The sequence below is a fragment of the Phragmites australis genome, chromosome 9, assembly GCF_958298935.1.
Source record: "Phragmites australis chromosome 9, lpPhrAust1.1, whole genome shotgun sequence".
Classification (NCBI taxonomy): Eukaryota; Viridiplantae; Streptophyta; class Magnoliopsida; order Poales; family Poaceae; genus Phragmites; species Phragmites australis.
The window spans coordinates 25,665,696-25,737,784 of record NC_084929.1 but is presented as its reverse complement, the minus strand read 5'-3'; the positions used below and the strand labels follow the sequence as shown (position 1 = coordinate 25,737,784).

The 72,089-nt window shown below is 42.8% G+C and overlaps 2 protein-coding genes and 2 pseudogenes across 3 annotated transcripts; all 4 read left to right on the top strand.

Annotated features, from left to right (window-relative positions):
- The first annotated feature begins 1,298 nt into the window (after window positions 1-1,298).
- On the top strand, window positions 1,299-9,923 carry LOC133928097 (uncharacterized; annotated as a pseudogene).
- Window positions 9,924-27,636: 17,713 nt separating this feature from the next.
- Window positions 27,637-30,027, top strand: LOC133928895 (NAC domain-containing protein 35-like). The gene is made up of 3 exons (XM_062375409.1): window positions 27,637-28,076; window positions 28,209-28,483; window positions 29,176-30,027. The coding sequence occupies exons 1-3, from the start codon at window positions 27,659-27,661 to the stop codon at window positions 29,809-29,811; spliced, it is 1,329 nt and encodes a 442-aa protein (XP_062231393.1). The 5' UTR covers window positions 27,637-27,658; the 3' UTR covers window positions 29,812-30,027.
- A 156-nt stretch (window positions 30,028-30,183) lies between these two features.
- LOC133928896 (uncharacterized) lies at window positions 30,184-34,023 on the top strand. 2 transcript variants are annotated; one of them, XM_062375410.1, is made up of 5 exons: window positions 30,184-30,434; window positions 30,715-30,801; window positions 30,920-31,006; window positions 32,213-32,308; window positions 33,265-34,023. In XM_062375410.1, the coding sequence occupies exons 1-5, from the start codon at window positions 30,422-30,424 to the stop codon at window positions 33,411-33,413; spliced, it is 432 nt and encodes a 143-aa protein (XP_062231394.1). In that variant the 5' UTR covers window positions 30,184-30,421; the 3' UTR covers window positions 33,414-34,023. The 2 variants fall into 2 exon arrangements, with proteins under 2 accessions (XP_062231394.1, XP_062231395.1); XM_062375411.1 differs by lacking the exon at window positions 32,213-32,308.
- Window positions 34,024-60,493: 26,470 nt separating this feature from the next.
- On the top strand, window positions 60,494-62,995 carry LOC133928096 (pentatricopeptide repeat-containing protein At4g14050, mitochondrial-like; annotated as a pseudogene).
- The last annotated feature ends 9,094 nt before the right edge of the window (window positions 62,996-72,089 follow it).

Genomic DNA, 72,089 nt, shown 5'->3' with positions numbered 1-72,089 from the left:
AATTTTATTTTTTGGGGGAATGTGAATTGTTCATTTTCGAGGACTTTTTTTAGCAACCTCAATGTCGTTGCACTCTACTCTATGTTTATGTTTCGACCCTTCAATCATAGAAAATGACTTTTACTATCAATAGTCTAACGATCAGATTTTCACATTTTATGCAACTCTGATGACAGAAGTCTTCATAGCCAACTAGTGAAGAAAATATATGTCCTTGTTTTCTTAGATGGAATAAAGCATGAATGCGAACACGAAATAGTGATAATACAAATATAAAACGGAAACGGTTGAGAAAATGAGTATTTCTCAGACCATCAAAAGCACATATAAAGCAACAGGAATAAATAATAGTTTCTCGGATCTAACATGATCATCAATTCATTGAATTATTTCTCAAAGTGAATCCACAACAACAACATGATGCATTTTGTAAGGGAAAGACGACATACATATACAAATACAATCAGCAATATATATTGTGATAATTAAATAATAATTTTGCAGGAACTTTGAAGGAAACAATTCAACTCTAGTAAGAATTAAGAAAACTTCCCGTTTGATGGTATATTGTGCTCTCACTAAGCAAGCAAGCTTCGCCTTTCTGAGAGACATGTGTATCTTGTTGAACCAGACCCCAATTTTCTTACTCCAATGTACTTTCTTCGGTCATAAATACATGTCATTCGGGATAAAACACGATCTTTAATTTATAGTTTTGACAACTATTTTTTATTATAATATATTTATAAAATACATTAAATTTGTAGTACGATAAAAATATTTTTCAAGACAAGTTTACACATATGATTTTAAGGTTTCAAACTAAATATTTTGAAAATAATTGTTAGTCAAAGTTTTAAAATTTTGATTGATTTTTTTCTTTTTAAAATGACATGTATTTATGATTGGAGGGAGTAGTATTCAGCATGAGTGTACTTATGTTAAATGAATGAAAGCTCTTGACTTAAAAAAAAGCATTCTTGTCAGGAAAGGACTCATTGTATAACCGTTGATTAGTGATGCAAGTGGGTGTCCAATGGGTAGTTCTATATTATTACTTAGTTTATTTTTTTTTAACTTAATTAGGTGAGAGTGAATCTCTAGTTCATTTTTTTAGTTTTGGATCGACCCAATGTTCCAAAAAAAATATACCAAACTTGCATTCTACCGCGGACCCATTCTCTTTTAACGAATTCACAGTCTACATTGGGCGCTCTGCAGCACCATCCAAGAAACCAAACAGAGTGAGAAAACAGTCAAAGGCCTGCGATGACCACTGGGAGACGAGGGGGGTGGATATGACAGCACTTGCTGCCCACCACCGCCTCCTCTCCTTCGCTGCTCCAAGAACACAATGTCGTAGCTCCTCCACGCTCCTCTCCCCCTATCTCCCCATGGGCGTTTTGGTCCCAGAGCTGCCGCTCGCATCCTCAGGGGCGTCTCAGGCGATGGCAACACTGGCGTCAACACCAGTAGCGTGGCCCCACCCGCTGCGTCGTCGTCGTTATCCTTGGAGGAGCTACGCCGGGGCCGCACCACCTACACATGGTGAGGGATGTGCGCGAACTACCTCTCTAGGGGGTAGGGACCGCTTGTGCTACTCTTCCACGGCTTCGGCACCTCTGTCGTGCACTGGTGCAGGTGAGCAATTTTGTTAAACGACCTCATGAGGGAATATATTGGGGATATAGTCACAATAATAGAGTATACAACGTTCTTCACCAGCGATCATCGGGACGTCACCACCGCCTAACAACCTTCTTCTTCTCCAAGTACTTCTCCACCACCTTCCTCTATCCTTTTCTAGCGTGTTCTGTTACATGATCTCTCTGGGCTCAAATCACCTACTCCAACCACTGCTCACATATTTTGGGTTAGGTTTGATGGGCCCCAAGCCACAACCTCTCTTCGTCGAGCCCACCACTTCAGAGTTGTCTCCCGGGTCTTCTTCAGATTCCTACCATGTTGACCCCTGTTGTATATCTCTGTGCTGCCTGTAGACCCCTCCTTGAGTGTCGGCTTGTCCCCAAGCTAGAGCATCTAGGAATCGATGCTGTAGATCATCGACATTCTCCCAGGTAGCCATTGCTGGTGACCAATTGGACCACTTCACTAGCATTTGTGGCACCATGTGACTCGCAACCGAAGGCAACCGATTGTCTAAAAACATAACAAGAGTCTGTGAGTCAAAAGAAGCGTCAGGACTGAACTCATTGACCTGGGTATGTGGACCAAGAGCACACTTCAGCTGGGAGACATGGAAAATAGGGTGAACTCTACTGGATGGTGGTAATTCCAGCTTATAGGCCATATTGTTCACCTTTTGAATGACTTTATATGGTCCAAAGTAATGGAAAGATAGTTTATAATTAGCTCGATTTGCCACTAAGGACTTGAAAATTATTCACATATGGCTGAAGCTTGAGGTAGACAAGATCTCCCATTGAAAATTGACGTTCTGTACTATGTTGGTTAGCTTGTTGTTTCATTCTGTGTTGTGCCCTCTAAAGATGTTGCCGAACCACCTTAGTCATCAATTTTCTCTCAGAAAGCCATTCTTGTAAGTCTAGTATAGCACAAGATTCAGTGATATCATAACCAAAATTCTTGGGAGAGTGTCTGTCGGAGGATTAACTCCTGTCGCAGGGATCCCGAGAGATCCCTTTTTAGAGATTCGGCTGGGGGGATGATCCTGAATAAGTTCGTCGGAGAAATGAACGAGAGTAAATGCAACGGCCGGTGGTGGTGAATGATGACCTAGTGCAAAAGGAAGTAAATGCACCGGAGTTTTGACAGGTTCGGGCCGCACGGGAGCGTAATACCCTACTCCTATATGGATGCAATAACTGTCCTGAGGGAGATCCCTCAAGGATGTAGCTGGTTACAAGAAATATGAACTAACTGAGAGCTTGAGGCTCTCTATTCCTCTGCTAGAACTACGCTCTGGTCCTGTGCTTTATGTTCGTCTATGGTTCGGTTTCTGATGCTTGGATGCCTGTGGCTCGTCTTGCTTGTTCTCTGGTTCTCTCTTCGTTGTCCCCGTTGGCCCTCTTTGTCTATCCTTCACTTCTCCCTGTTCCTCTGTGCCACCGGCTCTTTTAAGCACTTGCTGGCTGCGACATGCCCCGAACGGGAAGGAGGGGGGCACAAGTTCCAAGGCACCATCACTGGGAAAGACGTCATCATTTCTTCTGGGCGAAGTGACCGGAGGGTGGAAAAACGTCGCCCGCCCGGTCACCTATCACTGTGGACGCCCTGGCAACGGGCGCCATGGAGGGGGTCCACCGGGCAGCCGCAGAGCAACCCGGCGTGCCCGCCCTGTCTTGTTCCTCTGCCACAGCAGGGCGGCAGACGGAACGCGATCCTTGCGATGATACCGGCGATACGGGATGGGACCCGTGCAATTAATAGCCCCACGCCCCTCTGCCAAAGCATGGTAGAAACCGACGCTGTGGCGGGAGCAGTTGGACGTGTCAGGCCACGCACGCTCATTAAATGCGGCCTCGGACCTCTGTTTAGCGGACACCTCATCGGTGGGCCCCTTGGGGGCCTTTCTGGGTCGTCGGGGAACCGAGTGCTCGGAGGTACTGTTCACCTCCCCGAGCACTCTCTCCCGGGAATGCCTATCTTTGTCTTCGGGGTACCGGGTGCTCGGGGGTACTGTTCACCTCCCCGAGCACTCTTGCACGATCCTTCGGGGAACCGAATGCTCGGGGGCCGCCATGTGCAGCCCCGAGCACTCTCTCCCGAGCACTCTTTGTGTGGAACCTCAGGGAACCGAGCGCTCGGGGGCTGCTGCCCGCAGCCCCGAGCGCTCTCTCCCGGAACTTTAGCTCTTCTGGTCATCGGAGGACTAGGGTGCTCGGGGGTGACCTGGCACAGGCCCGAGCACTTTTCTTCCCGGTACTTAGACTCTGCGGATCATCAGGGAACTAGGGTGCTCGGGGACCAATGACTGTGGCCCCGAGCACCTTCTCCCGGGACTCGAACTCTCCTTACCCCGCGGGAGAGACCTTGCGGGATGGCAACACGTGACGGATGGCTGGCCTGGCCTCGGGACTCAGGGACCCCCGGTTCTCAATACACCGACAGTGTCCATAAAGCACCTCATATGATGATCTACCCAATACGGTGTGATAGCTGGAATTGTACCAACATTCAGCTAAAGATAACCATTTTCTCCATTTTGTTGGACAAGCATGCACAAAACATCTCAAATAGGTTTCCAAGCATTGGTTGACCCTCTCTGTTTCACCATCAGATTGATGATGATATACACTGCTCATGTGTAGTTGAGTACCAGTCAATCTAAATATTTCTTACCAAAATTGACTTGTAAACAATCTATCTATATTAGATATGATTGATTGAGGCATATCGTGTAATTTGAATATGTGACTCATATAAGTTGTGGCCACTGTTAATGATGTCAACGGATGTGTAAGAGGGATGAAGTGAGTATATTTGGAGACTTATCCACCACTACCAAAATACAATTGAATTGACCAGATTTTGGGAATCCTTCAATGAAGTCCAAAGAGACAATTTGCTAAGCATTTGCTAGGATTGGTAAATGTTTGAGTAATCCTGGATATTTGACTCTTTCTGGTTTAGCCTATTGACATACTGTACATTGACTAACAAATTGTTTCATAGATTGCTTTAACTGAGGCCAAGTAAAGATGTTCTTTACTCTCCTATATGTGATAGGAAAATCTGAATGACTCCCATACCGCTAGAATGTAGAGATTCAAGTACCTTGAGCTGTAAATGGATGTTTCTACCCAACCACACCCTGTCTTTATATCTGAGCAATCCATTTAGCAAAGTGAAGTGTTTCACTGAATGGCTTGAAGACAAGGTTGTGATCAATTTGAGGGCTTTAGGATCTTGTTGATGACCCATGGTCACATCTTCTAATCACATGGGTTTAACTATGGAAATAGCCAAGCAATTGACCACTTGGGTATCTGCAGCAAAGTCTGGGCACCTAGATAATGTGTCAGCAACTCTATTCTCCACACCTTTCTTATATATCAATTTGTACTGTAACCCCATTAGTTTGGTTAAAGCTTTTTGTTGCCATGGTGTAGTAAGCCTTTGATCATCTAAGTGAGTCAAGCTTCTTTGGTATGTCTTGATGATGAATTCAGCATGATTGAGGTATGACCTGCAGTGATCCATAGCAAAAAGAATTGCTAAGCATTCTTTTTCATAAGTAGATAAACCTCTATTCTTTGGCCCCAAGGCTTTACTTGTAAAGGCAATAGGGTGGCCATCTTGTTGTAAGACTGCTCCAATCCCTTTTTCACTAGCATGAGTCTCAATGACAAATATTTTCTTGAAATTTGGTAGTGCTAACACTGGAGCAGTGATCGATGCCTATTTGAGGGCTTGAAATTTTTCTTCAGTTTGTGTTCATATGAAAAGAACTCCCTTCTTCAGCAGATATGTCAGAGGCTTGCTGATAATACCATAGTGTTGGACAAATTTCCTGCAATATATAGACATTCTAAAGAAACTCTTGACCTCCTTATAATTAGTTAGGTTAGGCCACTTTTTGACAATCTCTACCTTTGCAGAATCAGTAAATACTCCTTTGTTGATGACATGCCCCCAAAGGTCAAGCTGTTTTTGAGCAAAAGAGCATTTGGACAACTTCAAATGGAGTTGATGTTGTTTTAGTAGGGAGAACACATGCTGCAAATGAGAGATATGCTCTTCTATGGTAGCATTGTATACCAGTATGTCAACTACAAAAACCACCACACACTTTCTCAAAAGAGGTGCTAACATAGAATTCATAATGCCTTGAAATATGGCAGGAGCACTAATATTCATAGTGTCCATTGTGAGTTTGAAAAGCTGTTTTATATTCCTCTCCTTCCTTAACAATAATTTGATGATAACCAACTCTACGATCCAATTTGCTAAAGAGAGCAACCCCAAATAATTCATCAAGCAATTCATCAATTAGTGGTAAATGGTATTTGTTCTTCACTGTATAAGCATTCAATCTTCTATAATCTACACAAAGACGCTATTGGTTTCTTTCATTTGCATATGGAACAAGTATTCTTTTCAGAAGTTCTCTAATTTACTAGCACCATCCTTTTTCCTTACTAAGAGGACACAAGAGGCAAAGGGGTTGGCAATGTGCTGAATCTCTCCATTTTTAAGCATATCAGCCACTTGAGTTTCCATTTCATCTTTTTTGTTCAAGACTATATCTATAAGGACGTAGTCGAAATGGTTGAGTACCTAGCAACAAAGGAATACTGTGATCTAGATGCCTTTTTTGGTGAAAGTCCTTTAGGTTCAGTAAAGAATACAGAAAATACTGTAGAAGTGCTCTGACTAACGGTGGAATTTCAGGTCTAGACTTGTTCTCTTCCACATCACACAACTCCAACAATTGCAATAGAGAGTCATGTTGAATATATGCTTCTAATTGCTCAAAGGTTATCATTGCACAACTATTGATCACATGTACTATTCCTTGAAGAGTAATTAGTGACTTCTTATGTGGAAAGGACATGCTCTTATGTAACCAATCCACCTTTATTGGGCTATGTTTTTCTAGCCAATCCATTCCTAAGACCACATCATAACAACCTAGTGGTAATACATTAAAATCAGAACAGAATGTGTGCCCTTGGTAGAACCAATTACAATCAGGTATTTCTTGAGTGCATAGCAGTATACCACCATCAGCTACCTTTACTTTCATAGGACTATTCAGAGTTTGTACTCCCTGAACCCCTTCTAACAGATGAGAACTCATAAAGCTAGATGAACTGCTCAAATCAATTAGCATTAACACTTGTAAATTGCCAACATAGCCTTGTAACCTTATTGTATTGCTAAATTGCCAACCTAGCCTTGTAGCCTTATTGTATTGCTAGATTTAGTACCTGTGACAGCTTGTTTGGATATTGACAAGAGTTGCTCCCCTCCTTTTGAACCCTTTTCCCAATCAGTATTCTCCATAGTCACTCCTTCGTCATTAGCTTTAGTAAGAAGTGCGCACATTTCTTCAACAATATGTAATGGTATAGCTGAAGAGCACTTATGGGTATGACTCCATTTCCCCCACATATATAGCACAATCCCTTGGATCTTTTATAATTTCTGAGTGCAGATAACTTATCTTCAACTCTTTTACTACAGCCAATATCCACAGATACCCCTTTATTTTCCTCTAAAAATGGATTGATCAAGGGTCTTCCAATGATTGGTGGTGTGGGTAAGGGAAATGAGGGCTTGGTTGTTGCTGAAACAGGAGCATAACTCTGAAAAGGTTTGGCCAAATTCTCTATTGAATCTCCTTCTCTTCCAGATTTCCTTGAAGAATGGGCAATCACCTCTTCCTGCAATAAGGCCAAAGAGCTAGCAGTATCTAGGTCTAAAGGCCTCTGAATCAAAATTACTGCTCTAATGTCCTCCCTAAGACCATCAATGAATCTAGTAGTAATAATAGTAGAGTTTAAATTTGCATCATAAGCTAACAACTGGTGCACTAAATTATCAAATTGTTCTATGTATTCCCCAACTGTTCTTGTCTAACTAATATGAAATAATTGATGAATAAGCTGATGATATTGGTCTCTACCAAAACGAGAGCACAAAGAGGTGTAGAGTTCTTCCCATTGCATATGCCTTATGCGATGCTCTACTGATTGCAACCAGAATGTAGTAGAACCCTCGAAATGCATAATAGCTAATTTCACGCACATATTAATTGGTACTCCATACAACTCAAAAAAGGTTTTGCAACGCTTCTTCTATATCTTAAGGTTAGCACCATCAAATTTGGGGAAATTCAGATGAGGAAATGCTGCACCTAAGCCTCGAGCCATACTGGATAAATTGCATTCGAGACAGAAGAACTCATAGTTTGTTGATCATAAGGTGACACACCTGTGACCGGAGGAGGGAATAGGGTGGTTACCACCCCTCCCCACTCCTTTGGTGGAATTGATGCTGATGGTGGCCATCTGGCCCAGGTGCCTCCACGAAGGATGCAACTCCTAGATGAGCAGGATCTGACGCCTCCATGGTTCTCTTGTCTCGTGGTGAACTCGATGATTTGAGTAGGGAGCTCATTGATCTTGATCTTCAGTTCAGCAACCGATGTTTGCAGATTGGTCAACTTCATCTCCATACTCGGTAGCCAGACGTTAGCAGCTATCTGCGAGGTGGTGATCTGCTACATCACACCTTGCATATCGCTCACGGCTCGACTTATCTGATCCATCCTAGTACTCCACTTCTCGTCCACCGCCACACTACCAGAGTCGTCTTCTCTCGCCGGAGCCATTGCTTGCAAGTGAGCCTAGTGATCATGGGGTGGATCCAAGACTGGCTCTGATGCCAAGATGTTAGCGATCTCACGAGGGAATATATTGGGGATATAGTTACGGTAATAGAGTATACAACGTTCATCACCGGCAATCGCTAGGTCGCTGCCACCGCCTAACAACCTTCTTCTTCTCCAATACTGTCCCACTATCTTCCTGTGTCCATTTCTAAAGTGTTCTGTTACATGACCTCTCTGGATCCGAATCACCTACTCCAACTACTGACCACATATTTTGGGTTGGGTTTGATGGGCCTCAAGCCACAACCTCTCTTCCTGGAACCCACCGCTTCAGAGCTGTCTCCAGGTCTTCTTCAGTTCCCCGCCGTGCTGACTCCGGTTGCTGATCGCCGTGCTGCTTGTAGACCCAGGCAGATTTGTCGAGCCCGGCCGGTTCGGACGGCCTTGTCTGGTGAACTAATTCTCGTAAATACGTCAACTTTGTTCTTTTCCGACGAAATCTGAGCTCATCTCGTGATCGATGGTGCGCGCGCGCGCCATGTGCTCGACCGATGAGCTAGCGGAGCTTGTACGGAGACCTCTAATTGATCAACTCGTTCTTAGGAACATCGGCGGTGCTGTCTGAATCCTACAACGTCTACGCGTTCGATTTGCTCGGGTTTGGCGCCTCCGACAAGCCTCCTGGGCTTTCTTACACGATGGAGACATGGGCTCAGGTAGCTGTGCTTCCGTCTGCCCGAACATGAACAGGGATCGATGGATGGTGATTACTCTCCGTTTATGGGAACAAAGACGCCGTGGACGACGAATTAGTAGAGGTAACATGAACCTGTTAGTATCGCCTGTTTTGTTGCTTGCTTCTCCTGTGTATCCTATTTATGTACCGATCCTTGCTAATGGAAATCATCGATCGTGTGATGCAAATCTTCCACGCTCTCAGAACCTCTAATGTCCTGTGTGTTTTCAGCAGCAAGTGACCACGCGCTTCTCCTACCTGCTTTTGTTTCTGCAGCCATCCTTTTTGTTTGAACGGAATCCGCAAGAATCCATCACGTTAGGATCATTGAACAAGTGAAAAAGTTGATGATTTGCTGCTTTATCCACCAGCGTTTCAGGATTTTGCCACCCCATTGTTTCACTGACATTTGGCTCAGAATCGAGCAACATGTCAGTGAGAAATCAAGTGGCAAATCTTGAAGCGCCAATGAATCCAGTGGCAAACCCTCTGAACCTCTAGTGACACAGTTGATGCATGGCTGCTGGTTTATGAATATACATGTAGATCGTAAGAGGACCGGCTGACACCGAGGGCGCCCTGCACGCGTTCGTGTCGACGGTGACCGGCCCGCCGGGCCCGAGCCCCATCGCGCTAATGCCGAGGCCGGCCGACGTGCCCGTGCTCTTGCTGTGGGGCGACCGGGACCCGTTCACCCCGATCGACGGGCCCGTGCCATCTGAGCTCCCCAACGTCCCGCTCCAGATGCTGGAGGGCGTCGGGCACTGCCCGCATGACGACCGGCCGGACCTCGTCCACGACAGTCTGCTGCCGTGGCTGCAGGGCCTCCCGCCGCCCGCGGATGAGGCTGCCGGCGGTGTGGTGTAATACTATACTTGCAAGGATCCGTGCTTCGCTTCAACGCATATAGTGAAGTTACAATTTTGTTTTGTTCATGTTTTATTTGAAAGAAACTTTATTGCATTTCATTAGACCGATGGTCCCAGGAAGATCGCTGATCATGATGGCCATTTAGATTCCATCATCGGACCTAGACGAGCAAGTTCATGAGCAACCATATTACAACATCTAGGCCTATAAACAACTTTGAAGTCGATAAAAACTAGTCCAAAGCAGGAATTTGGCTTCTCTGATCAGAACATCAGCTGACACAAGATTGAAAGTAGTGCTCTCCGAGTCTTTTTCAGGTTTTGTGCAGCAGTCTCCAATATGATTCTGCTCATGCCTGCATCAGAAGCGAAGTTAATAGCCTGGATACATGCCTCAGCCTCGGCACATAGGGCATCCTGCAGATTGTCAATGTGTCCAGCGCTTGCAGCACAACACTGACCGTCCTGACCTCTAAGAACAAAACCCCATCCGCCTGATTGTTGGTTAGACAAAAAGGGGCCATCAATGTTTACCTTGAGGAAATCATCATGAGGTAGCCATCGAAACAAGACGCTTGCTCTTTCGCTTCTCTTCCCAGGAACTGAATATACTCATCAGCTTGACGTTGTGCGAACGCGCAAATACTGTCATATGATTTTGATCTTTCATTTGCATTGACCGCATTTCTTTCAGACCATAGTGTCCAAAGGAAAGTAATCAGACCGACTCGCATTTCCTCCTCAAGATTTAAAATATAAGCTACATGCCGCTTGTGCAGCTGAAGGAAGCCGGACAAGTTGTTGTCGAACACTCTACCACTGCATTATCTGCCAACAGTTACTCGATGTTTTGTATTTGAAGAACAAGTGATCTCCATTTTCATCAGGTCTATGGCAGAGTGGACAGATATATGGTATCCAGTTCGATGCCTCGATGACTTAAATTCTTGCAAAGAGGGTGGCTGTTATGTGCAAATCTCCAGAAAAAAACATTCACAACTAGGGCTGTAAATGAAGCTCGAGGCTCGCAAGTCAGCTCAAACTCAAGAAGGCTTAGCTCGGCCTAACTCGAATGCTAAACGAGCTGAGCTCGAGCCGCCTCCCTAGCTCGATGTCAAATCGAGCCAAGCCCAAACTAACTCGCGAGCAGCTTATTGGCTTGCTCGACGGCCTAGCCCACAGGGAGCCAAGCACCCCAGCCAACACTTAGGTTTAGGCCTTTAGGATTCCATAGTTCCGTTCAACGACCAATATAGCAACACAACACTCATCCATTTCACGTCTCCGCCAGTCGCCACTTCACGTCTCCATCAGACCGCTAGGGACACACCACCGCCACTCTGCTAGAGACACGCACCCTCCTCACAGACTCCAGCCTCCAGGCGTTGCGTCCATGTGCCACCTCTCTACAACTCCGCGCCCACACTGCTGCACGTTGCCTCTCCGACTATGCCACCACAGTCCATGGAACCGGCGGGGCTAATGTTGCGAAGGAGCAGCAGTGTGAGCTCAGAGGTGGAGAACCCGATCCAGAGCCTCATTGCCTATGCAAGAAGTCCCAACTGGCCTCGGTGAGGAAGAGCTCCAACGACGCCGGGCTCCGGTTCCTATCATCGGCAGCATCAAAGGTCGCCACAGAGTCCGACGGCCTAGAGGAGATGATCAAGAGGATGACAGTGTCATGAATCATGATGATTGTACAATGATGCAATGCATTCTAGAAATTTTGTGATAACTGAAACTTCTATTGCTGACAACCTTGTGTCGTGATGATATTGTTCAAATGAATGACATCTAAACTTCTAGCATAGATTGTTTTCAGTACATTATCGAGTAACTATGTGTCTCGGTGGAGTAATTTCTTTTAGTAACTGCTGCATGTTTGTACATGGCCTCCAGGCAGGCTCCAACAGACTTGGCTCGTTTCTAGCCCGAGTCGAGCCAAGTCGAGCCAGCTACGAGCCCGAGTCAAGCACTTTTTCTAGCCTGAGTCGAGCTCGTTTCCACCCCTATTCACAACATATTTGGACATTGAATTTGGATCGTGCTATTTAACGCGCTGCGCGTTAAATATTATTCCACATGCCTAACGGAGCGAAACATGCCTGTAGGAAAAACAGAAAATAGTCTATTAAGAAATAGTAAAACACCTATTAAGAAACCAGAAACCGAAAAACACATGTTATAAATAGAAAAACACACATTATAAACATGAAAACACATATTAAAAAACCGAAAAGCCAAAAACCACATGTTATAAAATGGGAAAGCACGCATTATAAAACAGGAAGGCCGAAAAATACATGTTAGAAAATAGAAAAAAAACCTATTAATAAACCAGAAAGCAGTTGTTGACAGCAACACCATATATAAAATACAAAGGAATAACAACCTATGAGATTTCCTCTCTAAATAAGAAAACTAATCACGTAATTAGGAAATAATCTTTAGCTAATTAAGTAAAAGAATAACAACATGCACGTAATCAGAAAACAATATTTAGCCAATCAACAAAAGAGATAACAGCTTGAGAGATTTCCTATCTAAACAAGAAAACTAATCATGTAATTAGGAAAACAATCTCCGGGGAAGGAAAGGAAAAAAGTAAAATGACCAAGTAACCATATATGTGATGCTTTCCTGAGGATGTTTATTATTTTAATGTTATGGTCATATATGTAATACGTGAAATCACATGTTTATTATTTTACTAGTAAGGTGCCCGTGCATTGTAATGGTCCAAAATTATACACCATGTATTGCGTTTCTATGACTATTGTGTTCATCACGCTCACAAAAATTGTTCCTCAGATAACTATGACTGCAGAGTAACATGTTATATAATACTAGAGATAATATAGGATGCCAAAACACAATATGGTACCAATAGATATCTCATACAAAAATGTATGTGTGTTGCAACAGACATCAAATTAACTATAAAAAAACTCTAAACTTTAAAGAGTCACTGAAGCAAAACCTGAATATATGGGGAAAAAACAAATGTTGAACTAATGTGAGGTAGCCTGTATAGATACATGTTGGTTGCCCTGCCCCATGTTTGCAGCGGAAATACAAATTTAATAAGTTATCAATTAGCCCATGTTTGCAACCAAAGAACCATACTAATTCGTCAAATCAACATCCGATCAGAAGTCAAAATAATAGAAAGTATAAGCCATCTATAGCCTCAAATTTTAATTTTGAATACACATTGCCTCAAATTCTGACCGGCCTTGGAAAATGCCATGAAAACATGCACTGCATTTAGTTTTCCAAGTAGTAACAAATATCTGCCCTACCATTATTTTGATACTTGCAAAGTACCCAAATCAGAGAAGACAATGACGATAAGTTCTGGACGTGCATCAGACAGTTAACCAGCGAGAAACCAAGTTGAAAGTTTCTTGGTTTTCTTTGGTGGGTGATTGACATTGTTATTTATTTGGTTTGATGATTTTCGGTTTTGCATTAGCTTTGATGCGATTTGAGATTTTATTTGAGCATAATGATTATGGATTAATTAGAATTGTAATTGGAAATATGTGTTTGCTTGTCTTATGGTGTACAGGTGATGGTACTTGACGGTCGATGGTGGGATAATCGGGCCAAGCGGAGTGCTTGGTGCCAGACGATCAAGGAGGCTGAGCGGAGTCAAGGGTGATCCTAGCTGAACACGTGGAGGTCAAGCAAAGCATTGAAGGTGGATGGAAACAGCGTGTTAACAAAGTCAAGTGAAGGGGATGCCAGTGTAAGTGACAAGACGGCTCGAGGGATCGGGAGCCGAAGAGACTTACCGGCAGTCAGGATCTATACAAATCTTTTGTACAGACGATTCAAAATCCATCTGTACAAATCTGATTTGTACAGACTTTTTTCCACAGACGGTTAAAAAAACGTCCCGTACAGGAGTTCCAAACCGTCTGTACAAATGTTTTCTCTATTAGTAATTAGACGATGATATAGATCGTTCTCTTAGTGGGCGATATTTATATATTGCCCACTTAATGAGCGAGAAACACCTTGTAATCTTTTGAAAAAGATGCATATTTATGCTAATTTTGAAAATAAAAATATATAAATAAATAAACTGATGTTGCGTGGGCCAATGCTTCTGCGCCCGTCAGCCAAGTCCAGATAAAAACTGCGCCTTCCAACCAACCTTCACTAGGCCGCGGGGCCCGTACCCTAGAGCGTTAGTCCAGTAATGGGCGGTCAAAAATGATGCCTGCTACGAAGTTGAGGCAACGAGAATTGCCTGTGATGGTCCGTGAAAAATTTCAGCTTCTTGCTTTTCTGCAGTGCCTTTTAAGAAAGTGCTTTCTGCAGCGAGTCCGCTCGTTATCCCCTTTAAATTTCAGAATTAGGAGTTAGTTCAAGAAGAAGGAAAAAAAAGATCTGACTAATGCACGGCTATGGATGATGTAGTCAGTCTGCATGCACACTCCGATTAAGAGGCCACCTTTTCTAGCCATCCTACTGCCTATTCAGTGAGCATGTAGCGCGGCAACACTGGACCCACGTGTTTCTCACGTACAAAAATAAGAGTATGCTATGCTTTCCTGTGCATCTTTCTCATCTTAGTCTGATTATAGCCTTGCAAAAGTGGGAAAGTTTCCAAAACAAATCAAGGTAAGTGACCAGCAAATTAGCATGATTTTCTAAGGGGAGATCTTAGACCAACTCAAGAGCAAATCATGTAAGCAATTTGATTTTATTTACAAGCAAATTCGTACAAATTTACAAGTAAATCCGTATAAACTCACAAGAAAATTAGTACGGACTCAGGGAGCAAAATTGATTCAATTTACAAGAAAATCCATACAACTCGCAATTCTATTTCAATTAACAAGCAAATATCGATAGCAATTCATAGAGTAAAATTGTTCCAATTTATAAGAACATTGATGCCAACTTAGAGAGCATATTTGTTTCAAGTTTACAAGCAAATCCATATGTTCCAGAGAACAAATATGTTTCAATCTACAAGCAAAATTTGTACAAAATCGGTATTAATTAATTTGAAGCACCTTTTTGTGAAATGGGAAAATAGGGCTGCATAGGCCTTCAATTTACAAGCAAATCCATACAACTCAAAGAGCAATTCTATTTCAATTAACAAGCAAATATCTGTAGGAATTAAAAGAGTAAAATTGTTCCAATTTACAAGAAAATTGTTGCCAACTTAGAGAGCATATTTTTTAAGTTTACAAGCAATTCCATATGTTCCACAGAGCAAATTTGTTTCAATCTACAAGCAAATTCGTACAAAACTGGTATGAATTTGAAGCACATTTTTGTGAAATGAGAAAGCTGGGCTGCATAGAGCTTCAAATGTTCAAGGCACTAGAGGAGCATAGCTAGAGAAACATCACAAATATGGATCAATGCAAATTCGAGTGACGAAAGAACAAAAAAAACATCACCACATTGATTCATAAGAGAAAGAAAAGATAAAAAAATCACAAATAAAACTGCAAACTCATCTTGCCTCCACCTCCCTCCTTAAGTGCTCTCCGCGCTTAGATGAGCACCATAGAAACAAATCAGAAATTGCACCATAAAAAATCAAATCACTGGAATGAGAGATGTTTAGGGTTGCCAACCTAGAGATTTAGGGGTGATTCCCCTTAAGGAGAGAGAGAGAGAGATTTGAGAGAGATGCGAGGTCCCAGATGCCAGAATGATGGAGATGGTGCTGCAGATGGGAACAGAATTACAATACGGAGTTTATGCGAGGTGGAAGGCGACGACAACCAGTGGCGGACCCAGAAATTCTAGGTTGGGTATGCAAGATTGTGAGGAAGCGAACTTGCGAAGGGTAATTGAGCTGGTGGGTGACTAGATGCGTAAGCCATAGGCTGATGGGAGCATGTGGAAATGAGGATGGACTGACAACAGATATCCGATAGAAGACTAAGGTTGTGAGTTAGACCCAATTAGCTACATATTAGACGCATATCTAATATATACTATATATATAATTGATCTTTCCAAAAAAATTGGGTACGCAACTGCATACCCATGCACCAAGGTGGGTCCGCCGATGACGACAACTACACCCACGCAAGGAAAGAGGAAAGAGCGGTGGGATGGGGCCAATGGGCTGGCCTTGACATCTATGGGCTGGATCAACGGGCTGGCAGAGCTTGCTTCTGGATCGGATGCAGGCTCAGGGTCCTACCGCACGCTCTGTATTCGTACGCGTTGCCCGATTTCTTGCCACACACGGACGACAAGGCTTTTTGGCTCACCATCGACCCAAAATGTAAATACGTACAACAACCACCTCTCTTTTCTGAGTTGACGATAGTCAACGTCAAGAACGGAGAAATGTCAACACGACAGGACAGCTAGCTGGTGCGCCGGTCAGCCAAGGGTCAACGAGCCATGCAAAGAGATGGACGCCGGTCAAAAGGAAGAGACCGAGAGACCGTCATGCGATCATGCGTGAGGGACAGATCGAGCTCGGAGTAATCAACACGATGGGCTGTCGCCGGCGGTCGGCCCCGCAGCAACGGGTCCATCGATCGGCCACCGTGTTCGCATTGAAGAGTGGCGCCGGAGGCGGCGGCTGCCGGGAACGGCCTCACCGCCGGTATTAAGTGCCAGTTATGGGGTCGACCCGGCCGGCCCATCGCCGGTCATGGAAACAGCTGGGGGAGTAAGTGAAGTAGTGAGGCGAGGCTACACATTTATTCGCACAAGCTAGTGCTCGTACTGTACGTGCTACATGTGATCCATGCATGTTTGCATCCACCTCACCGAAGGAATTGAATGCCTCGCTCCATTCATTCTCTTACCATATAGCTTTGCTTGATACGCTCGATCGATGCATGCACTGAGAAGTTGTACGTGTATATCACACTTAGACTGAAGTTTCTGAGTGACACCGCAGCGTTTTGTATTTTTTTTTTAGAACACTGCAGTGTTTTGTTTGGTACTAGGATCTCGGGTAGCTACAGTAATTTGGAGGCTGGTTTCTATTGGAGTTTTTTTTTTTTTAAAAGACCAGGTGTCTACTAAAGATATCGGGTGAAAAAAACAAGCTAACTTTTGAAAAAGGGTACAAATTCGATGAAAATCGTAGCTATAGATATGTAGAAAATTGTTCCTGTCTTCTTGTTACAGTATATATAAACTTATTTTGATAATAAAGGAGGTATCTTGTATTGAAACTTTGAAAGTGAGCTCTAGATAGGGGTAGACGGTAGAGTGAAAAGAAAAATTGCACCTGCCAGGAGCTTGTACTTGATGAATTTATCAGCTAGTAAGATTAAATGAAGTTATGCAGTCGCCTAGTGATATTTCTTAATAATGAGAAAATTTTGCATGTGCAATATCTTCAAACTATACTTAACCATGTGTCCAAATATTGCTGTATATATATTTCCATAAAACTTACATTATTTTTTCTAATAAAAATATTAGATTGATCATCATGATAGTTTATTATTATTAGATATAATTCATAGATATTATGTATAGTATGACCACATAAGTTGATACTTCAACAGTTTAAAAAATCAAAATACATGGCAACTTTTTAACTTGTTTCAAAATATATAAGATAATCTGAATTTAATGTTGTTCTCTCTTATGCCCTTCGTTTCCTCTCTTCAACAATTATAAGTAAGCATTCACACACTGATGATCCTCTCTCTTAGTCTCGAGACATTATATCGAGATATATCAGTTTTTTTTCACATCCTTAGATTTTATAACTGTTCTATTGTTACTAGTCAAAATAGAGTAGATAGCGAGGGACCCAGTTTGTTTCAGAGTTATTAATTTTCCCTTAATAGTCAACTGCCATAATTAATACTGGAGGATAATCATTCATCACGATTCTTCGATTGCCTCTGGACCACAAGTGTTGATCATACTCGTATATTTTGAAATACCAAATAAATTCTTCCATTATGAGTTCTCATATTTTTAATGACAAAATTGAATTTAATGGTGACAATGATATATTAAGATAGATTCTGGAGGGATCATCCATTGGTAGACGAAATCATGCATACCGTTGTTTTTGTGCAATTGACTCAAATGGAGATAATTGTTGAGGATGAATGAATATATATAGTCCCTTCTAGTCACATATTCTTGTATACCGTCACTACACCTCACCTCACTACTTCTGGTATCACTTGTCAGGTTCCCAGCCGTTCACCATGGTATTTACTAGCAAACATCCCTTTCCCTAGCAAACATTAATCTGCCGACATTTATAGATTCCCCCCGGGGATTAAGAATTAATGAGGTAGTATGTGACAAATTCATGTACAACTCGGTCAAACATTTTGATCTTTAATTTTCTGTAATATCTAAAGATTTGGGTTGATCACACATGAAAATAGTCTGTGAAATAATAGGAGTTTCGCACAAACTAAATTCATAATGTTACCCTTTTTTGTATCTATTTTTAAAATACATTAATATTGTAGAAGTAGGTGAAACTATTAGAAAATTAAATGACAAAGGCTTCCTTAAGAAAGAGTTTTACTGACTAGATGGTATCAATCATGCATCCTTAAAACTAATTTTTAGAAACCTGTGTTTACTAACAACACTGCACGGAATATGATAGTCATAATTTCATGTGAATAGCATTTCAAAATTCAGATCAGATATTAATATCCAAAAGTAAAAATATGCAATCCTCATTAGTTTTAGTAACAAACTGAAAGTTCAGTTTTACTAAAGCGCTTCAGTAATGACCGCCAGTAATTTTCTTGTCGAGTTTTAGTGAATCTGAGAAAACAAGTGGAAATGTGTCTTGGTTCATGTATAATGAGTGATTGACAAATTTTTGTGAATTTGGTTTGATGATTTTTGGATTGCTTGATCATATTTATGTATTGCAATGATAATCATCACTAGCCAAAGTTGGAAAGAAATAGAGTTGGGAGTTTTGTCTCTGTCCTAGGAAATTTACACATGCCGAAAGGTCTGGTCCAGAAAAGGTTATGTACGCCGAATGGTCCGGCGATGAGGCATTAAGCATGCCGTGTTGTTCCAGGAGGTGGAGCTCAGAAGATCAGTACACCGGATGATCCGACAATGTACCCTTATGAATGCTAGACTAATTCTTGCAAAGAAGTTTTTTAAGGAAACCAAGCTTTGAACATCGGATTATCCAGCAATGGAAGTATTGAACGTTGGATGCTTCGTCGGAGCAATTCTTGCAGAGAGGTTACAAGATTGCTAGTCTATAAGAGTTACATATGCCGGATGGTCCGGCGATTGAAAGTGTGCACGTTAGAGAATACACCGGAGTATTTAGTACAGAGAGGTTGCAGAAGTTGCTGGCTTGATGGTTTGCACACGCCGGATAGTCCTACGCTCAAGAGGTGTGCACGTTAGACCATTCGGCGTTCACAATTTCTCTGAGATGTCCTTTAACTGAGGGTTTTGATTATGGACTAATCTATAATGGAATGGAGATATGTGTTTGCTTGTCTAATATTGTTCAGGTGATGGATGCAACTTGACGGCCGATGACGGGATGATCGAGGCCAAGCGAGGTGGTTGGTGCTGAACGATCAATAAAGTCAATGGAGTCAAGGGTTATCCTAGCTATGCACATAGAGACCAAGCAAAGCATGGGAATGATGAAGACAGTGTATTGATAAAGTCAAGTGAAGGGGATACCGGTGCAAGTGACAAGGTGACCTGATAGATTGGAAGCGAGAGAGACTTACAGATGGTTAAGATTGTAAGACAGAGTATACATATCGATATCGGGATGCTTGCTTAGTGTCAAAACAAGCAGCAGTGAGTTATGCTTTCAGAAGCGTGTGAGGCAGTTTCGCGGTTTGGCCTCAAAACCATTGAGGGATAGAGTGCACGTGACATCATCGCGAAGCAAGCATCGAGACGAAACTAAGTCATGAAGTTGTCACAGCTGTTCGATGGACGGAGCAAAAAATAGATCAAAATGCCCCGATGTTAGGTAGTAGGCCATTGTAAGCGATGTGTATTTTGGGAACAAGAAAACTTAAGGACTAAGAAACGTCTTTAGGCATATAAATAAAGGGGTAAAGCTATAGGGTAGCTTTGAACCAGTCATTTGAGAGCCTAGTGATAGATTTTGGATGAGAGAAGATGATAGGCTTAGCCTTTATAATAGGTTAGAGCTTTTGTGAGAAGAATATACTTTGTAATCTGTCTAAAATAGAGCTAATCTCTATGCTTAATGAAGTTGATTTTCTCGTATGAGCTTGTGTTCATCTCCTTCTAGTCTCATTCTTTTGATTTTCTTGCTTCTCTTGTAAGTTTATTTTTTTCGGTTGTGATTTTCATTTTCCTTTCTGAGCTACAGTTTTTTCACCCTTATGAAGTTGATCTTCTTGTTGCTAGAGGCATATATAAAATACGCGTACAATAGTATAAATTTGGGTTTCGTATTTCTTTGCCTCTAAGTCATCAACTTAGAGGGTTTCTCACCTGATGACCATCTTCTTGAGTTTCTTTCAAAGTTGTCGGTTTTTTGTGACTAGGGTCATGAAATGGTCTTAAATATAACCTTGTGTTCATATCTTATCCGTGGAGTAATATGTTATCGATTCTTTTCTTTGTTAATCTCTATTTGCTTCCACTTGATTTTTTAAGGTATGTTAGGTAAAACAAAGGATAAAGCCATCTGATTCAAAAGAATTTAGTGAGACGTCTATTCACCCACTCTAGTTATCACTTTGAATCCTGCATAATCCTAAATTCATTTAGTAAAATCTTTGTGGGTGTAGCTACACCCTAGGAGCATATGTATCCGTTGTTATACGCTATAACATTATTATTCAGTTTTGCTATATTTCAAGTGCTTGAAACCAACTCATTTTCCAATCACCATCCTAACGCCACTTAGATCATTTTTACAATTATTTAGCTCCATGCAACCTTGCCTTGTTGCACATATCTACACACACGGCAGAAATAGAGATAAAAAAACAACTTTTCTTCTAGCAAGATCATACAAGGACGAGATCGGTGAGCAAAAGTCAAACACATCTCCAGCTAATTCTAGTGTCTCCATGCGACGCCCTAGCTGCACAGTTTGCTAGCGTCTCGCGAAGTCCTCACGCACAGTACAGTCACACATGATAGTAGGTCTCATATGCGCAGGTTGACCTGTCAGAGTCGGAGACACATAGCCGTACGGCATGCACGTCCGTCCAGCGATCGGAAGGCGTGTGCGTACGTGCGTAAGGGAATAATTCCAGTACCCTCTCAGCGTTGCATGCATGCAGCAGTGTGATCCGCCCTGCAGCGGTCAGCGCTGTGTCTGTGCGTATGTGCAGGGACGGAGCTTCCTTGTGGCCAGAGGTGGTCATGGTCCTTTTAGCTAAAAAATTTATTTAGAAAACTCTAATATTCATCAGCTATATACTAACAAAACACCAAATTTAATGTGTATTTGGATCTATCTTAGCTTGGCCCCTTAACCATTCTTCAAGAGCGTGTGTTGAATATGTACGTACCTGTATCGCCGGACGATGCCAGACGTCGATCCGTGCATATATGCATGTACGTACGGTTAAGTAGGATTCCATCTACCTCCTTTAAGTGCGTTCACCCAGTTTATCATCATAAATATTGGTGGCACGTTAGTTGGGAATGCTATGGTTTTCACAGCTGATTATACACAGTAAGTCTGTTGGAACATCACCAAAGTTTAATCTTTTTGTTGGAACGAATTTGTGAGCATTTTTTTATGTCAACCCCACCGGCGTAGCTAGTCTTCATGCATGGACCACTCTTGCACATGTGAGCTTTGCTATCAATTCAGAAATTGTTACCCTTCTCCATTCCGCAACAAAATCTGACATTGTTCTTCTGTCATTCTGTCCTGCAGCCTTCTAGATCTGACTCTCGCGACAATATGTGACAGACTGACAGTGCATAATTGCAATATCATAGCTAGTTAGGATCACAGTATTTGCATGTTTCACAAGTACTATCAACTGTCATATATATAAACGTAATATATGAAAAACAGACAAAAACATATTACATAAATGACAGGTCGTAACATGAGTTGTCACTTTTATAGCCTTGGGTCGGAGCCGAACCATGATCCGTCATTTATAATAAGTCATCAGTAACGAGTCATAAAGTTACTCATCATTGATGATATTAGTGATACTAATGATTAACTCATCAGTGACGGGTCGTCCTAAGCTAGTTATCAGTGACGGGTCTTCCTGTGCCAGTGATAAGTGACTGGTGATGTTACAACTTGTCATTGATAACAAGTCATAAGTGACCATGACTTGTCACTGATGACTCAGCTCTTTTATTAGAGCTGGTCAGGTACTATCTTTTCTTATTTAATTTGCCCAATTTAAAACTAAATATATTATGCAGATCTGAAAAGATATTATAAAAAATGTTACAACCATGCTATAGCTAAGTATTTACGCATAAAAGCACAAATATAAACACTAAACTTATAACCATGCTATAGCTAAGATTCAAACCAAAGACATTTACAGAAAATGTGTCAATAAGTTACAACATATGTTTAGTCTATTTCATGAATTTCTATTCACACGTTGAACAAAACTGGTGTAGGATATGATAGCATAGTATGCATAAATATTTTTTTTATTTTTCTCTTATTTTTTCTCACCTTAGCGGCACTAAAATAGAAACTATTATATATTTCTGCTCAAGTTTGATGTAAGAGGTGGAGGCTATGGACACAAACGAGTGTTCTAAAAATGGTGCAGAAACTTCAAGGGGGCGAGAACTTAGTCTTTCAAGCCGAATTGAGCCTCGAAAATTTTTTCAAACATGACAAGCTCAGAGAGAAATGGATGTAACTTTTTTTAGATATCCGTAGAGTCAAAAAAGGTTAAAATCGAAGTTCGTATGCAAAAATTATGCTCGTTTTACCGAAGGTACTCCGAATCACATATTGGCAAAAACAGTCATTGGTGACGGGTCAAGATTACGACCTTCACTGTTGTACAGTCATTAGTGACAGGTCATGGTTATAACATATCACTTATGACGTTCGGCAGAAAAAGATTAAAAGGATAAAATATCCGGCTTCATCACAACGCATGCGAGGGTGTGGTGGTAAGGGGGGCTACGACGCGCGTGAGGGGAGGTTCGATTCCCATGGAACACATAGTATAAAAATAGTTTGCAAAATATCAAGTGACCCATGACGAGTGGTGATGTCAAAAAATGCGAAAGACGTCCATCAGTTATTAGTAACCGAGACCCGCCACTTATAACTTGTCATAAGTGACGGGTCATGATTATGACTCGTCACTGATGACCTTTATAAGTGATGAGTCACTAATGTAGTCATCGGTCACGTATTGGTTATGATCCGTCACTAATGTAGTCATCAGTGATAGATTATCATTTGTCACCGATGACTAGTTATTAGTAACATGGTCGGGGTGATAAGTACGAGACTCATCACCTATAACAATTATAATCCATCATTGAAAACTTTTTTCACGTAGTGATGATTATATATATATTATCCATTTATCCAACAGGGCCTTATATGTTTCCGAAAGATAATATACATGCATTTTCACAACATGAAAGAAGCGTTTTCCTTTTCTTAACGGCAGCGAGAAAGATGCCGTGAAGAAGACCGGAGAAACTAAGGATGACTGGAATGTTCAGATGAAAAATACAGGCAGGCATCCCCGTCAGAGGCGTGGAAGAGGCAGCCGCCCAAAGCTGTACTCATCTTGGCTAGTCCCTTTCTCCTCTTTAACTCCACCACCCCTCACACTCCTCAGTCCCTTTCCTTCTGCTCGAGGGACCATGTATACACACAGTCTTGTACAATTGCACAGCCGCACAATGTCTATATTGTAGCTGCTCTAGCTCCCACTCGATCTTGCGACCACTTGTTCCTAAAAGTCATTGCGTGTCGTCGAGCAGTTGCTGTGTAAGAACGGTCTGTTTCCGTCACACCATCAAGGTCTGTTGGATATATATGGGGATTTGGACTATACTAGAGTCCTTAGGATTTAATTCAAAATTCAGCCAAAAATTAATTAGAGCAATTTTGCTCATCCCTCAATACCCATCTATCTAGAAATCAACTTGTCTGGTTTTGTCGCAATCCGAGCTAGCGGGATCAATTCTTGGAACGTGTTGAGCCCAGAAAAACCTTGCATTTTTCATTTCTCATCACGGATTACTTTACCATCGCGGTCGGTGAGATTATTAATTCTATATGACAATAACTATAGTTTTTAGATACGCAAACAACATTATTACAAACAATGAATATTCTCTTTAATTACTAACTAGATTATGTTGGCGGAAAACAAAGCCTTTCGTGAACAAAGTGTGGTGAGAACCAACCCACAGGAGTGACTTAATCTTAGAGACTAAGTGGAGAGGAAGGAAACATCTAGAATTATTAGAAAAAATCTCCTCTCCCCTAACACAGTGGCCGGGGGACTGTAATTACAGTGACATCCAGGGTGTAAATGTATAAACATATTTATTACGGAGTTGATAGAGATATGTATAAATCGTCATTATACAGTAAGGATCTAGAGTCAGCCTCGTAAAATATTGATGGGCAAGTGGCAATAACTGTTATGGCAAGTAGCCATAGGACTAGGCCGGTCGTCAGCTATGGCGCTAGTCCTGTCTAGTGTGTCAGGGTGACCACCGACCATATCGGTATTAAATATCGATCACTTCGTGATAGATATCACGTTATTGATGGGCCTATTTCCTGTTGGTCATTCCGAAGGGCCGACCACTCCCCTAATGCTCTGGGAGTTCTTGAGTCTTCGCGGCGAATCGGAGATTGGGGCCTCCCGAGGAGTTTAGAAGCCTGGTGGCCTTCGAGTTGCAAACTTGCAGTTTCAATGTGATGACAGATGCATCGTATGGCTAGGTTTTGTAATATCCCCGAATCTTTATTTAATTATTAGAGCTGAAGAAATTCACTCCTGTTTGGACAAGCTCCGGCAAAGATGGGAACTGAAAGGGTCCAGTTGTTGGCTAGGTGGGTCAGTTGCGCAACCAGCCCACCGGAGATCAATTCCTGGTGCTCGCAAATTGCCTTTAGTAAAGGCTAGTTCTAGTTAAGTGCCCTATTTTTAAAAGCTCAGGTAAAGATCTTTGGAGTCTAGAGAGTTTCTGACAAAAGAACTTTTTTTTTTTTTGGATAATGGGCAAAACCGTTGCGGCCTATGCACACAACCTGTTCCTGAAGAAGCTAAGCTAGATCCAGATATGCTCAGAGCCTAAAATTAAGCTGGAATTATTTCCACTCTAAAATTTGGCTTTTGTACGGTTTAGTTCAAATAGGTGGAGAGACATAAAAGTCTCCGACTACCTCAGAACGGATTATTACAGATGGATTTTAAATTTTATCATAGACAGTTATAGACAGTCTCTGTAAATATGTTTGTGATAACAACCTTGTCAAAGGCGGTTTCAGAACTATCTACAATAGAGTTACCCATAGACGGGTTTTCTATAAAACCGTCTATGGTCATAGACATGTTTTTGTTGAAATCCGTATGTGAGTAATTAGAGTTATAGATGGTTTTTGTTTAAATCCGTCAGTGTTAATTGTCATAGATGGAGTTTTTTTATAAAAACCTTCGGTGTGATCATTTCCCCTCTATAAACAAATTTGCTTCCTAGCTACCCTTATGATATGACATACACACTTTATGATTCATAAATTAAACAACATATTGACATATTATTCGGAACATCGATCAAACATTGTTTATAACATCCATCACATATTGTTCAGAACACAAAACATAGACATTTACATATCACAATGTTTATCAACATCACACAGATGTACATCACATATTGTTCAGAACACATAAATCTAGCTAGCTAAACACAATCTATAGCTAAACATCATTGATGACGTTGTCTTTCAAAAGGACGAGATAATATACATTATGGTGATGTTATCTTCTAGAAAGATGAAAAGTGATCGACAAACTTGGGTTGATCGACGCCATCGTTGAAAAAGATGAGATTATAAACATCATCTCAGCCTCCTATATTTCAGCATAATATCAACCCAAACATCATCTTCAATGAGCATCTTACAGTCATCTAGATCAGACTGCACCTTTACTAGCTCACGCATGAGCCAGAACCATGCCATGTTGCTGCCAAACCGCCAGTCATGGTTCAAAAAGAAATGTGTGTTCAAGTCTGTCTTGTAGTTGACGAAAATATCACAACAATGAAGAAATTTTCATTAGGAAGAATAGAATGGAGAACACGATTCACAACATACACATGGTCCATGGATGGGGCCTTCACAGCAGCAAAGAAGACAAAATCCACCCGGCCTAAGTCGACACTAAGCATCCGCACCATCAAAGCAGCCATAGGAACCACTCATCCTGCCACCGTCTGATTGCCGTGAACTGCGCCATTGTAGATCTATGATGAAAACAAGGTTGTGCCATCAGTTACACATATTGAAGCAATTAAAACCTAACAAACCATAACTAAAACACGATGAGAACCATATGATACTCGCCTCGGTGCAGTGAAAGGGATTTGGCCTTGAGATATCGCTTCTCTGACGCTGATGGTGAGTGAGGATGACGCTTTTCAATGCAATGAAAGATACACTAGAATGGCGAGTGAGGAAAAAGAGCACTCGTCGTTGCTTTATATCGAGAAGAGATGAGCAGGTTATGTGTGTGGAAAGTTAAAAGAGTCTAAGGAGACGAGCGGATTGTGTGTGTGGGAAGTTAAAAGAGCCTGAGAAGAGCGATCAAATTTGAAAACGTTAGCGAGTATTTAAATACATATGAGTTTTCATAAACTCTGTATGTGTCTATCGTATAGACACAGGTAGATCTTACGAGAAACTGTCTGTAATAATATCACAGATGGGTTTTTCTAAACGTTTATGTCTGTATAATAGAAACAGACGGATTTATTAAATTATCTGTAAGTTCAGTCACACCTAGACGGTTGTTTTATTTTAGACACGTCTATCTTAACAACCGTCTAAAAATATTTTATCAATAACAAATCTAAAAAATATTCTGTGATATAGCATCTACTTTTACTAATTCTACAGTAGTATCAATTGGATTGCTTCTCCCTGAGTATAAAGGTTCTCAGTTCTATAGAAGCGCTACACTTTTCTAGCCGGGTAGGCTTCGGAGACCATGGTGCGTGGCTGCACAAAAGAAGCATGGCATCTCGATTTTCTTTTCTTGAACGTGCAGAAAAACTGCAAGTCACTGTATTAAAAAAACAGTAAAACCTATCAAAATTACAAAACTTAACGATGGCATCTCATTAGCCTCGAAAGGAAGTCATTAGTACACATAGCATTAATTAAGCAAGGTGATCGGTCAACACTATCTACAGCAAATGATTCGTATACTATGTGCAAATTAATATTTATCATTGCAACCGCAAATAGCAAACTGTACAACAAACAGTCAGTACTCGACCTAGCCTATACCATGCATAGAGGTAGAAGGGCAGTAGCCATCAGCAAGTGGGATACTGGGCAAGTATAATCAGGGGAAGACAATTTCTCGTGGTTCTATATACTCACGGGTTATCTTGCCATTTCATTTTCTTATTTAATATATATTTACCCGTTAATTCTTTTATATATTTTATATTAATTTTTTAAATATAAATGTCCATGTAAATAAACAGTAACTCATGTTTATAAAAAACCTCCACTCCGGCCGGTATATATCATCGATCATTCATCAATCAATGGTGCAAGCACCACCCTCTTATCCTCTCCTCCCACGCGCTTCCTCCCCCAAACTCCTCTACTCCTCCTTCAGATTTGCCCTAGCTAAGCTCTCGCTCGCCGTCGCGCGCTATGCCATGAGCAGAGACATCGAGGACGGGCACGGCGCCGCCGGCAGCGTTCTTACGGCAGCAGGAGGAGGAGGAGGAGGAGGAGGAGGGGCTGGCAGTAGCGAGGCGGCGGCGGTGTCCGGCGGCGGCCGCGAGACCGCGGCGGACTCGCACGACAACGACCTGGTGATGCCGGGGTTCCGGTTCCACCCGACGGAGGAGGAACTGATCGAGTTCTACCTCCGGCGCAAGGTCGAGGGCAAGCGCTTCAACGTCGACCTCATCGCCGACCTCGACCTCTACCGCTTCGACCCGTGGGAGCTCCCCGGTAATCAATTAGCAGCACTTGCTTCTTCACGCTTCGATGTCCACTTGATCAGCTCTCGATCGACTAGTCTCGATCTTGGCTAATTAACTCGTTGTAATTAATTGCGCGGTACTCGATCGCTCGGCGGCGCAGCAATGGCGGTGATGGGCGGGAAGGAGTGGTTCTTCTACGTGCCGAGGGACCGCAAGTACCGGAACGGGGACCGGCCGAACCGGGTGACGGCGTCGGGGTACTGGAAGGCGACGGGCGCCGACCGGATGATCCGCGGCGAGAACAGCCGCCCCATCGGGCTCAAGAAGACGCTCGTCTTCTACTCCGGCAAGGCCCCCAAGGGCGTCCGCAGCAGCTGGATCATGAACGAGTACCGCCTCCCGCCCGCCGCCGACACAGACCCCTTGATCCACAAGGTGAATTACGGCCATAATCCCCAAACATTATTTCAGGGTTCCCATGAGCTCAATTGTTTTGCAGTGTTCTTGTTTCGATCGTTGCTTCCAAATTCCAAAAAGCTTTCATTTTTGTACTGTAATTGAGTTCCAGCTAGCTAGCTGGTCATTACTTGGTGTGGTTAACTAATCATTCGATCTGCTTTTCGTTCGGTGCTTTTACTTTGGTCGCATGACTTGTACGAATATGGAAGATGCCTTTTCCTTTACTTTTTCAGATCTACCAGCTATTTTTTTTTTGCTCCTTGTTCTTTTTAGCACACATATGCGTACCACTAGACATGTACAAATCTACACTATGAATCCCCCTTCTAGCTAGATACCACTTGCAAAGTTGCATGTTGCAGATTCTGCAAGATCTTTGCATCCTCAAGCTAAAGCGGGTTTCCCTTTGCTAAATTATTCAGATCTGAATTAATTAATTGAAACACTTAATCCCTCATTTCTCAAGTCATCTTAAAGTTTTCTTTAATTATTTTTTGACGACTAGTTGATCTTAAAGTTCATATATATAGCCTCTTCAGTCAATCTCTGTTTCTTTGCTGTTTATGAACTCATGCATGCGTGGTACTGATTTCTTCACTTTAGTACTATCCTCTTTCTTTGCAAGAAAAGGCTAACGGCTATTAATTTTTCTGACGGTGATCACACAGTCCGAGATCTCGCTCTGCCGCGTCTACAAGCGCTCCGGCATCGACGACGGCCAGCCTTCCTCAGCGCGGCGCACCGCCTCCCGCACCGTCGTGCGGACCGGTCGGCACGGATCGTCGCCGTCGTCGTCCACGCAACTGTCACCGACGCAGCAGCCCAGCAGCTTCCATCTGCTCCAAGGCGAGTGCTCGTCGGCGTCACCGCCAGCCACCATGGACCAAGTGGTCATCACCACGCACAACGCGCCGCAACTTCTGCCTCCGCCAACGCCACAGGCTTACGCGTCGTCGACGAACTCGATAGCGGCGGTTGCGCCGCAACCGACAGGAAGCGCCGCCGTCCTCACCTCCACGTACTCTCTTCTCAGCATGGTCGCCACGCCTATGGGCAGCTCCAGGCCCGTCGACGAGCTGAGCACGCTGGTTGGTCACAGCCAGGCCTACGCTAACCTCTTGGCCCCGACGGGCAGTCATTTCCTCTCGTTGCCGTCGCCGCAGACAACGCCAGAAATGACGCCGCTCGGTGTGCTGCCGATGGGACCGCCGCTGATGTCTTCGGTAGCTGACAAGCTCAGCTGGGACTGGAACCCGGTCCCCGACACGACGGCCAGGGATTACAATGCTTCTGGTTTTAAGTGAGCCTGCAAACTCACAGTTCATTCTGAAAACCTGCCATCAGTGTAGGGCTGTAGGCTAACATATACACCCTTTAATCAGTCCAAATATATATATATATATATCATGTCAAGTAGCATATATGATCGAGAATACTAAATATATGATCAGGATCCAGGAACTGAAGATAGGTGCATGATTTGTACGCATAATGAGATCAATTTAAAAATCAGGAACTGACTCCATGTGTTTAACATTTAATATGATTAGTATACTTTGCTTAATTGTCCAAAAGTTTGTGGTAGGTTTTCTTTTGACAGTTAAAATGCATGGCACATGAAATAATGTGCACATGAATGCATGATTATTGGAAGGAGACCGTTGCAGCAGGTTTGTTTCTTTCTGCATGATTGGGAGGAAGACTTGCAGGGGGTGGACAATGTCAGATAAAAAGCTTGCATGTGCATGCATACATGGAATAATTCATGTGACTATTGCAGCAGCTTTTGTTCTTCACCTTTTCAATAGTGTTTGCTCATTGTTGTGAGTTACTGGGTACTAACAGTGAGTGAGGATATACTGTGTTTTATCTGCTAATGCTTACTGGAGAAAGGGAAAAAAAGACAAACTGAAGATGCATTCATTGGGTAAGGTTGAGATGCTCTTTCTGTTGTATATATCTTCGGTCTGTTTGATGGAAAAAGACAATCTACTTGGTAGATGATCAAAAGACTACCGAGTTTGTTTTATCGATCAATTCAGAGACATGAGTCATCCATGTTGGATGCTCTTGATTTTTGTGTGTTCTCTGCAGTCTATAATTCTTGTTACATTAGGCTGTACTGATGATGCGTATAGCTAGCTGATTCAAGAACGTTACTACATAAATAGCTAGCTGTACAAGCTGAGGTTTCCAGCTAATTGCAGGTTGCCACAGCAAAAGAGATCAACATAATGCATGCCAATATAGCTCGGTCGCGAATTGGAAATCGCCCAGCCTTCTTTCCAGACCAGGTGAGCAAGGATTTAAGTGCTTTTGATGTAGCTCAAAATATTGGCTCTCAAAGGATGTCTATGCCCGGCCACTAGCAAGACTAACTGGCAAAAATGGACATCTGAGGGCTAATTGCAGGTTGCCACAGCAAAAGAGATGAACAAAATGCATGCCAATATAGCTCGGTCGCGAATCGGACATCGCCCAGCCTTCTTTTCAGATCAGGTGAGCAAGGATTTAAGTGCTTTTAGTGTATTTATAAATATTGACTCTCAAAGGATTTCTATGCCCACTAGCAAGGTAACTGGCAAAAATGGGCATCTTAGGCTCCCAACATGCATGCCCTTAATTTTGTGTTAGTATGCCACTTTTACCCTCTTAGCTAGCAATTAAAATGATCTAACAAAATATTTATTTTTTATAAAAAATGGTTTTAAGAAAACCTAATAAACATGCTCTTTTGTTTTTGGCCAAATAAGAGAAATTCAACATACTTTTTGTGATGTTAGCCTCTCCAATAATAGAGTTGCAACAACAACAAAACGGTGTTCAGCTTCTTTTACTGCATAACCATGCATCTTACACATTTAAGTTGCTGGAAAATGATAGGTTGGTAACATCTCTAGCAAAGATTGACTGACAAACCTTAGCTAGATATGTTTTGTTGGTTCCGACATGGTTAGATCCAAATGTTACTACTACATTAATTGAGCCACCTGGATCACCTCTCGGACACATCTATGCAATGATTTCTCGAAACAGGTGAAATACCAAGCTAGCGAAGTCATGAATAGGCACGGCACCTCCAGTGAATCATTATTTTATTCGGTTTAACGAATAGTATTGCTTTCTCAGTTGCACGTTAATTTCATTTATGATATATAGCTCAAATTAGAAGAGGGCGCAAATCTGCAGGAAAGCATACACAACCTGAAACATAGGATATAGCAATTTTGATTTGTACCACCAATCACTTACTCATATATATATATAGTCACAATAGAAATTGTAACAGTGTCATATATGTTTGTAACAAGTACATTAATCAAATTAAAAGTTTGACCGCATGCCATGATAACAAGAATTAGTGACTCGAGAGAGCACGGGTAAGTCTTTCAAATCAGTTCGACAACGTAAACAGCCAATCATATAAAAAATTTAAGTAGCCGTACATAATTTGACAAAGTGAGAATACATATCATTTATTGGTTATATATATTCAGTGGTTTTGCTATTCTTTTGTCGTGAACCTTTTTTATATTTTCAGCTATAGGGTTTATGCTTGTGGAGCCTTCTTCATGCTCATGCTAGCAGTAGATACAAACTATAGAGCATCTTCGTGTGGATCTTACTAATTTGTAGTCCTTTGAATTATATATACATTAGTCAACTATATTAACTGGTTCTCAACTTCTCATACATATTCTACAGTTAACTTATGCCTTCCTATGCGACGCAATTCTCAGGAAAAGACCCCGTCTCTTCCTCTTGAGCATCCATACATCATACACGTTCATTGCAGAAAAGGTAGCTAGCATTGACTCTATCTTAAATCATGAGCTAGAGGGTCTACATTCCGTTTGGCATATGCAAATGGTGGCCACGAGCAAGCACCACAACCGCCAAATTTCCACACTTCCCGGTTCCTCTCCAGCCCCCACTGATCATGATCACACACACACATGCATACCACACTGCAAAGGTCGATGATGATCGCTATCAGATGCGTAGGATCAGGAGCCACAGTTTTCGAAGCGAAGACGATGTGAATTCGAGGCACAACCCCAGCGCCTAATCAGTCGTCGTCAGGTTAAGCCAGGGCCGGAGCTAGGAATAGAATACAAGGGGGCCAACTCGCCAACATCGATAATAGTTATTATACAAGAAGTATGACATGAAGTTATATATCCATAAATACGGACTCAATCGAAGCATAGATAACAATTATAGCATTATAGCACATTACTGCAGATATCCTCATCAGTGTCGGTTCAAAATCGCCATTAGTGACGGGTTTTTAACCAACACTGATTACTCGGTACCGATAGTCACAAACTATCAGTACCGGGTATAGAACCGGCACTGAAAATTATTATTAGTGTCGGTTGGTAAAAACAAACCGGCACTGATAATACATATCTATATCGGTTTGTTTTTACCAACCGGTACTAATAGGTATTTCCCGCTATTTTCAAAATGTGGCGGTTGCAGCCAATATCGTGACATTTTTAAATTTTGGTCATTACCGGTAATAGTATATGGTATATTTATGGATACACACATATAAATTTAATTTACAAAACATCAAGTTTTATCGCAGCATATATACACAAGCACATATAAATTTTATTTCTAAAATATCAAGTCTCGTCACAGTATATATACACCGTATACATGTGAGGTTTCATTACAACAATAAAAAAGAGTTTAAGGTTTCTTGCTAATCGAAGGTTCTGAACTCTGCTTTTTCTTGTTGGATAAAGGTAACGAGAAAGGAGCCAAATTCATGGAACTCGCCTGTTGGACTGATGACTTGGTCATTAATGAACCCGCTAAGTTGTTCTTAAAGTGCGTTGATTTCAATGGCCATGAGTCGATCTCTGGACAACACGAGGAGCTGGAATTTCAATAATTGAATAAATCAATCCTTATGAACACGTGTTGGACCTGAAAATTAGTCATCAAGATGTATGTCGCATACCTCAGTATCGACCACCTGATATGACGCGTGTCCATTGAATCCATGCATGAATTCAATTACATAAAACCACATAAATTATTGCCTGAGCTCTGCTTCCTACAAGGAAAGTCATATCGGATAATCCATTCTTTCACGAATGGTCGGTGTATAACATTCTTCTTGATGTATCGTAGGTACACTCTGTATTTGTGTGATTATTACTGTAAGTAGACTTAGATTCAATCAATCAAATATTACAAGAGCAATAACAAAATGGTCGGGTTTTACCTCTGTAGCAAGTCAATGACAGGTTGGTAGGTTTCTTTAAGATTATTTTGTGAGTCGAAGACAACGATATTGCTAATATGTGACTGGATGATAAGGAGGATCCAATGATAACTACACATAGGTCACCATAGGTTAGTTGGTCCTAATTTCTAACTATGTATTGCTCAAAAAAGTAGAACATTCATAAAGGAAAACACATACCCAAAGTGGTAGGGCAAAAGTATGTATTTCTTCAATTGTAGCTCCAGAATACACTTCAATGCATAGTCCTCGGTTCCTTTTGGATCGGATTGTATCATTGTTGGGTTCACATGATGTGGGTCAATGAATCCCAAATGGTAGATGTCCTCTATCCTGCATCTTTGTACCTACATTCTACATAAGGAATAAATTATTCAATCCAATGGTACATGAATGTATATTATGAATTATATGTATATAACACTTACAGAGTCCAACAACTCAAGATAGACACGTCGAGAGTATCTTGCTGGTACAGTCGATATATTTCCTCAAATAATATATAAATAGAGTCATCCTTGTGGAGGATATCTCGATCCTTGTATCTGGTCTCAAACATTTCTCTACCATCCCGTGACTCCTTCATGTACCACGCATGTAATTTCCAAAGTTGATATGCCAGTTTGTCCCACACGTTTGGCGCAACCAAGAGTTCGCCCAACTTAAATTACCGTCTCTCGATTGCTTTTGGTGTCAGGGACTCATTTAGAATTTGCCCTTTTGTAATTTTAGCATCTTCAAGAAATCTTTCTAAATTCCGTTCTTGTCGTATCTGTTGGATAGAAAACTCATTCATGTATTTCTTGCTTTTGATGAGCTCGTAGTCTGATTTACTCTTACACTCAACAGGTTTGGACATCTTCAAGAAAAACTTATGTGTTCTTGCACGAATTGGTATTTTCTTCTCAGACTCTGGCTTTTGAAAGAATTTCTTGACACTGGTGTCCACTGTCACTCTGGTTTCCTCTGATGTTTGTTTATAAGGCAACTTCTTAGGTGCTGCCACATTCTTAGGTGCCCTTTGCTTCTGGGATGAAACCGACTTCTGAGATGAACTCAAATTCTTAGACTGTGTAGTTGTTGTCAACTTCGGAGGGGGATGAGTTGCCTCTCTTGTTGGTGGTGGTGCTGACTTCGAAGGTGGAGGAGTTGGCTCTCTTGTTGGCACTGGTGCTGACTTCTGAGGGGGAGAACTTGGCTCCCTTGGAGGCGACTTGCGTAAGGGAGGAGTTGGCTCTCTTCTGGGTGACGGCAGCGGTGGTGGCAACTGTGGAGGAGTTGACTCTCTTCTTTGTGACGGTGGCCGTGGCGGCGACCGTGGAGGAGTCGAAGAAATTCTGTGTGGTGGGTCCGACTCTGCATCAGACGAATTGTCTGTCTCATCTTCAAACATTATGTAGCGCTTGGGCCACAGAACGAAGCCACCCACGTTTGATCTGAGCCTCTTGGAACCCGTCTCTCCGGGGTAATTCATGTCAATCTTACGGTACAACCTTCGCACAGAGTCCACATCGATCTTGGCGTATCCCCGCGGTATCGAAAGATCGTTGAAGAGAGCTCCTTCCACGCATTGGTCGACCTACCCCATAGCCACCGTGGTGGTAATGTTCAAGGTGGGCACGACAAGCTTGCACACTTTGCTTTTTGTGATGTCGTCCACGGGGTTACTGGCTGATTCTTTTTCTGTAAACCCCGCGGACGCGCAGCTGCTCTGATGACCACGAGGGCTCACAACATTTTCTTTGCCTTACTGCTGCATGTTTCCTTACTGAAGTGCTTCTTTGATTTTTACGTCTGTCATCTGACGCTCTTGTACAAGTTCTTGTCGTACTAAAGCCAGCAGCTCTTCCAATTATTCTCTCATTCTCTTTCGACTCCTATAACTTTCGGCGACTTCTGGGAATCCCTCTTTCCACGACACCACACCCTTGCCTTTGGTGCGATCTGGGTGCTCCTTGGTTCCTAGTGCCAAGGTTAGCTGTTCTTTCTCCCTTTCTGGCCTGAAAGAGCCTTGGGAAGACTGGGTGTGGGCATTTGCAATTCTTTGCATCACTTTTTGTTCTCTGTCACTTTTGAAGATTAGGCTGCCATCTGCTGACAAAGTCAACCCTCTCGTGTACAGATAGTGTTTCGCTCATTCAATCTAGTCGGCCGTCTTAGGTGTGGCACCATTGTAGGTTACTTGTTCTTCCATCTCTTCCCACTCGTCGTATTCCTCACATACCCATGCAAGTTAGTTCTGTGGGGGTACACGTTCTTATGAGAGTTAGCCTTATTTACCTCACTTAGTCGTTGTGCTTCCTCTAACTGCCTGTACTCTATAAAATCGTTCCAAAATAGTTCCACCGTCGGATAATCATCCCATTTTGGTGTCTGACCTACCAAGTAATAATTTCTCCATAGATTACCCTTGAAATTCTTGAACACGATAGCCATTGTTGATAGGGCACGACGCTTCTGAAAGTGCATCTAGGCCCCCTTTATGGGTTTTGGCTTATTGATGACAAACGATTAAGGGACTAATGGTTTGTTGAAGTTATGAACAGGTTTTATGTCCCATTTGTTAAGATAAAAGATGCTGGTGTCCCTCAAAAAGAAAAGAGAAGCAACATATAGTTACTCAATAGGTTTAATTTTGTTTATTTTGAATTTGAGTTAAGGATAGCCGTATTATCAAGAGGGATGCATGTTGATAGTGTTGAAGGTGTCTCGGTACTCAAAATATCCTTTTAGAACCAAAAGATGAGAGACACAATCACTCACAGATACCGGGAAATAGTTTTTGTTGTCCGAGCTTGGAGTCTCTGGGTGAACCCGGATACTGTGGACTTTGTCCAGTTGGCTGGAGTCTCCGAGTAAGACTCTGCTAGAGAGTCTCAGTTTGAGTCTAAGAAACTCAACCCGGAGTCTCCGGGTTAGCCAGGATACTCCGGGGTTCTGGTTGTGGCTGAAGTCTCTGAGTGAGACTCCGCCAGATAGTCTCGGGTAAGCTTTGTGCGCTTAACCCGGAGATTACGGGTTAGCCCGGATAGTCTGGTGTTTTGTTCGTGGCCGGAGTCTCCGAGTGAGACTCCACCAGAGTGTCTTGGGTAGGCCTTAAGTGCTTAACCCGGAGTCTTCGGGTTGACCCAGATACTCCGGGTTCTAATGTTTCCAAACCCTCCGGAGAGGCTCCAGACAGTGATTTTGCCTGAGTTATCGTGTGTTACCCGAAGTCTCCGGGTGAACCCGGATACTCCGGGTCAGTTAAAAATAGTCTGTAATGGCTAGTTTTTTAAGTGAGCTATAAATACCCCTCACCTCCTTTCTTGGGTGCTGCTAAACCAACTCGTGGATAAATACTTTAAAAGCCATTCAATAGCCCTCCTAACTCCTCTAGAGCTCAAATTTGTGCAAGATTTGGAGATTAGATTTTGGGAAGTGAGTTTGAGTGCTAGAAAGCAAAAATTTCACTCTTGAGCACTTGGGGTCATCAACGAGCTTTCAATTCGCATTCTTTTCTCTTGGAGTTGTGAGCTCCTAGACGGCAAAGCGTCACCCGAAGAGCACCCAAATTGTGGAGTGACCCAGGAAGTTTGTATTACCCTCATTAATTTGAGTAAGGACCCTTACTTGATCTTTGTGGTTGCTTGGGAGAGAAAAGGGTTGTAAAAGACCCAGCTCTTTGTGAGCTCCTCAACGGAGATGTAGGCATCTCTTTGTGAAGTGGTCGAACTTCAGAAATAAATTCTTGTCCACTTCATTTTGTTTCATTTTCCTGTATAATCCGAACTATCCGGATAAGGCCGGAGTATCCGGATTCTGTATAACCCGGAGTATCCGGATCTAGTAATCCGCTGTCAAAATTTTAAATTTTAGGAATTGCCTATTCACCCCCCTCCTCTAGGCGACATCTCATACATTTCAATTGGTATCAAAGCCTAACCTCCTACAAGGCTTCACCGCTTGGAGGATTTGAAGATGTCGGCATCTGGGTAGAAAAGCCCGAAATGTCCGAAGGGTGAAACTTCGGGTGGTGGCTCAAGAAGGCCCATGGATTCAGGTGATGCTTCAACAGCTGGTGGCTCCAAAGATAGAAGGGGAGTCGAATTTAATTTTGATTATAGTAAATTAAATTCTCAGTCTAACAACTTCATCTCCGTGCCTTTCGGGCGTGCTTCATTTTTTAATGGCACACATTACGCCGCTTGGAGGCACAAAATGAAGATGCATTTAATCTCACTCCATCCGAGCATTTGGAAGATCGTGTGTGTAGGTCTCGACTTTTTGGCGGAAGACTTTGAACTCACACCCAAACAAGAGCAAGCAATCCATCAAAATGCTCAAGCAACAAGCATTCTCCTTAGGGCCTTAAGCCCCGAGGAATTCAACATGGTGGATGGGCTTAAGGAGGCTAAAGCAATTTGGGATACACTCCAAGTCTCCCATGAAGGCACCACAAGTGTGATAGAGTCCAAGATAGAATTTCTTGAAGGAAAGTTGGGAAGATTCATAATGGCGGATGATGAAACCCCCCAAGACATGTATGACCGAATGATGGTATTGGTGGACAAGATAAGAGGGCTTGGAAGTGAAGAGCTCAATGATCACAAGGTGGTGAGGAGGTTGCTTAGAGCCTTTGCACCAAGAAATCCCACCTTAGTCACACTCATCCGAGAAAGAAGGGACTACAAGAGGCTCACACCAAGTGACGTACTTAGAAGGATCCTTGCTCATGAATATGGAGGAGGAAGCTAATGAAGTAAAAAATCTTGCAAAGCAAAGCTCAACCTACAAGAACAAAGAAGTTGCATTCAAGACAAGGAAGAGCAAGCAAATCGAACAATCAAGTTCAAGTGAAGATGAAGACTCGAATGATGAAGAAATAGCATTCTTTGTAAGAAAAATCAAAAAAATTATGAGGAAGGGTGGTTATAGAAAGTACAAGAAAGACGTGCCCAAGAAAACAACATCCAAGAGGGAGTGCTATGAGTACAGTGAAGTTGGTCACTTTATCGCCGAGTGTCCTAACAAAAAGAACAAAGACAAGGAAGAAAAGAAGAACAAGACCTTTAAGAAGGAGAAATACAAGACCCATAAGAAGAAATACTCGGGTCAAGGTCACATTTGAGAGGAGTGGGATTCCAACTCCGACTTCAATTCCGATGATGAAGGAGTCACCACCATCGCCATCCGTGCCTCTACACTGACAAAGTCACTTTTTGGTGACATGAGTGACGACGACACTCCCAAGTGTCTAATGGTGAAAGGGCACAAGGTAAAATCACAACCCAAGATTCTAAATAGTGATAGCGATAGTGATAGTGGTTGTGAAAGCATGTTTAAAGGTCTTAGCCAAAATGCCATGTCTAAATAAAAGAGCTCATGGAAACAATAGAGAGTCAAGAGGAGATCCTTGAGAAGCAAGAGGACTTGCTCATCCTTGAAAAGGAGAGAAACCATGAATTTGAGGAGATCCTTGCTAAAGATAAGGAGAAGGTTGAGAAATTGACCAAATATCTTGATTTGGCTAATGCCTCTATTACTAGTCTTAAGAGTAACAATTCTACACTTCAAGAGAAACTATCATGTTTGGATGAAACTCATAAGACTCTTGAAATGCAAATTGATACTCTTAGGAATAACACATTCATCTCTAATGATGCAAACTTACTCTCTAGTGTCTACACTAGTAATGGTTGCTCTCGGTGCTACTATGTTAATATAAATGCTTGTACTACTAATGTCGAATCTTTGCAAGCATTACAAAAGAAAAATGAGAGGCTAAATGCATTGGTTAAGTATGGATGCATCAAAACATACAAATCCAAAGATGCACTATACAAGACCATTGAGACCAATGACAACAAGCAAAAGAGAGGCCTTGGGTTTGACATGTATACAAGCAAGATAAATGAGCGTATAGTGATCAATAGCAATGAGTACCTCAAGTTCATCAAGGGAGGCAAGCAAGTTGATCATATCACTCAAGCAAAGCAACCCAAGACCCATGCTCCACAATCTAGTTTTTACGCTTCTTATATGCTTAAGAGGAACCACCGTGGTAAAGTGGTTGCTCTATATGTTGGTGTCCGCACAAAAGATAGATAGAATCGTGAAAAGAAGTGTGTGGGTATCAAAAGTACTTGTCACTAACATGAAAGGACCCAAACAAATTTGGGTACCTAAAACAAAAGCTTAAAATTATTTTGTAGGCATACTCCTCCGATGGATCAAGTTGGGTGCTTGATAGCGGTTGCACAAATCATATGGCCGGAGAAAAGAGTATGTTTTCATCATTTGAAGAAGATGGAGGACCACATGAAAATATCATATTTGGCTATAATAGAAAAGGAGAGGTAATTGGTATAGGTAAAATTGCTATCTCAAATGATCATTCCATTTCAAATATTTTGCTAGTTAAATCTCTTAGTTATAATTTATTGTCCGTATCATAACTTTGTGAAATGCGATATAATTGCTTTTTTACTAATGAGGGTGTGATAGTCTCTAGAAGGGATGACACCTCAATAGCTTTCACCGGTAGGTTGAAGGGTAAACTTTATCTTGTTGATTTTTCAACGGATGAGGTGAGGACTGAAATTTGCTTGATTGCTAAGTCTAGCATGGGTTGGCTTTGGCATCGCCGACTAGCCCATGTTGGCATAAGGAATTTATCTAAACTTCTAAAGGAAGAGCATATCCTAGGACTAACAAATATTTTCTTTGAGAAAGATAGAATTTGCAGCGCTTGTCAAGCGGGAAAGCAAATTGGAGCTCCTCACCCCATCAAGAATGTAATAACAACCACAAGGGCATTGAAACTTCTACACATGGATTTATTTGGACCAATCACCTACATAAGTATTGGTGGTAACAAATATGGCTTAGTTATTGTTGATGAATATTCTCGTTTCATTTGGGTATTCTTTTTGCATGATAAGAGTGAAACATAAGCCATATTCAAGAAATTCGTGAGAAGAGCTCAAAACGAGTTTGGCGTGAAGGTCAAAAGGGTGAGAAGCGACAACAGAAGTGAATTCAAGAATACGCAAGTTGAAGAATTTCTTGATGAAGAAGGGATCAAGCATGAGTTCTCGACACCCTACTCCCCTCAACAAAATGGGGTTGTTGAGGGAAAGAATAGGACTCTCATAGAGTCAGTAAGAACAATGCTTGATGGGTACAAGATATCGGATCAATTTTGGGCGGAAGCCATCAACACCGTATGACATGCCATCAACCGGTTATACCTTCACAAGATTTTGAAGAAGACCACCTACAAGCTTCTAACCAGTAACAGACCTAATGTATCTTACTTTAGAGTCTTTGATAGCAAATACTTTATTCTAAATAAAAATGCCAAAAGTTATAAATTTGCTCCTAAAGTAGATGAAGGTTTTATGCTTGGTTATGGATCAAATATCTACGCCTACCGTGTCTTCAACAAAACCTTCGGTTGTGTTGAAATCGCGTGTGACATGACATCTGATGATTCTAATGGCTCCCAAGTGGAGCAAGTTGATCATAATATTTTAGATGATGAAGAAATTCTAAGCGGAGCAATTAAGAAGATGACAATCGGTGAAATCAAGCCTCAAGAACCCCAAGAGCAACAAATGGATCACGATGATCAAGCTCAACCATCTTCATCAACTCGAGTGGAGCCATCAACATCTATTCAAGATCAAGATCAAATTAATGATGACTCTAACAAGTTCCTTGATGATGATGAAGTGGAAGTGATTCAACCTCAATCCCAAGTGCCACATGAGTTCATCAAAGCATCCAAAGAGATCACTTGGTGGATAATATCCTTGTTGATATACAAAAGGGGGTAACTACTCATTCTAGAATTGCAAATTTTTATGAATATTACTCTTTTATTTCCTCCTTGGAACCATTGAAAGTGGAAGAAGCACTTGGTGATCCGGATTGGGTGATGGCCATGCAAAAAGAGCTCAACAACTTCAAAAGAAATGAAGTATGGTCATTGGTGGAAAGACCCAATCAAAGTGTGATTAGCACCTAATGGGTCTTTCGCAATGAGCAAGATGACAACGGGGTCATAACAAGAAACAAGGCAAGGCTGGTTGCTCAAGGCTTCACACAAATCGAAGGTTTGGATTTTGGTGAGACTTATGCTCCCGTAGCTAGGCTTGAATCTATTCGAATATTACTTGCCTATGCTACTCACCACGATTTCAAGTTGTATCAATGGATGTGAAAAGTACCTTTCTAAATGGACCAATCTTCAAATTAGTGTATGTAGAGCAATCACCCGGATTTAAAGATCCATCGTATCCTCATCACATGTTTAAACTCCACAAGGTGCTCTACGGGTTTAAGCAAGCACCTAGAGCATGGTATGAATGCCTTAGGAATTTTCTTGTCAAAAAGGGCTTTGAAATAGGCAAAGCTGATTCTACTCTCTTTACTAAAAATGTAGTTAATGATTTATTTGTTTACCAAATATATGTTGATGACATTATATTTGGTTCTACTAATAAAAACTTTTGTGAAGAATTTAGTAGGATCATGACAAAGAGATTTGAGATGTCAATGATGGGAGAGTTGAAATTCTTCCTAGGATTTCAAATTAAACAACTTAAAGGAGGAACCTTCATATGTCAAATGAAGTATATCAAAGACATGCTTAAGAAGTTTGATATGGAGAATGCCAAACCCATCAAGACTCCTATTCAAGCAAATGGACATTTTGATTTTAATGAAGATAGCAAGGCTGTGGATCAAAAGGTATATCGCGTCATAATTGGTTCTTTACTTTACCTTTGTGCATCTAGGCCCGATATTATGTTTAGTGTGTGCATGTGTGCAAGATTTCAAGCCGCTCCAAAAGAGTGTCATTTGGTGGCCATTAAGAGGATTCTTAGATATTTGGTTCATACCCCTTACCGTGGCTTATGATATCCTAAAGGTTCATCCTTTGACCTTTACGGCTATTCGGATTCCGATTATGCTGGTTGCAAGGTGGATAGAAAGAGCACCTCGAGGACTTGCCAATTCTTGGGTAGGTCCTTGGTGTCGTAGTATTCAAAGAAACAAAAATCCGTAGCCCTATCCACCGCCGAATCTGAACATGTTGCCGCAGACGCTTGTTGTACTCAACTTCTTTGGATCAGACAAACATTGAAAGATTATGGTTACAGCATGTCTAAAGTCCTACTTTTGTGTGACAATGAGAGTGCCCTAAAAATAGCCAACAATCCTGTTCAACACTCAAGAACCAAACACATAGACATCCGTCACCACTTCCTAAGAGATCACTCAACCAAAAGGGATATCGATATTCGCCATGTGAGAACCGAAAAATAACTAGCCAATATCCTCACAAAGCCACTTGATGAGCAAAGGTTTTGCGGGTTGAGAAATGAGCTAAATATCCTCGATTCTCACAACATGGCTTGATATGTTGCACGCAATTGACTGTTCTAGCTTTATAGTTTTGGTAGCTAGATTTATGCGAAAATCTCCTTGTTTGCTATTTTAAAAAATTATTTGATTCTTGATCTTTTGATCATAGCTTGCTACTTGTGATCATTGTTATGTAATGTTGTTTGTTGGCTAATCACAAGTGGTAAGAAGTTCTTATATGTTCAACAATCTTTCTCTCAAAATTCTCTATCAAATCCCAGCTCAAAATCCATCTTTGTCAAGTTCCAGAACCCGGAGTCTCTGAATTGATCCGAAGTGTCCAGATTCTAGACGTCCAGTTTTTCTGTTGAGTTGACAGAACCCGTAGTCTTTGGGTTCACTCGGATACTCCGGGCCCTGTCACTCAACCCAAAGGATCCGAGTCACCCTCTGAGAAGGAGTCTCTGTCTCGTGTCCAACTCCAACCCGGAGTCTCCGGGTCATCCAGGGTTTTTAGCCTCCCCAGGCAGCACGTCTCCTATTCAACTCCACAATATCTCTTTCACCTCTCTCTCTCCGTGGAAAGGTTCCTCCGGCATTTTCAAGCTCCCTCCAAGGATTTTGGAAGCTTTTCTTCAAATCTACTTCAACTCTAGGCCGGATTCTCCGAGCTTCCCTCCGGATCGATCGTTGGTGATATATTTGCCCTAAAAAGGTACTTCAAGAACTCATTCACCCGATCTCTCAAATCCTTGATCTAGAGTCCGATTCCTTTGGTAGATATACTTCATATACATCATAGAATCATATACTCCAAGGATATTGCAATGCATTGCTTCAATCTCTCATATCCTAGATTTGTGCTCCAGAGTCGGGTTACCCGGAGTCTGCAAACAGCTTGATTCATCAATTCCTTCGTGAGCAATCATTCTAGTTTCTCAATTTGTTCATCCTCTGGTGTATCTCAAGATTTGTGAAGATGGGATGAGACAAGGGCAATGCCTATCAAAGAAGAACAAAAGCGAAGTTTGATCCGCTTGCCAACCTTCTCCACAACAAGCAGAAGGCAGTGAGAGTAGCAATGGCAGTGGCCATGGGAGTCTTGCTCATTCCAAAATTTAACACCAAGGAACAACCACCTAAATTCAAATCTAGAGCAATATAGCAACTAAATCCAACTAATAATCAAATGTAGATCATCTCTATACATCTAACAGCGACAAGTTGCAAATTTTTCCTAAATTAGATCTCAATTGCATCTCTAAATCCATAACCATAGAACAAGAACCAACCATCAACTCTAGAGCAATCTACCTAAAAAAGAAATATAGATCATCTTATTAACCTTAGAGCACTTGACTCCTTCAAATCTTGAATCCTTCAACCGTAGAGATGGCAAAAATGGAGATCGACGCTGGCTTGCCACAGCTCTGGTCGCGCTCGCTTGGGGGGCTCTAGTCATGCTTAGGGGATAAGATGGGTTTTATACTGTAGCGCCCCATCAGTACCGGTTGGTATATCGAACTGGCACTGATAGTGTCTATCAGTGCCGGTTCTTAACTCCTCAGTGGTTGTTTGACTTGGAAGTTTAAGAACCGGCACTGATACGTCAATAATACCAGTTACTGTTGAACCAGCACTGATGGGACGCTACATATGTGGTGTTCTATGGTAGTGGCAACATATGTTTTACAATACAAAAGAAAATTAATATCTTTTCTACTAATTAGCTCCAACATAGAATAACAAAACAATGTAGCATATGCTTGATAGTACAAAAGAATTACATTTCTATTAACTTGAATGTAGCTCTACGAGAACCCACTAGATCATAAGATTCAATAATATCAGTGGAGCTGATTTTCGCTGCCAATTCCTTTTCAATATAAACTATCATGTAACTTCCCAGAAATCATCACCTATTTTATTCCGCAAACGCATCTTCGGTAGTTTCATAGCCGAAAATGCTCACTCGATGGTCGCAGTTGACAATGGAAGAGTTACGACTAACCTTAACAACCTGTCAACCATTGGATAAGTAGAATATTTTCCCAATTTTACTAGTCCATTTGTCAGATCAGCAAGTGATGACAATCTACTCAGGTCAGGATGGTTGCATACATCGAGTTGAAATGTGATAGCTGGCACTGCAACTGAGCTCTTTCTTGATTTGAAATATAACCAGGATAGTATTTTCCACTAGAGTGCATATTTTTGACATGTCAAAAGTGTCGAGTCTTGGATCCAATGAGGCACAAAGTGATAGAAGCTCTATCGCTTGAGAACTGAATCATTCTTCTAACACTCAAATAGTTGTTGATCTACAACAACATTGAACACATCTACTTTATAATGTCTTTGTTACATCAACATACCTACGAAATGCAATGTAGAGAGGAATAAGTTTTATATCATAGACAAAAATAATATTGATGTATTACCACTCATACTTAAGAATTAGGTAAAGGAACATACTTGCAATCTGGATCTGGAATCTCAATTTCATGCTTCCTGCAAAAGGATTTGACCTCCTCAAGAAGTGGTTTCCAACCATCATTTCGCAACTCACCAAGTAACACCTTTATGTTAGAAACAGACTCCACTGCATTTACAATATCTATAGATTTCTTCTGGAGTGTTTGGCACAACATATTAGTGATCTTCATTATCTTTTCCATCATGAGTAGAATAAATACAAAATCAAATGTAACAATAATTTGAATGGCACCTGCAACATCTCCTCAGGAATATCTTGAAATTGACAGATCATTTGCAATATTGCATAGAACTGAAAGCGTGGCACCAAACATCTTCTCTAAGCTCAATACACTACGTAAGAAACCATCAAATGAGACATGTCATTAGTGATGACTTCTCAGTACACGTCACTAATGCACTATTAGTGACGGGTCTAGTGCCGTCCCATCACTAATGTGTGGCCCGGGCCGGGACCCGGCCATGACCTGTCACTAATGAGAGTTCATTACTGACGGTGAGCGAACGGCCCGTCATTAAATATATTAGTGACGGGTCACATTAATATCCATTACTAATAATTCAGTCATTAGTGGTGGGTATATGGGGTACACGTCACTAAATGTAGCCTACTCTTTCTGAATGCCTCTCAAATGGAATTATTTTGTCCCAAAGGAATCCTGGAAGCTTTTACTCAATCAACTGGACTTAAAGTTAACTACTCAAAGTCCTGCCTCATTCCTTTGAATCTCAGTCAGGAAAAGGCTCAGTGCATGGCTGGTGTTTTTGGTTGTAAATTGGGCTCACTTCCCTTCACATATTTAGGTTTGCCTCTGGGAACCTCTAAGCCAAGAATTGAACATTATGCTCCTCTTATGAATCAAACTGAAAGAAGGCTGAATTCTACTTCTTCTCTTCTCTCTCATGCTGGAAGATTGCAATTAACCAATTCTTTTATCTCTTCTCTCCCAACTTACACAATGTGTACCTTGAAAATTCCAACTACTGTAATTGAATACATGGACAGAACTAGAAGACACTGTCTTTGGAGAAAATTAGACATTAATGCCAGAAGCATTCCATTAGTTGCTTGGAAAAAAGTGTGCAAGCCCAAATCCAAAGGTGGGTTTGGTGTTCTCAACCTGAGGAATCAGAACAATACTGTTTTGCTCAAACATCTTGATAAATTCTATAACCAAAAGGATTTACCTTGGGTCAAGCTCATTTGGGGTACGTATTATCAAAATGGTCATGTGCCTCATGCTTCTTCTGAAAAAGGCTCTTTTTGGTGGAAAGATGTATTAAGACTTAGTGTTTTGTTCAAAGGTATTGCAGCTTGTTCTTTAGGTTGTGGGAAAACAGTTATGTTCTGGGCAGATTTATGGAATAATCATCTCCTAGAACAAAAGTTTCCAAGACTTTTTTTCTTTGCAAAGAACAAGAAAATTTCAGCGGCAGACTTTCTGGCAAATAATAGTATAGATGAGCAATTCCACATTCCTTTGACAGCTCAGGCTTATGAAGAATACAATTCTTTACAAGATCTCATCCAGGGTATACAGATGCAAGGAAATGCCAAAGACTCTTGAAATTACTTTTGGGGCTCACAAGTTTACTCTTCCAAGCAATGTTATAATCTGCCTTACAAGTACATCTTTCCTCTACAACCCTTCAAATGGATATGGAATTCTAAGTGTTGTAACAAACTTAGAGTTTTTTCCTGGCTACTTTTGATGGATAGACTTAATGCAAGGGACATTCTCAAAAGGAAAACTTCAAAGTGGATAATGACATTTACAATTGTGTTCTATGCAGCCTGCATTTTGAGGAAACTGCCTTTCATCTATTCTTTGGGTGTAATTTCAGCCTAAGGTGCTGGAGCTCTATTGGCATGGTTTGGGATTTCTCCAAACCTTTCTTTGAAATGATGATTAAAGCAAAAGATGCCTTCAACCATTCATTCTTCATGGAAATCTTTATAGTCGGAGCCTGAAACATTTGGAAGGAGAGAAATGCCTTCATCTTCGAACACAAGCAACCAAATTTTCCCATCTGGAAGAGGAATTTCAAGGACGACATCTTCCTCCAAGCTCATAGATTTAAAGATGTTAATAGACAGGAATTTTTTGACTGGTTTTCCTCCTTTTCTGTGTAGATTCTTTTTTTTCCTTAGTTGTGGGGCTTCTCTTTTCTTTTTCTCCCCGGTTTGAGTTCTCTGGTTTTGTTTACTCCGGTTTCCCTCTCTGATGTACACATTATTTTCTTATCAATATATTTTCTGCAGTAGGGGCTTCTCCTACTGTTTTCCCTATCAAAAAAAATGTAGCGTACTCATTAGTGACGGGTCGTTATGAGACTTGCCACTAATATTAAAGTAATAGTGATGGGTCGTAGTTGTTAAAGACGTCCAAATGGGCCGTGCCTACTGGGCCGGCCCGAGGCACGGCACTGTAGGCACGGCACGGTCCGGTCAAGTCGGGCCGGCACGGGCACGGTCCGGCCCGGCACTATTTTCTATTTTTTTATTTATATTTTTAATTTTTTAGCTATTTTTAAATATTTTTTTAATCTATTTTTTATATTTTTATCTATTATATATATATTTTATGTATTTTTTATTTTTTTATATTTTTTTTATCTATTTCGACCCGTCGGGCCGACCGGGCCGTCGGGCCGAAATCGTGCCCGGGCCGGCCCGGCACGGCACGGTCACCGACAGGCCGAGCCGTGGGCCGTTTGGGCCGTGCCGTAGCCGGACCGTGCCGAGTCGGGCCCGTGCCGGGCCGGCACGAACGGCCCATTTGGCCATGTTTAGTAGTTGTTACCATCACTAATGACTGACTCATTAGTGACGGGTGTCCTTATCACCCGTCACTAATTTCTGTCACTCCTATCTGCACGACCACTCTTATTCGCCCATTTCTCTCACTCGATCACTCTCATCTCCGCTCACATCCGCTCACGTCCTCCTCCCGCCGTTGCTGCTATTCGCACCTCGCCGCTGACGCTTCCACCATCCTCCCCCCTCCACCACAATCCGACGTACGCCGCCACCTCTCTCTGCCCGCTAGGGTTAGGGCGATGGATCAAGGTAGTGGCGGGGGTCATCACCGTCGCCGTGGAAGACTTGGATGGATCGCAACAACTCCTCCATCGACTCATGCACCAGGCGTACACTACCCTCCATGTGTTCCCCATCGACGTTCCAGTATAAAAATAATTCTAGTAAATAATAATAATTAGTAAATTGATTTCTGTTAATGTTTAATAGTGTTTTATAGGTTTATTTAATTCTATTTAATAGTGCTATATAGTTTATAATTTAAATAAATGCTAGGAAAATTGAGAAAAATCCTAGAAAATCATAGATGACTTTGGAAAAATTCTACAAAATTCCAACCAACATAATTTCATCTATAGTTAATCTTTTTAGTCCTGTTTTAATCTTTAGAAAATCATAACTTGTCAATCGTAGCTCCGTTTTGATCTGCTCTTTCACCGAATTGTCCGGATTAGCATGATCTTATGAGTGATGATGTTTGTTATGTGATGTTTGGTTATTTTTGGACCTTGGTGTTTATGTGTTGTTGTTTTTTCTATGTATGTATGAATAGACGCCAACGTTCAGGATGAGCTAGAAGGTCTGCAGGATTAGGATTTTGAAGACCCAACCGAGTTCAGTGAAGGCAAGTTGTGTTCTTGAATATATCTATCTCAGTTTTACACGTTGTATAAACATGCATGCTAATAATTTATTAGGAATCCCAAGAGTTAGGTTTTACCCTAATTTTTTCTTATCATCCTTGTCGCTATAGTATGGTTTTGGGTTATGGATGGGTAGATGATGCTTAGCCTTACTTTAGGATGGTAATCATGATAATTATTCCACGAACTTGATAATGGTCCTATGCAACAATGATAAAATATGATGGAATAATTTTTGTAGCAACATGGTATAGGAATTTGAGCAGGTGGTATGATGAGATGTATGATTGGGAAAGTGGCAGTCTTGCTCAAATCTAAGGACTAGTTCGTGGGGTGACCTTTCTGTATTTATAGTACAACCACAAGTCTGGTATGGGACGGACCTAGCTAAGTAATTTGCTTACTCTCAGCATAGTATAGACCAAGCAGAAGAGTGGTGAATGCACGATGTCTTGGGATCCAAAGGGCGCAAGAGGGGGCTTCCGTTGTCGAGGTGGAATCATGCAGCAGTAAAACCTTAGCAGTTAGACATGTGCTGAGAGGGGGTATTGTAAAAGCTTTGTAGTGGATTCCTAGCGCACACCTTGGTAGTGTGTAAGAGTTCTCCGTCGGCCAATGGATGCTCAGCAAAACTGTATGAAACGTCTTGTGGATAAAGTACAACCTCTATAGAGTTAAAACTGAATATTCAGCTGTGCTCATGGTCATGAGCGGCACTGAAAACCTACCATGATTATAACTTGATATTTTGGTTAGTCAGGTCAACTGTGATGGTGGGAATCATAGTTGAGGATGGTCAATCATAGTGATGGGAACTATGATTGAGGGTTCAATCTTAGTGGATGGAACTTCAGTTGAGATGTTGGTTAGTTGGTTAAATCAAGATGGATAGAATCTTGAGGTGGTTTGTTATTCACTTAATTATTATTGCTTTCCAAATATTTTTACTTAAATGCTGATTTATGCAAGAGAGCCATATGAGCCTTATTCTTATCAAGCTTTCATATACATACTATTTTCTTCATAACTTGCTGAGTACGACAAGTGCTCACTCTTGCTATCACCAAACACTCAGTTGGAGAAGGTATTGAGGAGTACGTTGAAGGTGGATCGTTCTAAGATGCTTTCTACGTTGATAATGCATGTGGAAGAGTTGTAAAGGATTAGAGTTTTTATAGTTCGTTTAGTTCTGCTGCAGTTTATTTGGTTCTTCAACCCTTGAAGGTCACTTTTGTAAGACAATTAATTCGATTAAGTATGGATATTGTAATGATTATCATCAATGAAGTCACTACATGTTGGTATTGATTTCTAGGCTCAGCACATAGATGAGATTCGTTTATTTCTTGAACCGGTCTCGACAGAGGTGGTATCAGAACCATATCAACCTAGAACGCAGCCTTAGATAGCTGGTCAACCCTAAAAAGAGGAACTTTGGAAGTAATAAAAGCTATGCTTAAAGACCCCTTACCCTTATCTCTTCTAGTAAGGTTTACTTACCTTGCTCTTGTGCTCAAACCTACAGATGGAGTCGGATCTCAACGAAGTTCGCCATTTCAACAGATTACGCCAAGGGATCTTGCTAAGGATGCTATGGGTCTTACTTACCAACATGGGACACCAAAAGAAGCCGATGTACGAAGGAACAAGGCAAGCCAACCGAAGGGAATGGTCTGTCACCGTCTTCGTCTATGGACGCTGCACACACAAGGGAGAGTTCAAAGTTGCACGAACCTACATCGCGGAGACAAGGAGATCCAGCTTCGAAGAAGGCATACGAGACACCGCCCGTCAAGCCCTCTAGCGTGCATACCTGGACTATGGAGCAATAACCAAGGACTCGTTGTACCGCTATGTCCTCGTTCGTGATGACTCAAGCCCGGATACTGGAGTCCAATGCTACTGCAATGAAGTGAATACCACACTCCAAATTGAAGTTCAACTCACCGTCGCCCTGGATCAACTCTATGAGAGCACCATACAAGAACTGAAGGAGGTTCTCCATCACTTGGAAGAAGCTAAAGAGGACAACGTGACACTTCGACACCTCTTGCGTGAATTCACTCCTACACCAGTATCTCCCCTAAGCAAGAGAGCATGCTCCGAATCTCTCTCCAGCTCAGGATCAGAGTACCCAGACAGTGACTCGGATGGAGAACTTACAACCCCACCATTTCTACCAGATAGGGAGTCCCCTGTTAGAATAATAGAGATCATCAGTAGTGTCATTTAGGTCGTTTCGAAGTTTTTGGTTCTTATGGATCTTATTGCTTGTGAGTGTTAGATGTGAGTTGCAGGATCGCTCTTAGACGCCTTGTCTGCATCCACATCTTAGAAGTAGGGTTTGACGATAGTAAGTAATAAATATAATAAGAGTTTTTTCTAAGTAAAATCAGTCTCTATAACATAGACTTCTTTCTAGAATCTTTTTTTTCTCTCTTATCTATGCCCTACTCTACCAGATGGTCAACACCAGGAGCAACCTCGGAAGCAATGATAACCACACAGAAACCCCACCTCCACCACAACCTCCGATGACTATAGAGTAGCTTATGGTTATGCAAACCCAGATCTTGCATGGGATGGCCCAAGCAATAACTAACATGCAACAGACTACTCAGAATCAGCCACCACCATAGCCTCACTATCACAAACAGTCCAAGTTGGGGAAATTTATGAGGACTAAGCCACCCACATTCTCCCACACCACTAAGCTACTCGATGCAGATGATAGGCTTAAGACAATTGAGAAGAAATTGTTGATTGCCCAATGCAACGATCGTGAGAGCTACATGTCACCTTCGGCGAAGGCCCTGTTATGTGAACCGAGATGATCACATTCGACGTCGTGGGCGTTCCCTACACATACAATGTCATCCTAGGCTAGGGAACTCTGAACAAGTTTGGAGCATTCTCCCATCACAATTACCTCTACATGAAGGTACCTAAGCCCCAAGTGCTGATCACCGTACATGGCGATCAAAACTTGGCTAGGCACAACGAGCACGGGCACCCTACCCCTCTCAGTAGCCACCACGTGCATAACATGGTTAAAAGCCTCCTTAAAGATCCCTCTTTGGCTTGCCTCGAACGTCGGGTCCCTCTAAAGCCCCAACCAGAGGGGGGTGTCAAGCACGTCCCATTGGGAGTAGGGAACCCCGACCGAGCATTCCAAATCAAGGCAAACCTCACTTCGGAACAGGAAGCCTAGCTCATAGCCATCCTAAGAGACAATTCTGATGTATTTGAATGGTCTTTGCAGGAAGCCCAGCTCATAGCCATCCTAAGAGACAACTTTGATGTATTTCAATGGTCTCTGCAGGACCTCCCCGGAGTCGGTCACCACATCATTGAGCATGCCCTCTGGGTCGACCCGCAGGCTCGGCCTATATGACAGGGGCTTCGCTAGTTCTCCACCGAGTGAACAAAGGCCGCAAAGGAGGAGGTCTAGAAGCTGCAGGAGGCTCGCATCATCCGGGAGCTCATCCATTCGGAGTGGTTGTCAAATACGGTCCTAGTCAAGAAGCCTAATAGGAAATGGCGCATCTGCATCAATTTCACAGCGCTCAACAAAGCCTACACATGAGACCCATACCCTCTCTCTCACATAGACCAACTAGTGGACTCCACCACTGACTCAGCTTCCTGGACGCATACTCCAGATACCACCAGGTTTGGATGGCCACTGAGGACGAGGGCAAGACCAGCTTCATTACCCCCTTCGGAGTGTACTACTACGTCCGGATGCCTTTTGGCCTCCAAAATGCTAGAGCTACCTTCTCCCACCTAGTACGAAAGATCCTAGAACAACAGTTAGGCCGCAATATGGAGGCCTACGTCGATGACATAGTCGTTAAAAGCAACCTTGAAGCCGACCACGTTGCGGACCTATAGGAAACTTCAACAAACTCCAGGTCGCTGGGTTGCGATTTAACCAAGAGAAGTGCGTCTTTGATGCTAAAGCTATGAAATTACTAGGGTACCTCATCTCCAGGCATGGCATCGAGGCTAACCCTAGCAAAATCCATGCCATCATAGAGATGGCACCCCCCACCACATCGAAGGGGGTCCAACGCCTGACTGGTCGTCTAGCAGCCCTCAACCGTTTCATTGCCAAGTCCGCCAAGCATAACCTTCCATTCTTCAAAATGTTGAGGGTCTCTAGGCCATTCACATAGACAAAGGAGTGTCAAGACACCTTTGAGACCCTCAAGTCTCACCTGTCCAACCTCAAGTTGCTTGCTATACCCCTTCCTGGCAAGGGGCTCCTCCTGTACCTATCCGCCTCCACCTTCGCTGTAAGCGTCATACTCATACGGGTGGAAGAGAAGGAAGGCCGCTCCAACCAAAGGGCATTTTACTACTGTCGATAACACAGGAACCAGGGGTCCCCGAGTCCCGAGGCCAGATCAGCAGGTTGCCATGTGGCGCCCTCCCACGGGGGCTATCTCCCCGAGGTGCGAGAAGACTAAGTCCCGGGAGAGGGTGCTCGGGGCTGCGAACAGTGGTCCTCGAGTACCCGAGTTCCCCGATGACCCGAGAAGACCAAGTGCCGGGAAGAGAGTGCTCGAAGCTGCGAACAGTGGCCCCCGAGCACTCAAGTCCCCAGACGACATAAAAAGTCAAGTACCGGGAAGAGGGTGCTTGGGGCTGCGAACAGTGACCCCTGAGCACCCGAGTCCCCCGAGGACCCAAGAGAAGTCAGTTCCGGGAGAGAGTGCTCGGGGCTGCGAACAGTGGCCTCCGAGCACTCGGTTCCCCGAGGACCCAAACAGCCAGTTCTGGGAGAGAGTGCTCGGGGCCGTGAACAGTGGCCCCCGAGCACTCGGTTCCCCGAGGACCAAGAAAGGACTATCCGAGAGAGAGTGCCCAGGGCGGCGAACAGTGGCCCCCGAGCACTCGGTTCCCCGAGGGCCTGAGAAGTCCTTCGCCGGTGGCTCCCACAGAGGTCCAGCGGTGAGGTGTCAGCCGGTGAGAGGCCCGATGCTGCATTTAAGACGGCGCGTGGCCTGTCACCTCCAACTGCTCCCCCCACGCTTTCTGTCAGTCCCTGCCACGGCCTGGCAGGGAGGCGTGAGGACATTTAATGCATGGGTCCCATCGCGGGACATCTGGCACGCCTCAGGATAACATCACGAAGCCCAAGGCGCCCCGCCTGCCGCCCTACTGTGTCAGGCTTGCTCTGACCGGGCGGGCACGCCGGGCTACTCAGTGGCTGCCTGGTGGGCCCTCCTCGCGGCACCCGTTGAAGAACGGAATGATGATGAACAAGACCGGACGGGGCGCGTTTTCAACCCTCCCCGTCACCTCGCGCAGCAGCCCATGATGGTTGCTTTCCATTTATGGTGCCTTGCAACTCGAGCTATCCCTTTCTGGGCACGCTACCGCCCTGGCGGGTATTTAAGGCGGGGCGGGCACCCCGGAGAAGGAGAGACTGAGTAGAGTCAAGGGCAAGACAGTAGCCAAGTGAATTACAGACAAGCCGGACAAGAACCGAAGAACAAGGAGCACGAAGCTCTAGACTAGACAAATATTCTTGTAACCCAACAAACACTCGGAGAGATATTCTCAGAGCATTTATAGCATACACACAGGAGTAGGGTGTTACGCTCAGTGCGTCCTGAACCTGTCTAAAAATCCCCTGAGCATTTACTACTTCCTGCATCCGATCATTCCATTCCACCTGCATCGCATTTACTCCCATTTATTTCACCCGCAAAACAGATTCAGAATCATCCCCCCGATCGAATCTCAAAGGGGGTCCCTCCAGATCCCCGCTTGAGGAGTTCACCCTCCGACAACTACATTTCAAAGGCCCTAGTCGAGGCAAAGATGCACTACACATAGCTCGAAAAGGTGGCATCTACACTTTTGATTACCTCCTGCAAACTCTGACACTACTTTCTCGCCCACGACATCACCGTACCAACCTCATATCCACTGGGTGACATGTTCTACAATCGAGAGGTGACAGGACGCGTAGGCAAATGAGCAGTGGAGCTTGCACCCTTCACAGTGCAGTTTGTGGCCCGTACGGCCATCAAGTCACAGGTCCTGGCTAACTTTATCGCCAAATGGATTCCCCCATCCGCAAGGCTCCCGGAGACCCCTCCCCAAGATATAAGGATGGTATACACCAACGGAGCATACGGGTCCAGCGGCATGGGGGCGGAAGCAGTCCTCATCTCCCTGGCCAGCCAGCACGTGACATTCGCAGCCCACTTGGAGTTCAAGGCAACCAACAATATTGCTGAGTACGAGGTCATCCTCACAGGGCTCCACAAGGCTCGGGCCTTTGTGGTCAGAAGGATAATTATCAAAACAGACTCGCATGTTGTTACCGAGCATATTGATAAGAGCTTCTAGGTTTGGCATCCAGAGATGTTAAAATACCTCGAAGCCATTCGTAAGGCCAAAAGATTCTTTCAAGGCATCTCAGTGTGAAGCATACCTCGCATGTATAACCATCAGGCACACACCCTGGCAAAGGCCACTGTCAGAAGCGGATTCCTCCCTTCGGGGGACTTCCTCAAAATCCTCCACAAATCAGCAACGGGTACATTAGATGAGGCTGCCGCCATAATCCTACCTGTCACACCTGGTTTTAATGGACAAAACCAAATGTGGCTTATGTGTGCCTAGGAAGTGTAATACACATAAGGATGTCACAGGTGAAGGTAATAGTACCAATACTTTAACTTACAGTTGTTCAACTCTTACATAAAGACTTAAACTAAACAACTTTATTATCTAAACGATGGCAATCTTATCAACAATAGCGGGATAAAAGCATCGGCGACCAAGCAACTCCATAGGCATCAACCGAAAGACACACTCCTAGTACACTAGGTCTTCATCTTGGAAATCTTCAAAAGTCTTCTACTTAGTAACATATGTATTGTGGGAGATAGTAAGGGTGAGCACATGGAGTACTCAACAAGTGTGGTAAGGTAATGGCATGCAGGCTTTCAACAAGAATAGATTAACACATGGTATATTTGCGTAAATATGAGTATAGAAACAGTAATGTAACTTAAAAGTATTAAATAGTTGTTAAGTGAATGTAACCCAACCAACCCAACAATTAGCACTCAAGGTTAACTACCTTGTAAACCATAACCACCTTGAACCACCAGCACCACCAACTTATAACCACAACATAACCAACTAATCATGTGAGGATCCAAGTCTCCCATAACCACGGGCACGACTGTTATTGAAAGTGCATCTAGCCCTTAAGTGTAGTTTTAGTAATTAATGACAATACCTATAGACAAATAATATTTTTGAGAATTGTTAGTAGGTGGTTCCATAGGTGATGCATGGAGGAGAGATATGCATCAAGATGAATGAGCTCTAAGTGATAATAAGGAGATGCATAAGAAATAAAGTATGGATTCGTTGAAGAATGCCATGAGATCAAAAGAAATGCATTGTTGTCATTGAGCTCTTAGTGATGCTCATGAGATGAATGACGAGCTCGAGAAGATTGACAATAAGCAAAAAGGCTAAGTTACTTGTGGAGATCAAGTAACTAAAGATATGACATTGTCAATTAGGTTTTATGTACTAACCCATGTGCTTTGTGCTTGAGTGTGAGTTGGGGTTAGGTTCCATAAGAAAGCATGAGTTTAATTGAGATATTCAATATGCCAAGTCAGAAGAGCAAGATCAAGACAAGCTTAGTGGACAACTTGTGTGCTTGATGCTTGCAATTCATGCCTAAGTGGTGAACCGGATGAAGATGATGAAAAGAGAGAAGTCTTCCATCCTTGTTGCATGAGAAGCAATCAAGTAAACTTCATCAAGCTTTTGGAAGATTAAGTGAATATCAAAATGGAAGCGAGGATGATCATCGTCATCAAGAGAAGAGGAGTTGATGATGCGCCTTGAAGAGCTATGAGAAGCATTGGAGCTTGGATGATGTGTTCATCCTGGGGCCGGTCAGAGCACTATCTATGGCATGAGCCACCTCCAAAGCACTTCGTCTGCCATGAGTGCTCCTCTCATAGGATGTCCTCCGCAGCCCGTGTTGCCCTCAGCTCTTGTTGAGTTGTGGCTGCCACTATTCGAAGGTCCCGGGCGTCGCCTTCGGCAGCCTTGCGGGTTGCGTTGGCATCATTAATAGCCTCTACCATGACCTGATGGGCTTCAGTAGCCTCCCAGATTGCGGCCTACACGTGCTCCTTTCGCACCGTCTCGTCTAATAGGGAAGACTCCGCATGCTCCCGTCGCATCGTCTCCTCCATCAGAGAACCCACCATGCGCTTCAGGCACGCCATCTCACCCTGTGGATGACCCTCCATCGAATCTGCACGCTTTGTAGCCTCCTTTAGGGCGCTTCAGAGTGCCGCCACTTCCTCTCGTGTAGTTCCTTGAGCTGTCGTGAGGGCCTGGCACTACGAGCAGCTCAGTGCCTCCGCTAGCAACATTTGTTGCGAGATGCGAGAAAGGACAGATGAGACAGTGGTCCAAGGGTCATGACTAAAAAAACTACCTCCTAGATATACCTGCCAGGTCGCAACCTTTAGACATGCTGCCACCTCCTCTGGGGGCCTCTGAACAAGAGATGCTCCGATCTCTCCGCTACCCAGGAGTGACGAGGCCGAAGCAAAAGTACTCAACGCCTATGGGTAGAGGGTGAAGTCGTCAGGGGTCAGGACCTCGAAGCCCAAGTTCCCCTCTCCCTAAGCCAGCCACAAGGTTCAGGCCATGGTCTTGCGTGAGGTCCTGAGGCACCAAAACCTCCGCTTCCAAAGTGGCAGTCAGGAAAATCGCGATCGGCAAGCCCTCTGAGGGTGCCGCGACCTCAGGAGCGGAGACTAAGGCCGGTTAATTCATTTGCCTCTAAATACCCAAAGGAAAGGTAAGGATCCTCAAGCCCTAAAGCATCGAGATAACAAATGGGGACCAGTAAAAGTTTTACTTGTGCGAGGCCCGTGACGTCCACGTAAGCAAAGGGATCAGCAAGATCACACGCCATTGAGTTACCCAGGGATGCCTCGCCCCCTCCTCCAACTTGGCCATTGTCGGTCGGGATTGGAGGGGCAAGGGCCTCCCCGATGCCGCCACCCCCGGACTGGGCCTTGTCCTCAGCAGCACCGCGTGCGGACCCAGCGTCCACCACACGCCTCCAGCACTTCGCCCTATCTGATACGGCCTCGGACCACTCAGCTGCCGAGCTAGCACAATATCCTGTGGGGAGGGGCGGAGTCCGAACCCAACGCGAAATCACCAAAGTTGAAGAGCCCGCGGTGCAGCCACACTTTTCCACGCCTCGAGGCTCCACTGGAGTGGGCCACGCCAGAGCCGCAAGTCCAAGGCGGGAGCAGATCCGGTTATGTCGCTCGGCTCCCAGCTCCCCACCAGCTCCAGGTGTTGGTCCCGCTCCGCGACGGAGGGTTGGCCTAGGAATTTCTCCACAATCTTGGCCACCTGATCTAGCGGGAGGCAACTCTCTAAAAGAAAAGGACATCTTACTTCTACGGATTCAAAGCTAGACAACGAAGAAGACTCACTAGAACTTGTGGTGTGCCCGGAATACGCGTTCAACTCGCCTTCCCCACCTTGTTCGAAGACATGGGGCCAGCCCACCTAGAGAGGCTCGATGCACAGCATCGTGAACTTCTCTGTGAGGTCACGCATACTCATCTTCTGGGCCACCCTCCGAAGGAGCGCCACCCTCGAGACCAACTGAGCCTTGGGGATATCCACTGTCGAGATCCGTACGTACTCAATGTCTCGGTTGGTAGAGCGGAGGGGGGATCCAAAGCCTACATCATAATAAAACCACCCCTTCGTCCACCCGGTGTACCACAATTATTGATGGCCTTCGCTGGGAACGTGTCCTGATATTTTAGCCAAAGCTAGAAGTTCACGCTTCCAAAACAGAGGGCCTTCGTCTCCCCGCCCTCTATCCGAGGCTTCGGCTAGTAGCTTGCTTTGTGGGTAGCAACAAATAGCTCCGCCTAACCTTCACAGCCCTCCGCTCGCATGGCCCATTCGAAGATGGCCAGGCAGGCGATGGCGTAAGCTGACAGTTGGGGGAGCTCCGCTTAGAAGTGTTGGAGCACCCCTTCGAGAAGCGATGTGACCGGGAACCCGAGCCCTGTGTCAAAGAAGGCCTCAAAAACTACCACTTCACAACTCTACAGGGCCGAGATCACCTCTCCCACCAGAAGGCGAGCCACCGACCTAGAGGGGATCTTCCCCTCCTCGACCATCCGGTCAAGATCGGCCGCGGTGATAGTCGACTCCCCCAACACGCTGGTCTGCCAAGGGTGCTTCTTGCTAGCGCGACAGAGTTCCCACCCGACGATGGCCCAGGAAGCGGTTGGGGTATCATGTCCCCCGTGGCTCCTGCCGACTTGGTGTCCTAGTCCCCAGATGCCGCACGACCCCCCAACAGGGATCCGGCCCTACCGCGAGCACCAGAAAGAGTCATGGCGACCCTAGAAATACAACGAGGAGCGCTCGACGGCAATGGAGAGTGGAGGCGCAGTGGCTAGCAAGCACGTTGCAAGAGCAGGGAAAAACAAGACGAGAATGTTACATGAGGACGTCAACCGGCCAAGACTCCTGCTTTTATCCACCCAAGGAGGAGCTGTTGCCACCTCGGGGCACAGACGCACGCCCTATCACATCCCCTCCCCCACTATCATGAGGAAGCGGAACCGCTCTCCACGACCCTTCAATACCAACGTGCCACGCATCCCACTACCGCCTGGCCAGACACGACTACATCACTAACCGTAGGCTACATTTAATGTTCTCTCTCGCAGGTGCTGTTAGGCATTCTGCCTAACCACTAGACTGGCACTTCCCAACTCGAAACCGTTAGAGGGTTGAGGGTCCATGGTCAAGGAGCCAATGATCGCGAAGACCCTACTCCGAGTACCGCGGGGACAGTTGCACCACTGGTCATCTTCATGAGTCATTCCAGTGAATTGGCTCTCGCAACACTTTGTTTGTGAAAGGTATTTTCTTTCCCCAACAATCTAGAACTGCCTATTAAATATCCACTTGTATCCCTTTCTGTGATCATCTGTGTGCAGCGCAGATGCATTTGCTTCCCTACTCTCCTTCAACCACTGAGCTCAAGTGTGAGTTTCCCGAAAAACATTTGTTGGAGAAACATCCAGTACATACATGCCACCATCATGCAATGAGTTATGTTGTCGGATATACAGATGCGAAGCTACACGCGCGCGTACACCACGCAACTGCTCCTTAGTTTCAGCATTTCAGAAACACAACTGAAGTTTATGCACGGCAGCAGGTAACTAGTCCCAACGAGAAAAATGCGGAGAAAGTCGCCTGTTCTAACTCCACAAACCGTAGCAGTTCAGGATTTAAACCCTGTTGTCTTGGTTCACTCACTGCACAGTTTGCACTCTGATTGTCTGTTTCCTGTCCTTGCGGCACTGCGCATGCATGCAGCAATAGGACATGCCCCTGAAGGTGAAGGGCCATCAAGAAGTCTGCAGATTGCAAAGCTGCAATTCTGCAACACTTCCACTAGTCAAAAGCATGTCCACGAATCAAGAACAGGGCAGGAAAGAGAAGGCAGCGAGAGCAGAACCCTGCCAATGAGCAGCAGCGGAACAAATACCGTCCATTGGGGACTGGGGAGTGGTCGCTTGGAGGTGGTCCGCCGGAGTTGCCGCGGCGGAAGGACGGTGGCGAAAGGACGAAATCCTGGCCGTCCATAGGAGACGAACAGCTCAGATATTCTCGTAAATAAGGGGAGGGCAAATCGTCATTTGAGAAGCAGACCGTGCGGCGGCCGTTTGAACAGCACTCCTATGCATGCTCTTCCGCCGCAGCCGCCGTCGTCCGCGCCGCGGCGGGCTCGCCGCCGGAGGTCCGCTACGCGCACGTGCAGTTCCTCAAGGAGGGGCTCGCCCATTTCCCACCCGCCCCAGCTCTCCTCGTCTCCGCCTACGCCAGGTCCGGCCTCCTCCCCGACGCCGACCACGTGTTCGACGAGGCGCCGCGCCGGGACCTCCACCTCTACTCCGCTCTCCTCGCCGCTGTCTCCCATTCCGCGTCCCCAGCACTCGCGCTCCCGCTCTCCGCCGCATGCTCTCCGCCGACGCGCTCCGCCCCGACCACTTCGTCCTCCCCTCCCTGGCCAGCGCCAGCGCCAGGCTGCGAAGCCTCGGCCTCGGCAGGCAGCTCCACACACACTTCGTCGCCTCCCCCTACAGCGGCGATGACGTCGTCAAGTCGTCGCTGATCGACATGTACTGCAAGTGCGGCGTTCCCGAGGATGCCCGGAAGGTGTTTAACAGTATCGGTGTCAAGAACAACGTCGTGTGGGCTGCGCTGGTTTCAGGGTACGCGTCTAATGGCTGTAGCGATGAGGCGTTGGAGCTCTTCCGGCGCATGCCTGGACGCGGCCTGTTCGCATGGACTGCGCTCATGTCCGGGTTTGTTAAGGCTGGACAGAATGCTAGCGCAGTGGAGGCGGCATGGTGTCAGGATTGATGATGCGTTCATGTTGTCGACTGTCATTGGCGGGGCTGCAGACCTGGCTGCACTTGTGCTAGGCAGGCAACTGCATGGTTTTGCCATGAGGCTCGGATTCTTATCCAGTATAATCGTTGGAAATGCACTGGTTGACATGTACTCCAAATGCAGTGGCATACACTCTGCTAGGGAAGTATTTGAAGCGATTGTAGTTCGTGACGTCATCTCATGGACAACAATTGTTGTTGGAGAGGCACAGCATGGTCGAGCTGAGGAGGTATTGGCACTTTACGACAGGATGGTTCTTGCAGGACTAAAGCCCAATGAGGTGACATTTGTTGGGTTAATCTATGGTTGCAGTCACGCTGGTCTTGTTCAGAAAGGGCGGCAACTGTTTGACTCAATGAAGCGGGGATATGGCATCAATCCTGGACTTCAACACTATACTTGCTATCTGGACCTTCTTAGTCGCTCGGGCTATTTATCAGAAGCTGAAGAACTCATCAGTACACTACCGTATGAACCGGATGAAGCTACTTGGGGGGGGGGGGGGGCTTTGAGTGCCTGTAAGAAACACAATGATGCTGAAATGTGTCTCAGGGTTGCCGACAATTTACTATACCTGAGACCAAAAGATCCTTCAACATATATCTTGTTATCCAACGTCTATGCATTGAATGGCAAGTGGGATTCTGTGGCCAAGGTAAGAATGCTCATGTCTGAGATGGAGATAAGAAAAGAGCCAGGGTATAGTTGGATTGAAGCTGGAAGGGAATCCCATCTGTTTCATGCTGGGGAAGTGCCACCTGATTTTAGAGAAGAAATTATTAGTTTTCTTGAGGAATTGGTCTCGGAGATGCGCAAGACGGGTTATGTCCCAGATACTAGTTCTGTAATGCATGACTTGGAGGAGCATGAAAAAGAGCAGCATCTGTTTTTGCACAGCGAGAGGCTGGCTGTGGCTTTTGGAATACTCAAGTCTCCTCCAGGGTCGGTGATCCAGGTGATGAAGAATCTTTGGGTCTGTGGGGACTGCCATACAGTAATGAAGTTCATTAGTGAAATTACACAGAGGACGATCATTGTGAGAGATGCTAGTCGTTTTCACCATTTTGAGGGTGGGAAGTGCTCTTGTAGTGAATTCTGGTAGCTGGTCTGCTGATGTTCAGTTGTGCTTCTAGTCCTCTTCGTAAGGCGTAAGATCTGGCCTTGCTTTGGGGGTCTACTTCTTTGGCATGTCTGTAAGGAAAAACAAATATACGGAAAACAATTTTTTCACTCTTCCAGAACAAGCTTATCCTGTCGTGTGAGGAACTGACATTTTACTGTTTTTCTTTTTTGTTCACTTCATGAAGAACTGACTTTTCTAAAACACAAAGCTGAAATAATCTTTCGCATCTATACAAAACAGCCAGTGTAGAACATGTTCAATCTGGCTGTTCAGACACCAAAAACTTAAGTATTTTAATTTACATGTACTTCACAAGATTTCCACAGCTAGTGTACCATAATGCACAAGTTAGTTAATAGTTATATTAAATGAATGGCCTTTCATTTTTCTTTATGTCCTCAGTAATGTTTCAGTCTTAGGAAACATGGAAATAATGACACCATGTTTCTCTGTCCTTTCCTTGTTCTGATATGTACCTACCAAGTGAGAATAATAGAACTCATGGAGCTACCCATGTTGTAAGAGTGAAGATGGAATTTTTAGGACTAGCAGGATAATCTGTTTAACTCTTTGCAAACATAAAAGTTTTTAAGAGCATGCACTTCAGCTATTTTATCATTTTTTTGTCTTAATTGTTTAAGCAATGGTGTGAGGGTTGCAAGCTTTTTCATTTTTATTCTCCTTCACAGTTTGCCTAACAATGTCATGTGGGAACTATTCTTAGTTTTGTACCTCTTTAAGTTTTCTGTGCTTGTCTTGGAAGTCGAGCAACTGATAAATATTGATCGTAAGAAGAACGGACATGCATATCATTATATGCTAATGTAGAAAGAATTAACATTCGATTCAAGTAGCTTAGTTTAAGTGCTGATTTCCTAGTTTCCTACGTAATATCGCCTTCCCCCATGAAACTTGAGCACGTGAAATTCAGAACTGGAAATTTTCCTTGTGGCTCAGAATCTATATAAGCTTCAAGTCTTCAATTTTTATTTTTCTAAACAGGGAATAGTTCCAATCCTCTCGGCCAAAATCCAAAATTAGACAATATACGCGACCGTATTTACCGAAATAGACAACATGTTAGCGTATTTACAATTTTAGCATCCGTATTCGGCACACCGTGTGTCGAATATGGCACTGTAGCTCATATTCGGCACACGGTGTGCCGAAAATGACACTGTAGCATAATTTTCGGCACACCGTGTGCCGAAAATGGACTGTAGCACAGTATTTCGGCACACCACACTACGAAAATGAACAGTACCGCGCGTGAACAATAACAGCAGTGCGTTTGAATTTCGCTTTTCCTCTTTTCCGAAACGGTGGTCTTCTGTTACTCCAAAAATGTTAAAACTTTTTTTACATATTCCATAATCCATGTGCAACCCATTTTAGTTAGATTCACCGAAAAATCCTTTGTATATTTAAAACTAAAATTCTTCAAAAAAGACTACTTTTATAACTTGTAATAATTTTTAGTGTCTCAAATAAATTCCCAAAAATTTAGAAACATTCACTAATATTCTTATTATGTGATGGAATAATTTCCAAAATTATTTTTAGCCCTATTTTATATGATGAAAAAGTGAGTTCTTTTGTAATGCTTCATTTATATGTATTTTTATCATTTCATGTAAATGAAGCATTACAAAGTAACTCATTTTTTCATCATATAAACTAGAGCTGAAAACAATTTTAGAAATTAGTTCATCACATAATAAGAATATTAGTGATTTTTTCTAGATTTTTGGGAGTTTATTTGAGACACTAAAAATTATTACAAGTTATAAAAGTAGTCTTTTTTGAATAATTTTAGTTTTAAATATACAAAGGATTTTTTGGTGAATCTAATTAAAATGGGTTGCACATGTATTATGGAATATGTAAAAAAAGTTTTAACATTTTTGGAGTAACAGAAGACCACCGTTTTGAAAAAGAGGAAAAACGAAATTCAAACGCACTGCTGTTACTGTTCACGCGCGGTACTGTTCATTTTCGGAGTGTGGTGTGCCGAAATGGACTGTAGCACCGTATTTCGGCACACCGTATGCCGAAATACTGTGCTACAGTCCATATTCGGCACACCGTGTGCTGAAATACTGTGCTACAGTCCATTTTCGGCACACGATGTGCCGAAAATTGTGCTACAGTGTCATTTTCGGCACACCGTGTGCCGAATATGAGCTACAGTGCCATATTCGACACACGGTGTGCCGAATACGGATGCTAAAATTATAAATACGCTAACATATTATCTATTTCGGTAAATACGGTCACGTATATTGTCTAATTTTGGATTTTTGCCAATCCTCTCCCTGGGAGCCATGCATCAGTTCTGTATTTTCCATATGTTTTCGGTATGGCACACATGATCTTCAATGTTTGTGATAAGACAAACAATGGCATGCTTTGTCTTTACAGTACAGGATCTCACTTCATTACTGATTTAATTTTTACACAATTTGATTACTAAGATAGGTCAGTGCGGACACTTGGGGTGTTATGGGCTGGGCCTTGGGCCTGAGATATAGTTTATTAGTTAGTTATGGGCTGGAATTACTGTTCAGCACTGTAGCTGCGCAATCCTGTAGCCCGGATTAGAAATAAGATTGGATTAGTTAGATAAGATTATATTAATTAGAGATAAGTATTAAAGATAAGATTTGTTAGTTAGAGCCGCTCCTACATAAAAGAGGGCGTAGCATCTATTGTAATCAAGCAAAGAAGAAACCCTAAACGCAGTCAGAGCCTCCAGAGAGAGGGCGACTAGCCGGTTTCTCCTGCTAATTCATTTATCCCTAGTCAATCCATATCATGGGGGATCAAATTCAGGAATAAAGGGAATGGCATCAGAGTCTCAGCTTTTATCATCCTTTGGTGCAATAATGTATTTGCAGTTCAATCTGATCTGTTTGGCAATTGTATTTTTGATCACATGGAATTGCTGGATCTAAAATGACAGGCATTTATTAATTTGAATTTATTGCAGAACATTTTAAGGTTATTAGCAGTCTGGCTGAGATTCCATAATATTATTAATTTACTAGCAAGGCTTGCCATGTGCCTCTCTACCTGTATGGTAAGTTATTAATTACTTACTAGTTTCTGTCACGCAACATACATTATCATGTATGCAAATGTATTATGACGTTGCTAATCTACTCCTGTTTGTGCAATACTGCAATGGTGTAAGTACTGTTGTTTGACAAAACAAATAATTCCTAAGAAAGAGAGGATTGCAGATATTAGTACGTAAGAGAAATATTGACCACCGATATATGTCCAATTAATGATTCTAAACTGACCAATTATCATTTTTCTCTCTCAGCATCCTTTTGCTAACAATGTTAAGCAGTTTTTTCTATGGATCAGTGATGAAATCAAGCTTGAGTACTTGATGCGAGTTCTGGTGGCTGATCTTGTGTATTCTCAAAGGTGAAACTAACAATCTGTAACCTGCAGAAGTAGCACAACAGTTGTATATTAAGGGCATGTTTGTTTGCTGTTTTTGTTTTTGGTTTTTCTGAAAATTTATACTTTTGGTTTTTCTAAAAAAAAGTTGTTTTTAGATTTTAGCTATTGACGTTTACAATAATTTTTTAATTTCTCAGCACAAAACTTCTCAGAAAAGTTACTCTCAGTTAGCTTCTTAGTTTTTAGCTCATTTTCCTAAAGGAGACTATTCAGCAATTCTATTTATTTAGATTTTTAGTTTCTGACTTTTGGCAAAAAAAAGTTAGAAGTAGAAGCAGCAAACATGCAGAGCCTCTTAGAAGAATGAGAGTTGCTCGCAGTGGTGAATGAAAGATGATGAAGTGGTCAACTGCTCAACTGGATGGGCACGGGTGATGAGGGAGGGTTGCACGTGAGGGAGTACTTCTATATTTTTTATTTCTGCATGCATTTGTAAATTATTGCACATTAACATTTCAACCTACAATTGATGAATTTCTCAGTACCTTGCAGTGCTTTAGAAACTTCACGTGGTAAATTACCAAACTTACTTAGGTTTCAAACGCAGGAATTTAACGGGGACCGTAGGTTCCAAGTTCCAAACGGAGCTCCAAGGGCCTGTTTGTTTGTAGAGCTCTTTTTGATCTTTTTAGATAAAGTAATTTTTTAAAATAAATTCTATGAAGGAAGTAATTTTGTGAGGAGAGTGAATCAAGAAAAAGTTAATTTTTTTAGCGTATAATATCTAGTTCATTTCAAAGAATCACTCCTATAAAATCACTCTGGAGTTAAAAACTGTAAATTACCGTTTGGCGGGGCTTCCAATGATTTCACTTTGGAAGTTGGTCTGGGTGTTTTGCCAAACAGACTCTAAGGATGTGTTTGGTTAGAGAACAAAGTTGGATGGGATATGTTCATTCATGTTTTGTTGGATGCGATAATTCAATTTCTTGTTTAGTAATATGGATAGGGGATCTAATTTCTTGTTTGGTTGATTGATAGAACTTGGATGTAGTTAGCTAAAAATTTGTGAGGCCCGCTTGTCATATATTTAGTTTTTTATTAAAGTATAATCATGCGGAATCTTGTTATATTGATTTAATTGCAATGAATACACTTGTACAATCGGATCGTAAATCAAATAAATAGATTAGGAGATAATATCATTTAAAACGTGCTAACAAACAAAAGGTGCATTTACTCTAACCAACAAGAATATACCACATCAGTAGGGATAAAGCTCATCTAAAATATGGATGGCTCCATCTAATAGTTTTAGCAGATGGGCTCATCTAGCATTTGAGAAGAATATTTTTCTCTAGATGATCACCACATCTAGCTTGCCCTCTAACCAAACACTTAAAAAACTGAATTCTCATCTCTCATCTTGGATGGTCCCGTTTAGCAATTTTGGTGGATAGTCTCATTTAGCATTTGAGAAGAAAATTTTTCTCTAGATGATCATCCCATTCAGCTTGTCCTCCAATCAAACACTTAAAAAAATTGAATGATCATCTCTCATGCAAAAACATCCTTTAAATCAAACACCTCAAAAAAAAACTAAATTGTTATCTTTCCTTCAGAAATATCTGTTCAACTAAACACACCGCAGCTCGTACTCTTCCATCTCTTTTTTATAAAGTGTATAATTTTCTTGATCTTACTGCATAATATAAGGCCTGCATGTGAAATTTTTGCGTTGTCTGGTTTGCGCTCATCTATCACATGTTCTCTCCTGCATTTATAAACAAGACTTTTACTAAGTCATCATCTCCTATATTTCCAAGGTGTTTAAGCAGGCAGTTATGGTTCTTTTTTTCTTCTTCTATTTCCTTATATATACACATTTAAAACATGCCTCTTGTGTAATTTGCAACGGAGCGACCATTTGCATAGGATTTAGACGTAAAAGCTAAATGTACCGAACGTACGAAACTAAGAGAGACATCTGCAATTTACATTTATTCATATATAGGAGCACGATGGCAAAACGCCAAATATCATTTACTATAATATCTCTTGAGATTAAGATGTACTAAATGTATGCTCATGGCCACACACTAGCCGTGGGAAGGTTGATTTTTGGGCCACCATTCTGTTCACCGATGGAGAGCCGCATTCACTGACATGTGACCTGAAACTGACGAGCAATCCCGTTGAAACTCCACGAGAGAAGACAAAAAAAATTGCCTCCCGTCCGTTGCCATCCACGGTTTCACATTCCTGTCCCACACGGACATGTCTGGCTGGCTCCACTCATCAGAAATTTTTATTAAGTTGAAATTTTCTTTTAGGTAGATGGTCATCGGAGATAGTTGTATCTTTTACTCATTAGAAATTAAATTTTATTGAGACTATTTTTTTAGTAAGCGAGATGTTTACGTTGTGTGAGTATGTATAGTGTAACATCTTGATTTTTAGAATTTATAATTTTTTAGAAAAATTTAAGATTATTGAATAGTTTTACCAGTAAAATAAGTTAAAACCTATTTTCATAAACAATCAATTAATATATGTTATTATTTTTTGTGTATTAGATGCTGAGTTTTGTTAGGAGTAGGGTAAATATATTAGAGTTTTTTCTTTTTCTTTCTCTTTGGTGTTTCGAGTGAAAATGGTTTCAAAAATGTTTTTTTAAAACTCAATAATGAATAAGTTAAAAATCTTAATGGTTAGAATTCAAAATCTTTGACTTTATTATCTATTCAATTCTTGATCATACCTAATCATTCTCTAGTTCAATTCAAATTTTATTAAAATCCTTATTTAAATCTAATGTCTCCTCTTTCTCAAATTTTACCCAAATCCAAATTCAAATTCCTTATCTACTCATATTCTTGTTCAACATCATTTTTCGTTTCTCTTAAATTCACTCTAAGCTCAATTCAAATTCAAACCCTATTCAAATTTATCAGCAAAAATTTCTTTACTAAAACTCTAGATATACCTAAGATGACATTAGACTCAATCCTACCCAAAACCAAGCCCTTAGATAGCACACAAGTCATCTAGAAGGTCCAACACAAAGGATCCACAAAATATGTAAATATTCGCAGAGTTCTAGACAGTCTCATCTTATCATGCCGTTTCGGAGTTCAAGACGGCCTCAAATGCAATTCTTGATAATACCAAAGTTGTAGGTGTCGTTGAGAGCTTCAATTTGAACCTATGGAAGTCCCCTTTTGGATAATGGACCTAGGAGTTATGGCCCCTGAAATCAGTGCTGCGCAGATGAGTCTGAGTTCAAATAGTTTATCTTGTGGTTCATTTTTGAAAATTAATATTGCGTTTTTAGAAGTTACAATGAATATCAAAGTTGTATATCTTTTAGAGTACTACAATTTAGAGTCTAGAAACGTTCAATTTGGAGTCCGGACGGTGGAGATATTGTTCTCAGAATAGAGAGCTATGAAAAAGGAAATCCTAACCGACTCGAACTCGAATCCGATTCGTGTCCGGCTTGGACTCCACCTCAACCAGCCGCACCTAGACCTATAAATAGGAGTTGCAAGCTCTCTCCTACCCCTATTACATGCCCTCATGCCCTAGACACCGCTGCTTCCCTATCCGTGCGCCGACGTTCGTCGGAGTCGCCGTTCGTCAAAGCCGTCGTCGCTCGTGATGCGCTACGTCGTCTTCTCTGTGAAATCTCCTTTCTCGGCCATCGAAGCAAGGTGAGAACCATTTCTTCTCCTCCCTTACTACTGTTTTACCATCATACTAAGTCCCTAGCCAATCCTTAACTCCGGCCAAAGCCCGATCTACACCGCCACAGTCGTTGTCGTCGCGGATAGCCGTGCTATCACCGATTGGCATCCACATTCCTGGCTAACCAGAGGTCAAATTGCCATGCCTTTTCACCATTGAATGACCCATGATGTTGCCCACGCCCTCACCAACCGGATCGTCCAGTAGATCGGCCAAACCACCGGGATCAAGATCGACATGCCCGCTGTCCAGTTTCTGGACGCATTCTACACGCGCACCGAGTTTACTGTCGCGTTCCCTATCAATATGGAAGTCATATGGATGTGTCATCTGCGTCACAACATGTCCCATGAAGTCTTCTACATGACCATAGGAGCCTTTCACCTGTTGTGCAGCGACTCGACCGAAACGCGATTGCCAACTACAGCATGTTGCAACCTTCACCCATCTCATCTCCGCTGATCGTTCTTCCTCTCAGGGGATGATCTATTCAAACCCATACTATAGCATTGTGTTCCTTGGATATATGAATGTCTATGTTCAAACAGTTTCTCAAATTTCATAGCCAATCTTTGGGAACGCGAGTATCTTCATTGCAGCATCTGTTCACGGTCACCACCAAACCTAGAAGCAATGATCGCTGTTTCGCCGCTACCTCGGATGATCCCTTCCAACTAACCATAATGTTGAGTTAGTCTTTCCGCATTCTACGCTATCTGCCCTTATGTCGTTGAAACTCCATCGAAGCCCGGTGTCAATGTTAGTGGCCACGCACCCGATCGCATCTCTGACGAAACCCAAGCTGCCGCCGATATGCAAAGTCGCCGGCAGTATCCTTAACCCAGAAGCGCAACCTCCGGTCTTTTTAATCCATCATAAGTGGTCAAGACTAAGTCTTAGCGTATCACTTCTTTAATCTAAGATGATACTTGCATAGCATGCCAAGTCAGCACTCCATCATTCTCCTTAGCCTAGTCAGCGAAGTCTGGTTTGCCCTACACTTCTTGAATCTTGCGCAATGATGTTGTCAAGTCTGATGCGGTGATTGTGTAATAAAGCCTTTTATCATAGGAAGATAGTTCCGGTAAATCAGCATTTTCTTTTCAGTCTAATCCATCTCCCGAAAGTTGTTCTTTTTTCGTCTTAACTCCGATTTAGGCGATTCTTACATCTAAATATTTCTAAAATCATACATATCTAACCATAGTATTTTTAAATTGTTTTTATGATATTTGGTATCTTGTTCTTAGTGTTTGTTTTGTGTTGTTTGTCGGTAGTTCCTGCGATTAGTCGATAGCATTTCGAAATAATTCGAGTGACTTCAAGACCAAGGTTTCGTCAATACTGAGCAACATTGGGTAAAAAGTAAGTGTCCTTGATCATCTTGAACTTATGTTTTACAAAATTCTTTGAAGCCTAAGTGGTAGTTGATATGAGTTTTTTGGGTAGAATTACTTAGCCATGATTTTGGGATATTGGAAAGTATCATATACATGTTTAATGGACATATGCAATGGTGATGATGAACTTATTTTAGTAACATGGAACCCTAGGACTTGGGCAAGGAGTTGGTTTGATAATGGTGGTTCATATGGTGGGCTTGTGGATACGTTCCAAGAAAAATAGTTAGGTTTTGTTAGTTATTTTCCTGTTGGATAGTCTTTTCCCAAGTGACACATATAAGGATCGGTTCGTGAAGCGACAACCCAATAAATACCGCTCAAACATGAGACCGATATGGGTAAGACTTAGCATATCGATTAGACATCTGACTAGCATTCGTTGGAGTACCAGGATCTAATTGATAGACTATGCTTCATAGTGATTCTCCTGGTGGCACACCATTGGTGTGTGTTAAGTGTTTCATGAACACGGCAACATGAAAATCATAACTCGTGGCTAAAAGTTGGACAACCTCTGCAGAGTGTAAAACTGTTATAACAGCTGCGCCCATGGTTATGGGAGACTTGGATCCTCACACG

Coding starts and splice junctions, on each gene's coding strand:
- LOC133928895 (XM_062375409.1), top strand. CDS start 27,659: ATGGTGCAAGCACCACCCTCTTATCCTCTCCTCCCACGCGCTTCCTCC. Junction 28,077..28,208: donor CGACCCGTGGGAGCTCCCCG/GTAATCAATTAG, acceptor TCGGCGGCGCAG/CAATGGCGGTGATGGGCGGG. Junction 28,484..29,175: donor CAGACCCCTTGATCCACAAG/GTGAATTACGGC, acceptor GTGATCACACAG/TCCGAGATCTCGCTCTGCCG.
- LOC133928896 (XM_062375410.1), top strand. Junction 30,802..30,919: donor CAGCCTTCTTTCCAGACCAG/GTGAGCAAGGAT, acceptor GGCTAATTGCAG/GTTGCCACAGCAAAAGAGAT. Junction 32,309..33,264: donor ACACGTTCATTGCAGAAAAG/GTAGCTAGCATT, acceptor TGTTGGATAAAG/GTAACGAGAAAGGAGCCAAA.